Source organism: Lissotriton helveticus, chromosome 2_1 (assembly GCF_964261635.1).
Source record: "Lissotriton helveticus chromosome 2_1, aLisHel1.1, whole genome shotgun sequence".
Classification (NCBI taxonomy): Eukaryota; Metazoa; Chordata; class Amphibia; order Caudata; family Salamandridae; genus Lissotriton; species Lissotriton helveticus.
The window spans coordinates 741537628-741609716 of record NC_136059.1 but is presented as its reverse complement, the minus strand read 5'-3'; positions in this window follow the sequence as shown (position 1 = coordinate 741609716).

Here is a 72089-nt window from a genome sequence, read left to right as displayed (position 1 = left end):
GGGTAAGTTCACGAGCTACGATCCCCCGAGCAGGCAGACAGCACCCCAAACATGCACAACGTGCTCCCGAACAAGAAAAATGCATCGCAAACGGGTCTGACAAGCAACTAAGCACGCTTGCGAAGCTAAGTGAAGCTCGTGTAGTGCGAGAACGTCTTCGCGTAGCTTCGCGTAGCGTGACTACGCGTACTACGCCCAAGGATTAATTTTTTTGTAAAATTGATTGTATAACTGACTGATTAAGTGTATCTTAGTGAATACATGGGTTAGTGAGTAATGTTTAAATATGTAAATATCTGTATCAGTCTCTCACTTTGTGTATAAGTGTATAAGTGGCTGCATGGATTGGTGAGTAGCTACATGAGTATCTATATGGGTTATTAGTTAGTTTTTTGAGTATCAGTATGAGTGTCTGAATTTCTGTATGGTTCGGTGAGGTTATTACTTAATGCATAGATGCATGAATGAGTAACTCACTGTTTGTATGTGTTGAAGACAGCATGTGTGCAGGACTGTATGGGTGGATGAGTGTGTGTATGGGTGTGTTAGTGAGTTAATGACAGTCTCAAAGGTGTCTTTATGATTAACAACATATGTTTTAAACTAATATATGTGTATATTGGTATGTATAAGTGAGTATATGTGAGAGTGAGAGATTGGAAGAGTTCCTGTATAAATAGGTAGGTGTTTCTATAAGTGATTGTTTAAGAGAGTAAGTATGTGTAAGTTTCTGTAGAAGTAAATGCGGTAGTATGTGTATAACTGTATATGCAAGTAAATGGATGTTTGATACTTGTTTGCATGTGTGACTATGTGTGTGAGGAATCTTTAGATGAGTGGCGGTGTGTAACAGGATGTACAGGTGTATGAGTACATATGATGAGTGAGTACATGAATGAGTGACTGTATAGGACTGTTGGTGAATGAGTGGATGTGTGTTTAGATCTTTGAATTACTGAATAGGTGTGTTATAACTGGTATTGATACGTCCATTGTTTTAAAAATGTTAGTTTGTATTTTTGAGTGTGTTTATCAAAGGTTATATTAGGGGCAAAGGAGGTCTGCCACTCTATCACAAGGATGATGTCATCAGTGATGTCATCTGTGATGTCATTTGAGATGTCATCAGTGATGTCACTGACTATGTCATGAGTGATGTAATATGTGACGACATCAGCAGTGCATTGCAGGCGTGTGAGTTATAGTTAGCTGAACTAACTATAACGGGGGAATTTCTCTGGTTTTGTATGAGTGAAATTTCCAACTAACTATAACGCCTCTGAAACTTATGGTTTTTTCAGTGAATTTCTAAGGTTTTTTAAATGCTAATTTCTAAATAACATGACTGAAAACTAAGGTTTTTTCAGTGAATTTCAAAGGTTTTTTAAATGCTAGTTTCTAACTATGCCTAAAGAGGTAGGACATGTGATGAAAGAATAAACAATGCCCAGAAAGAAAAAAAAGAAATGCAGAAAGAAGCAATAGAACTCCACAAAGACGAAGAAAAGTGCAGGAGGAAGAAGAGATGTGCAGAAAGAACCAACAGAGGAGCAGAAAGTCCTCCTATGCCCAAAACATTTTCAGACATGTACTGCTGGTAACTAAATCTTACTAACCAGGCCTAGAGACAGTGCTATGGTAAAAGGCACTTAGAATACAGTGAAAACACCTACAAACACTAGGGAACACTATGTGTTGGGGTACCCCTGTGATTAGCATGACCTCCTCTGTAAGACCCTAGTTTATAATAGGGCAGGGGGATTAAAACTACCTCTTAAAACGTGGCACAGGGCGCGTTTGCACACTGGTGAAGGGGGGGGCCTGAGATGACATGTGTGCAAACACGGCCTTTGGCCATTTTGAGTTGGGGGATAAAGTCCCCTTGAATCCTGAGGGTCCCTTGGGTCCACCTAGCCCACCATGTATCTACAGTAAGCACAACAGAGCTGCATTGCAAAGTGGTGTAAAAAGGGGCACGGCTTGACCACCTCTCTGAAACGCAGCGCAGTGGCACTTACTGGAAGCACCTGATGGGCTAGTTGGCACCCAGGGGCTCTCAGAATTGAAGGGGAATTATTTACCCAACTTAATACGCGCCACAGGGCGTGTTTGCACATGTCACCTCAGGCACCGTCCCCTTCCTTCACCATTGTGCAAAAGCGCCCCCTGGCGAGTTGTAAGTTGGGGAATTCATTCCCCTTCCATAGTGAGGGTCCTTGAGAGCCACATAGTCCTCCAGGTACCACCAGTTTGCCCCAGGGAGCTGCGTTGCAGAGAGGTGTTCAGAGGCCATGCCCTTTTTTATACCTCTCTGCAACGCAGCTCTGTGGCGCTCACTGGAGTTACCCAGTGTGCTAGTTTGGCCCTAGGGACCCTTAGGATTCAAGGGGACTTAATCTCCCAACTTAAAACGGCCACAGGGCATGTTTACACAGTGGTGAAGAGAGGGAAAGGGTCTGAGGGGACGTGTGCAAACACCCTGTGGTGCATTTTAAGTTGGGAAATAATTGCCCTTCATTCCTGGGGCCCCTGGGTTCTAACTAGCGCACCAGGTGCTTCCAGTAAGCGCCACTGCACTGCTTTGCAGAAAGGTGGTCCAGGCCGTGCCCCTTTTCACACCTCTCCGCAATGCAGCTCTGTGGTGCTTACTGGAGGTACCTAGTGGGCTAGTTGGGCCCCAGGGACTCTCAGGATTCAAGGGGAATTAATCTCTCAAATAAAATGGCCACAGAGTGCGTTTACACAGTGGTGAAGGAAGGGGGCCCGGCCTGAGATGATGTTTACAAACACGCCCGGTGGCGCGTTTTAAGTTGGGGAAATATTTCCCCTTCAATCCTGAGGCCCCTGGGGCTAACTAGCCCACCAGGGGCTTCCAGTAATCGCCACTGCGCTGTGTTGCAGAGAGGTGGTCCAGGCGGTGCCCCTTTTTACACCTCTCTGCAACGCAGCTCTGTGGAGCTTACTGGAGGTACCTAGTGGGCTAGTTGGACCCTAGGGACCCTCAGGATTCAAGGGAACTTAATATCACAACTTAAAACAGCCACAGGGCACTTTGCACGGTGGTGAAGGGAGGGGATGGGGCCTGAGGTGAACTGTGCAAACACGCCCTGTGGCGCATTTCAAGTTGGGGAAATAATTCACCTTCAATCCTGAGGACCCTTGGGCGCCAACTAGTCCACCTGGTGCTTCCAATAAGAGCCACTGCGCTGCGTTGCAGAGAGGTGGTCCTCTCTGCAACGCAGCTCTGTGGCGATAACTGGAGAAACCTGGTGGGCTAGTTGTACCCAAGGGAAACTCAGGATTCACGGGAACTTTATCCACCAAATTAAAACGGACAGGGTGTGTTTGCACATGTCAGCTCAGCCCCCCTCCTTTCACCAGTGTGCAAACGCACCATATGGCGCGTTTTAAGAGGTAGTTTTAATCCCACTGCCCTAATATGTACTAGGGTCTTTCAGAGGAGGCCATGGTAATCACAGGGGTACCCCAACGCATAATGTTCCCTTGTGTATGTAGGTGTTTTAACTGTATTCTAAGTGTCTTTTAGCATAGCACTGGCTCTAGGACTGGTTAGTCAGCATCGGTTACCACCAGTACCCATCTGAATTTTTTTTTAAACTGCACCAAAACCCAAACACTTATAAATTCACCTAGATACTCTCCTTGCACTACTCTAATCATTCAGTCAGTACCCAGGTACTCATGCAGTGACCCAGGCCTTAACACATGCACTGCTACAAAACCATCTTCAATACGCATGCAGTCCTCTAACCACCTACACACTTGTCTTTCACACCTTCAATTACTCAGGTAGTACCTATGCACTCCAGGAATCACCATGTCACTCTCCATGCATTCCTTCAATATGCCATCGAGCACCATGTACTAATCCATTCACTGCGTCAAAACCCAAACACTTATAATTTCACCCAGGCACTCTGCTTGCAGTACTCTAATCATTCAGTCACTACACAAGTACTCACACAAGGACCCATGACTTAACACATGCACTGATGCAAACCCCTGTCCACTAATCATGCAGTCCTCAAACCACCTACACTTGTCTTTCACACCTTCAATTACCCAGGTAGTACCTATTCACTCCAGCAATCACCCTGTCCCTCCCCAAGCAGTCCTCCAGTCAGCCATCCAGCAGCATGTACTAATCCAAACACTGAGCCAAAACACAAACACTTATACATTCACCTAGGCACTCTCCTTGCAGTACTCTAATCATTGAGTCAGTACCCAAGTACTCATACAATGACCCAGGTCTTAGCACATAGACTGCTACAAACCCCTATCTACTATGTTTGCAGTACTATAACCACATACATACTTATTATTCATACCTGCAGTTCCCTAGGCAGTATCCATACACTCCGGCAAACACCCTGTCACTCCCCATGCACTCCTCCAGTCAGTCACCCAGCACCATGTACTAATCCAAACACTGTGTCAAGACCAAAACACTTATAAATTCACCCAGGCAATCTCCTTGCATTACTCTAATAATTCTGTCAGAACCGAAGTACTCATGCAGTGACGCAGGCCTTAACACATGCACTGCTACAAACCCCTGTCCAATATATGAGTGCAGTCCTTTAACCACCTACACACCTGTCTTTCACACCTTCAATTCCCCATTCAGTATGCATACACTCCAGCAAACATCATGCCACACCCCTTGCACTCCTCCAGTGACCCATTCAGAACCATGTACTAATCCGTTCACTGCGCCAAAACCCAACCACTCATAAATTCACCCAGGCACTCTCCTTGCAGTACTCTAATCATTCAGTCACTACCCAAGTACTCATGCAATGACCCAGGCCTTAACACATGCACTGCTGCAAACCCCTGTCCACTATGAATGCAGTCCTCTAACCACCTACACACTTGTCTTTCACACCTTAATTTCCCAGGCAGTATCTATACACTCCAGCAAACACCTTGCCCTCCTCTAGTTAGCCATCCAGCACATATACTAATCCAAACTCTTCGCCAAAACCCAAACACTTATAAATTCACCCAGGAACTCTCCATGCAGTACTCAAATGATTCTGTCAGTTCCCAAGTACTCATGCAGTGACCCAGGCCTTAACACATGCACTGCTATAAACCCCTGTCCAAACACTGTGCCAAAACCCAAACACATGTGAATTCACCCAGGCACTCTCTTTGCAGTAATCTACTCATTCTTTCAGTACTCAAGTACTCATGCAGTGACCCGGGCCCTTAGCACATGGACTGCTACAAACCCCTCAGCAATATGCATGCAGTCCTCTAAAAACCTACACACTTGACTTTCACACCTTCAATTACCCAGGCAGTACCTATACCCTCCAGCAATAACCCTGTCACTCCCCTTGCACTCCTCCAGTGACCCATTCAGCACCGAGTACTAGTCCATTCACTGCTACAAAAGCCAACCACTTATAGATTCACCCAGGTACTCTCCTTGCAGTTCTCTACTCATTCAGTTAGTACCCAAGTAGTCATGCAGTGACCCATGCCTTATAATATGCATTGCTACAAACCCTTATCCACTATGCATGCAGAGCTCTAACCACCAACACACTTGTCTTTCACACCTTCAGTTACTCAGGTAGTACCCATATACTCCGGCAAATACCCTGTCACTCCCCATGCACTCATCCAGTCAGCCATTCAGCACCATGTACTAATCCAAACACTGCGTCAAACCCCAAATACTTATAAATTCACCCAGGCAATCTCCTAGCAGTACTCTAATCATTCAGTCAGTACCCAAGTACTCATGCAGTGACCCAGGCCTTAACACATTCACTGCTACAAACCCCTGTCCATTAAGGATACAGTCCTCTAACCATCTACACACTTGTCTTTCACACCATCATTTCCCCAGGCAGTATCCATACACTCCGGCAAACACCCTGCCACTCCCCGTGTACTCCTCCAGTCAGCCATCCAGCACCATGTACAAATCCAACCACTGTGCCAAAACCCAAACACATATGAATTTACCCAGGCACTTTCCCTGCAGTATTCTAATCATTCTTTCAATACTCAAGTACTCAGGCAGTGACCCAGGCCTTACCACATGGACTGCTACAAACCCCTCTGCAATATGCATGCAGTCCTTTAACCACCTAAGCACTTGTCTTTCACACCTTCCATTACCCAGGCAGTACCTATACACTCAAGCAATCACCCAGTCACTCCCCATACATTTCTCTGGTCAGCCGTCCAGCACCATATACTAATCCAAACAGTACTCCAAAACCCAATAACTTATAAATTCACCCATGCACTCTCCTTGCAGTACTCAAATGATTCTGTCAGTTCCCAAGTACTCATGCAGTGACCCAGGCCTTAACACATGCACTGCTATAACCCCCTGTCCAAACACTGTGCCAAAACCCAAACACATGTGAATTCACCCAGGCACTCTCCTTGCAGTAATCTACTCATTCTTTCAGTACTCAAGTACTCATGCAGTGACCCGGGCCCTTAGCACATGGACTGCTACAAACCCCTCAGCAATATGCATGCAGTCCTCTAAAAACCTACACACTTGACTTTCACACCTTCAATTACCCAGGCAGTACCTATACACTCCAGCAATCACCCTGTGACTCCCCTTGCACTCCTCCAGTGACCCATTCAGCACCGAGTACTAGTCCATTCACTGCTACAAAAGCCAACCACTTATAGATTCACCCAGGTACTCTCCTTGCAGTACTCTACTCATTCAGTTAGTACCCAAGTAGTCATGCAGTGACCCATGCCTTAACATATGCACTGCTACAAACCCTTATCCACTATGCATGCAGAGCTCTAACCACCTACACACTTGTCTTTCACACCTTCAGTTACTCAGGTAGTACCCATACACTCCAGCAAATACCCTGTCACTCCCCATGCACTCATCCAGTCAGCCATCCAGCACCATGTACTAATCCAAACACTGCGTCAAACCCCAAATACTTATAAATTCACCCAGGCAATCTCCTAGCAGTACTCTAATCATTCAGTCAGTACCCAAGTACTCATGCAGTGACCCAGGCCTTAACACATTCACTGCTACAAACCCCTGTCCATTAAGGATACAGTCCTCTAACCATCTACACACTTGTCTTTCACACCATCATTTCCCCAGGCAGTATCCATACACTCCGGCAAACACCCTGCCACTCCCCATGTACTCCTCCAGTCAGCCATCCAGCACCATGTACAAATCCAACCACTGTGCCAAAACCCAAACACATATGAATTTACCCAGGCACTTTCCTTGCAGTATTCTAATCATTCTTTCAATACTCAAGTACTCAGGCAGTGACCCAGGCCTTACCACATGGACTGCTACAAACCCCTCTGCAATATGCATGCAGTCCTCTAACCACCTAAGCACTTGTCTTTCACACCTTCAATTACCCAGGCAGTACCTATATACTCAAGCAATCACCCAGTCACTCCCCATACATTTCTCTGGTCAGCCATCCAGCACCATATACTAATCCAAACAGTACTCCAAAACCCAATAACTTATAAATTCACCCATGCACTCTCCTTGCAGTACTCTAATCATTCAGACAGTATCCAAGTACTCATTCAATGACCCAGACCTTAACACATGCACTGCTACAAACCCGAGTCCATTATGCATGCAGTCCTCTAACCATCTACACACTTGTCTTTCACACCTTCAATTACAAAGCAGTACCTATACACTCTAGCAATCACCCTGTCACTCCCCTTGCACTCCTCCAGTGACCCATTCAGCACCATGTTCTAATCCATTCACTGCACCAAAAGCCAACCACTTATACATTCATCCAGGCACTCTCCATGCAGTACTCTAATCATTCAGTCAGTACCCAAGTACTCATGCAATGACCCAGGCCTTAACACATGCACTGCTACAAACCCTTGTCCACTACACATGTAGTCCTCTAACCACCTACATACTTCTCTTTCACACATTGAATTACCCAGGCAGTACCTATACACTCCAGAAATCACCCTGTCACTCCCCTTGCACTCCTCCAGTGACCCTTTCAGCACCATGTACTAATCCATTCACTGCCCCAAAACCCAAACACTTATAAGTTCATCCAGGCACTCTCCATGCAGTACTCTAATCATTCAGTCAGTACCCAAGTACTCATGTAATGACCCAGGCCTTAACACATGCACTGCTACAACCCTTGTCCACTACACATGCAGTCCTCTAACCACCTACATACTTGGCTTTCACACATTGAATTACCCAGGCAATACCTATACACTCCAGCAAACATCCTGTCACTCCCCATGCAATCCTCCAGTCAGCCATCCAGCACCATGTACTAATCCAAATACTGCGCCAAAACGTAAACACTTATAAAATCACGCACATACTCTCCTTGCAGTACTTTAATCATTCAGTCAGTACCCAAGTGCTCATGCAGTGACCCAGGCCTTAACATGTGCACTGCTACAAACCCCTGTCCACTATGCATGCAATCCTCTAACCACCTTCACACTTGTTCTTTCACACATTCAATTACCCAGGCAGTACCTATACACTCTGGCAAACACCCTTTCACTCCCCATGCACTCCTCCAGTCAGCCATCCTGCACAATGTACTAATCCAAACACTACCCCAAAACCCAAACACATATAATGTCACCCAGACAATCTCCTTGCAGTACTCTGATAATTCCTTCAGTTCCCAAGTACTCATGCAGTGACCCAGGCCTTAAAACATGCACTGCTACAAACACCTGTTCACAACACATGCAGTCCTCTAACCGCATACACACTTGTTTTTCAAACCTTCAATTACCCAGGCAGTACCTATACACTCAAACAATCACCCTGTCACTCCCCATGCAATCCTCCAGTTAGCCATCCAGCCCCATATACTAATCCAAAAACTGCCCCAAAACCCAAACACATATAAATGCACCCAAACACTCTCCTTTCAGTACTCAGATCATTCATTCAGTACCCAAGAACTCATGCAGTGACCCAGGCCTTAACACATACACTGCTAAATGTCCACTACACATGCAGTCCTCTATTCACCTACACACTTGTCTTTTACACCTTCAATTACCTATGCAGTACCTATACACTCCAGCAATCACCCTGTCACTCCCCTTGCACTCCTCCAGTGACCCTTTCAGCACCATGTACTAATCCATTCACTGCCCCAAAACCCAAACACTTATAAATTCACACAGGCACTCACCTTGCAGTACTCTAATCATTCCGTCACTACCCAAGTACTCATGCACTGATCCAGGCCTTAACACATACACTGCTACGAACCCCTGTCCAGTATGCATGCAGTCCTCCTACTACTTACACTCTTGTCTTTCACAGCTTCAATTACCCAGGCAGTACCTATACAGTCCAGCAATCACCCTGTCCTTCCATGCACTTCTCCAATCAGCCATCCAGCACCATCTACTAATCCATTCACTGCGTCAAAACCCAAACACTTATAAATTCACCCAGGCACTCTCCTTGCAGTAATCTAATCATTCAGTCAGTACCCAAGTACTCACGCAATGACCCAGGACTTAACACATGCACTGCTACTAACGCTTGTTCACTGCGCATGCAGTCCTCTAACCACCTACACACTTATCTTTCACAACTTCAATTACACAGGCAGTAATTATTCACTTCAGCAATTGCCCTGTCACTCCCATGCACTCCTCCAGTCAGCCATCCAGCAGCATGTACTAATCCACACACTGCGCCAAAACCCAAACACTTATAAATTCACTCATGCACTCTCCTTGCAGTACTCTAATCATTGAGTCAGTACCCAAGTACTCATACAAATTTTCCAGAAAGCTAGATGTTGGTCTAGAAAAGGTGCTTTATGTCATTTGGTAAAATAAATATAGATATCTGGGGATGCGAATCCTTTCACTGGACTCGCAGATCCTACTAAAATTTGATTGGCTGCCAACACTTCAAATAGGAAGTGTTGGCAGCCATCTTAGGGCTCAAGTTGAAGCCTAGTACCAGAAAAAAGTTTGAAATAAAGAAAAGGGGGGACGACAGGAATACCTCGACCCCTCAGATATGTTGTGGGTAAAAGGCATTTTTTTTAGTTTGCTGCAGACTCACGGGTGGATCCATGGTACATTTTTTTTAAAAGCAAGCTTGGGCTCCAGTGCTTGCTTTAGAATAGCCCCCGAGTGGGCCAGGTCCCGGGGGCATGTGATAAATATAGAAGGGGGAACGCACAGGGCCCCCTCTTTGGACCATTCAAATCCCCAAAGACCGCCACGTCTCCGGGGCTAAGTAAAATTATGTTGGGGGCCACCACCTCCCTGGGGCTCCCTGGTATTTTATCTTAGGTAATACAGGGGAGGCGGTAGGGCCTTCCTGCTGACCCGGGACCCGTCACCAGTGACTTTACAGTTAGGAAATGGAATTATAAAAAACTTAGAAATTCACTGGAAAAAAATAAAGGTCATGGAGACATAGTTAGGATCAGGTATCACTCATACAAAACCAGAGAAATTCAGAGGTTATAGTTAGCTGAGCTAACTTTAACTCCCGCCCCTGCAATGCACATCACTGATGACATCATCCACAGAATTTCTGATGCACCTACTCACACCCCTAAAACTTTTCATACACCCACTTCATCTTCCACACTACCATTCTCAAAACCATTAGCACATGCATACCAGTACTTACACACCCACTCACTGATTCATAGGTCTACACATACATTCATTCAGCCACCCATACAGCCATTCATACACAAACTCAGTCACTAATATAGTCACTGGCATATCCACACATACACCCATACAGCCTCTCACACACTGTCAGTCACCCATAGAGCTACTCACTCACCCATAGAGTCCATCACATAGCCACTTACTTGCCTATCCAGTTATGCACACACCCACACTTATTTATATAGATACTAACACATACTTACTGACACAAGCATACACTCACCCATACAGCCACTCTGACATTCACTCACTTACACATACAGTCATTCATATTCCCCAACACTCCCCTATACTGCACTCACTGTCCCAAACATCCACTGACTCACATACTCACTCATTCATGCAGGCAGTCATACACCCCCTAAACCACCCACACAGACACTCATATACCCACACAGGTACTCAGACAACCAATTAATCACCCATGCAGCCACTCACGTATCCACTCATCATCCCATACAGCCACTTAGACACCAACTGATAGACCGATACAGACATTCACACAACCTAGTCACTCACATATACATTCATTGAGACACTTAATCACTTATTTATACAGTCAGTCTTGCACCCACTAAATCATCCATACTAGCACTCATGCATCCCATTGATCCACCAATACACCTTGGAGTCAATGGATGTCATCAGTGATATCATTTGAGATGCCACAAGTTATAGTGAGCTCAGCGAAATATAACTGCTGAATTTCCCTGGTTTTGAAAGAATGACACCTGAGCCTAACTATAACGTCTCTGTAACCTTTTTGTTTTTGTCATTGAATGTATAACATCTTAACGTAAGTTAGTTCCTTCCTCTTCACCACTATCATCTTCACTTGGCATTTCAACATCATCACCCAATGGCTCATCATGTCAGCGTCCTCTGCAATATACTAGATATTCTGTTGCAGGGCTATGTTGTGTAACATGCAGCATGCCATGGTGATTTTGCCCACCTAGTCGGGTGAGTACAGGAGGCTCCACCAGTCTTATGCAGACATCACAATCTGGCTTTTAGGAGCCTAAAAACCTGCTCGACTGGCCGCCCTGTTCTTCCATTGACTTCATTGAAGGAGACTTTACCTGGCATTGTTGGATTGCTCAGGGATTCTAGCAACCATGGTAGGTTAGGATAAGCTGAGTCTCCTATAGGATTGAAAACAAAAATTAACCTTACATTTAAATACTTATTTTGATCATTACATTTGAAATTAACAAAACATATATTGCCAGATTGCACTTAACAACAAGCCAGACCCGCTCAGTTCCAAATTGTGTCATTTGATGGTGTATGGTGCTGTACTGTGGTAGAAAAGGATCATTTATTGATACTGGACTACGCACACACGGGTTCCTGATGTACAAATTTGATAAGCAAACAACTTGCACATTGATTGAATGAAAGTTTTTTTTTGATTGTGGTAGACTTGTTCTTGCTTGTGTTGTTTCAATTCAATTCAAAAAAATCTTTATTTCGGTAGAAATTTTTACCATAAAAGACGTTAAAACATCCATTAAAACTTTGTTTGAAAATAGAAATTTATACAATATGAAGTCAAGCATTGTCGTTTAAAAACAAAGTTCCATGTTACACTGTCAAGTCCTTAGTGCATTAGGGTCAGTTGCCAGCCCTAATGCATTTCCTTCTCAAACACCAGATAGCACCCAGATATTTGGCCACTGCAAACGCAATATGGTCAGACAGATTGGATTTCAGTACTCTATGAGCAACCAAACACTCCACAAATCCCAGATTTCTGCATAGGGGAACTATCCATTTCTTGCGAACCTCTCGGTAAACCGGACAGAAAAAGAGTATGTGAAGTTCAGATTCATCAGACGTTCTACATGCTGGGCAAATACTGGTTCAATGTTCACTCCATTTGCTAGTTAATGATCGAATGGGGAGAGACCCATGTCTCCACTGCAAATATAATTTCCTGAGCAAAGGAGGGTGCAATTTATCTAGAGTTGGTTCGAAGTTGTAAGTGTCCTTAAAGCATACGAACGAATCAGTCAATGAACCAGATTTTTGGTGGTTAAAAAGATCCATTAATTTACTGTCGTGATATGCCTTAGCCAATTCCTTTTTGGGGATAAGTGGACAGGTAGCCAGAGGATCAGACCACATCTTCGAAAGTCCCAGACTCTCCAGTTCGGATTTAACACATTTTATCCACTTAATTTTCCCCGCATTGGGCATGGCGAGCACCTCCTGTAATCCCTGTCTGTAGGTGGCCAATTCTGGGGTTGCCCACAGCCTGTGCCAATAAGCCAGAGGGCGAAAAGCCAGTTCTTCATCTAGCAGTCGTAACCCCAGATCCAGCCTGAGAGGGACAAGGGGCGTACTAGGAGGGAGTCCTACAACCCTTCAGATGAATTTGTTCTCCTCTTTCTGTAGCTCTAGTGTACCTACATGGCCCCAGAGTTCACACCCGTACATGGCAGCCCCCCTTGCCTGTATCTTATAGATCTGTATCGGAGGACCTATGGGCCTGATCGATGTTTTGTTATTCGCCAGAAGATTCATGATGCCCCCCGAATATTGGGTCAATTTAAGGAGAGCTTTCTCCTGATGCGTATTCCAGGACAGTCTGTCATTTAACATGACGCCAAGATACTCAAAAGTTTTCACCCTCTCAAGCCTACTTTGTCCAATTTTGGGGCTGAAGTGGAATTTCGGTGGGGGATTAAAGACCATGAATTTGGTCTTTAAGGTGTTAATTTCTAGACCATGGTCCTCACAAAAGTCCGCAAAACCATCAAGGACCCGTTGTATACCCGTTGCAGACTTTGAGAGCAGCAGGGTGTCATCGGCGAACATAACAGCCGGCACCCTTACACCAGCCAATTTAGGAGCGTCAGAGTTAACAACCCCGTTTAGGTGAGAGATAACCCCGTTGACATAGAGGCAGAACAGGGTCGGTGCGAGCACACAACCCTGTCTTACCCCCCTGCCAACGGGGTACCTACTAGACAGTGCCCCCATCTTGCCACACCTCACCTGTGCAAAATTGGCACTGTGAAGACAAACAATCATCTTCAACAGGCCCTCAGGGACACCCAATTTGGCCAGCACCTCCCAAAGCTTTTTCCGGGATACCAGGTCAAAGGCCACCCTCAGGTCCACGAATACAGTGTAGAGGCTGCCACCCTCCAGCTGCACCGTTTTCCAGACAATGAGGACGAGCCGGAAGACCTGGTCTGTGGTTGAAACCTTCTCCCTAAAGCCAGCTTGGAAAGGGCTCAGGATATTACATTCCCTCGTCCAATCCAGCAGGCGGTTCAGCAACAGCCTGGCAAAAAGTTTTTGTGACACGTCTATCAGGCTTATTGGCCTGTAATTGACTGGGAGCAGAGGTGATCCCTTCTTATAGATTGGGACTATCTCTGCCCCCAGCCAAGTTGGAGGGATTGGCATGCCATTCAAGATTGAGTTAAAGAGCACCCTGAGGTACGGTGCCCAGATTTTTGGTTCTTGTCTGTAAAGGTCTCCAGGCAACCCATCAAGGCCTGGCGCCTTTCCAGCAGCCAGGGACTTGATTGCCGTAGTGACTTCCACTACGGTAAATCCATCCATGGGAGCTACACTTTCGATGGGTTGGTGCATTATGTCTTCTGATGTGTTCACCAGTTGGTCACTGTTATATACTTTGTATAGATCTTTAAAATGTTCCTCCCATACAGAGGGTGCTATATTAGCCTCTACTGCAGCAAGGGGTTCAACTGAACCATGCTTGACAATTTGCCAAAAAGTTCGGGCGTCTCGTGATGCTAGGGCGGCTGACATTTCTGTCCAGTTTCCCTCATCCCATTCCACTTTAGCACTGCGAAGGATTGACTTGTAAGCCAATCGCTTTTCCCTTATCTTACTTGAGGTGTCTCGATTTTTAAGGGATTCTAGTAATGTGGCTTTCGCTCTCCTGCAGGAAGCGTTGAACCATGTAGCTCTTTTCTGCTTAAGCTTCTTCGGCCTGGCCACAGGGTTCAACACTTCTGCCAAGTTGGTACATAGATCAGAGTGGATAGCACCAAGCGTATAAAGCTGTACGGGATTAGGTGACAATGGCATAGGTACCTCGGCCCGTTCCAGAGCGGAAGGGTCCATGTCATTGGCTAGATGGTGCAAGCAAACCTCAACCTTTTCTAGGGCTGGGACGACTAGCGCATATAGCCTTTGGATGTTGGACGGATTTTCCTGCAGTTTTGCCCATTTAATTCTGCGCCTATTACTGGATAGTGCTAGATCTACCTGATTTGCTGAATTTTCTTCTGCCAGGGCCTTGTGTGACCCCTGAATCTCAAATCTAAGTGAGAGCAGATTATGGTCACTGTCTGACCTGGAATTTATTCCAAAGTCCTTCACTTTATCCCAATCCCTTACTGAGACCATGATATAATCAATACGTGACTCATATCCAGGGCTATTAAAGGTGTATTTTGGTGGGATATCCCCTTCAGTTCGCCCATTGCAAGCCCTCAACGAATGACAGAGCGAGAAGGACGTTATTTGGGTGGCAAGTGGTGTCCAAGCCTTTATCGGGGGACCCATCAAAGTGGGGATATTCCAAAGTTCGTCCTCTTCGCTTGTTATACCTGCCAAATGGTCCGGGAGAGGTTCGTACTGGGTATTAAAGTCTCCATCAACAATTACAGGAGAGCAAAGAGTGGTGGAGTCAAGGAACAGTGCTAGATCCTCAATTGTTCCCGAGGTGGCTCCTATCCCAACTGCTCTCGAATAAACATTAATCAGTGTTACTTTTGCACCACACGACCAATCCAGAGATACACACTGGAAATCTGCTGAATTAGTTTCCAGATGTGTAGCCCTGCAACCTAGATGGGAGCCCACCCAGATCAGAAGGCCCCCTGATGGTCGACCCTTTCCACCCCATTTTGCCTGGATCTCAAAGGTAGCATATCCTACGCGAGGGTATTTTTCTCTTGCCCATGTTTCTTGAAAAAGGCATATATCGTGCCCTTCAATGAGTTCCCCCCATTCAGGTGAATCTAATTTATTAGCCAGCCCGGCGACATTCCAGGAGAGTATGAACACTACTCCAGGAGCCTCCGGCGAATCAGTGGTGGCTAATATCAGAGAGCGCTTGCATTGGCCGGATTTGCCTTGCTTAGTAGGGGGGGTATAACTATTGGCACTAACATTGTTTTCGGGCAAACCTCGGAAAAGGGGCTGTCCTTATTACTCAGTTCTGATTTGAACTTAACAAAGTTGTTGGTTGTATCATAGGTAGGCTTGAGTGTTATGGATGCCCTACCCTTGTGCCTGCCTTCCTCAGCAGTTTGATTGTGATACCCCAGCTGACTTTCTGGTGGGGGAAAAACAAATCGACCCGGTTGGGATTTTGGTGTAATAGGAGCTGGTTGGCCCATGGGATGGATAAAGCGATTGGTTAGGTTAGGTACTGGAGGAGTGGTAGTGGATCTGTCTAAAAGTCAGTCCACTTCCTCGAGGCACCCATATCTGTTTAAGGTCGGTACCCCGGTCCACCCACCATGTATATCCGACCAGTGATTAGGTAACCATCCCCGGCCACCTTTTCTCTCCGGGATCCAGCTCCAGTTCCCTCCCGAGTTCGGATATGAATGAGGTGGATAAAAATATGTAAGGGGTCTAGATGCTATGGGTGAATTTGCACTGTTGTAATTCCAGGAGTATATGGCCTGCGCAGTGTTGGGATTCTCAAATGAGACAATTACGCAATCGCCACAAGTGGACTTATGTGAGGTGCCCACCCACGGAACCCTGCGCACCATGAGGATTTTACTCCTCAAATGGTTTGGTATTGGCCTGTTGATATTGAGCCAGTGGGTTACTTTGTTCTTTAATGAACCAAAGTCTTCCCGCTGGTGGTAGGTCAGTTCCGTTACCCCTGTCAGCACAACTACATAGCGTCTTACCTCAGGGGGAAGATCGACATAACCCCTGTGACGGTTAATGTTAGTATTTAATATCTGGGTAGAAGGATAGTTGTTGTTGTTGGCAGTAACACTCGGGATGACAGATTCTGTCGAGGGTAGTACAGGTTGACCAGCCGCGGCTGTCAAAGGTGGTAAATTGGCAACCGCCGGTTGGTTTATGGCCACCGTTGCCCTATTGGCAGAGGTGAGTGCATGTGTAGTAACCTTGTGCCGAGGTTTTGGAATTGGTTTAACCTTCGGGACAGTAGTGGCGGTAGCAGCAACCTGCGTTATAGCAGCAGGTATCGATGTGGTATTGGTACTTCCCGGGTATTTGGCTTTCGTGGCACCCAAGGGGATAGCAGCAACTGGTGTTTCAACATCAAGTGTTGGTGTGATATTGTTGGATTCCTGTGTACAGGTTAGTTGTTTGTCCTGCATGCTAATGGTTGCTAAGTTCAAAACACTTTTTTCCGTCTCCAGGAGCTGGGTTTCAATGCATGATAGTCTCACTTCAAGGGGAGTTAACAGTTTTTTCAGTGTTTCCCACACAATGGTTAAAAAATCCACATCTTTCCCTTTTATAATGCAAAGTGGAGCCCCACTAGTTTCACTTTCCATTACAAAATTGTCATTTTCATGTGTAGCCGCCGGTTGTTCAAGGCTGGGTTCTGATCTTAGTTCAGATTGCTGTGTATTACTCCCTGGTAAGGGATCTGGGGGTGGCAGGAATGGTGCCTTAGTGAGTAGCTGAGCCTTCGCTATCTTGGCTTTTTTTCTTGAGTATGCTGATATGTTATTACGCTTCCTTTTGTTATATGACCCTTTTTGTGGGGTGCTCGAATTCCCCCCGCCCGATTCTATATTTTTTGTGATTTGCGCCGTTTTCAAGGGACCCCCCTCACCCTCCTTCTCCTGCCCAACTGCCCCACCCAGTGAAGATCTTAAGGAATTAGTAGATGCAAGTGGGGACCCCCCCTTAGGTGTAAATGTTGTGAGTACTAGTGGCTGATTGATATCTGCCTGGGTTACGATCAAGGTACGAGCAGGGCCAAATGGGCGATCAGGTGTTTTGGCGAAGGCTATGGACCCTAAGGAGGATTTTTTAGTCGCTGCTAGCTCCTGTGATAGCCTTCTTGCAGCGTCTAGTTCGATGGACACTCTGTGTTGCATTTTGGCAATCTCCGAGTCAATGGCTGTATGGGTCCTGGTGATGAAGTCATCTAGTGTACCGTTTTTCAGTTTGGTCTTGGCAGCCCTGTCTCTATACTCTCGTGTTGACATAGTGCCTGGTCAGTGTGTTCAACTAGCAGTGCGGATATTATAGTGGGATAGGGCCAGGGAGATTGGCCCAGTCCAGTCTCTTACGTCCTCGAACGGCCTCAAACGGCCCGCTCTTTGCCCGGTCTTCGCCCCGCGCGCGTCCCGCGGTGTGCGTAACCAGGGACGCTTATGAATGACAGGGAGGCGTGGCACTGGGAGGGGGCGCGGCTCGGGCGGGAAGAGGAACCAGCTGGTGATGTTAGCAGGTATGCTGGTCCTCGCAGTCCCGCTCGCCGCGCCTCTCACCTCCTCTGCAGCCAGGAACGCTAGTCAATCCGCCCAGGAGTCCAAGAAGAAGCAGGGATCTTTTAAAGCTACTCCAGTAGCGAGGTACATGAAACAAGTGTCAGAGTCTCTCTCGAGCGGCGCCCGCGAAGCGGGGGCCGCGAGAGGTGATAAGCACACAAGCGGGAGGCGTGGCACTGGGAGGGGGCGCGGCTCGGGCGGGAAGAGGAACCAGCTGGTGATGTTAGCAGGTATGCTGGTCCTCGCAGTCCCGTTCGCCGCGCCTCTCACCTCCTCTGCAGCCAGGAACGCTAGTCAATCCGCCCAGGAGTCCAAGAAGAAGCAGGGATCTTTTAAAGCTACTCCAGTAGCGAGGTACAGGAAACAAGTGTCAGAGTCTCTCTCGAGCGGCGCCCGCGAAGCGGGGGCCGCGAGAGGTGATAAGCACACAAGCGGGAGGCGTGGCACTGGGAGGGGGCGCGGCTCGGGCGGGAAGAGGAACCAGCTGGTGTTGTTAGCAGGTATGCTGGTCCTGGCTGTCCCGCTCGCCGCGCCTCTCACCTCCTCTGAAGCCAGAAACGCTAGTCAGTCTGCCCAGGAGTCCAAGAAGAAGCAGGGATCTTTTAAAGCTACTCCAGTAGCGAGGTACAGGAAACAAGTGTCAGAGTCTCTCTCGAGCGGCGCCCGCGAAGCGGGGGCCGTGAGAGGTGATAAGCACACAAGCGGGAGGCGTGGCACTGGGAGGGGGCGCGGCTCGGGCGGGAAGAGGAACCAGCTGGTGATGTTAGCAGGTATGCTGGTCCTCGCAGTCCCGCTCGCCGCGCCTCTCACCTCCTCTGCAGCCAGGAACGCTAGTCAATCCGCCCAGGAGTCCAAGAAGAAGCAGGGATCTTTTAAAGCTACTCCAGTAGCGAGGTACAGGAAACAAGTGTCAGAGTCTCTCTCGAGCGGCGCCCGCGAAGCGGGGGCCGCGAGAGGTGATAAGCACACAAGCGGGAGGCGTGGCACTGGGAGGGGGCGCGGCTCGGGCGGGAAGAGGAACCAGCTGGTGATGTTAGCAGGTATGCTGGTCCTCGCAGTCCCGCTCGCCGCGCCTCTCACCTCCTCTGCAGCCAGGAACGCTAGTCAATCCGCCCAGGAGTCCAAGAAGAAGCAGGGATCTTTTAAAGCTACTCCAGTAGCGAGGTACAGGAAACAAGTGTCAGAGTCTCTCTCGAGCGGCGCCCGCGAAGCGGGGGCCGCGAGAGGTGATAAGCACACAAGCGGGAGGCGTGGCACTGGGAGGGGGCGCGGCTCGGGCGGGAAGAGGAACCAGCTGGTGATGTTAGCAGGTATGCTGGTCCTCGCAGTCCCGCTCGCCGCGCCTCTCACCTCCTCTGCAGCCAGGAACGCTAGTCAATCCGCCCAGGAGTCCAAGAAGAAGCAGGGATCTTTTAAAGCTACTCCAGTAGCGAGGTACAGGAAACAAGTGTCAGAGTCTCTCTCGAGCGGCGCCCGCGAAGCGGGGCCGCGAGAGGTGATAAGCACACAAGCGGGAGGCGTGGCACTGGGAGGGGGCGCGGCTCGGGCGAGAAGAGGAACCAGCTGGTGATGTTAGCAGGTATGCTGGTCCTCGCAGTCCCTCTCGCCGCGCCTCTCACCTCCTCTGCAGCCAGGAACGCTAGTCAATCCGCCCAGGAGTCCAAGAAGAAGCAGGGATCTTTTAAAGCTACTCCAGTAGCGAGGTACAGGAAACAAGTGTCAGAGTCTCTCTCGAGCGGCGCCTCCGGCGCTTCCGACGGTCCACGCACACAGACTGTGTGTAGGACAGGAAGTAGTTGTGTTGTTTCACCAAGGCAATTAGTGTGCCATCAATTGCTCCATGTGGTGGACTTCCTAAAGCATAAAAATCACCTTCACAGTGGCAAAATCCTCATTTCATGGAAACTCTATGAAGTTGTTGTTGTTTCTCACCACTGAAGAAAGAAGGTCTTGTAGCACACCACAGAAAGTTGGTTGTGACTTTCCACCAGACACTGCAACAGTGTATTGGAATGATTCTGTGGCCAAAATATGGAGCACTACCATTAATTTCACCATTGGTGTGATTGCTGTTTGATTCCTATTGTGAGTCAGAAGATCTGGCTCCAGCTGATGACATAATCAAGAATAGTTTGCCTATTCAATCTGTATTTTGTTTTTATAAAATCCCATTTGTCCATGGTGGCAAGGTCTGGAAATGGGCTAAAAACTTGATGCTGTCATCTTCTGACTCTCCCTGGGTTCATATGTCTGCAGTAAAATTAAAAAATAATTGTATTAAAATGTGTCAATTTCTTTTATATATGACACAAATGTCATGCTTTTGTAAAAATATATTTTGTTCCTTAACAAAATGTTACACAACATTTATTAATGTTTTTTTTTTTAAATAAACATTTTTACATGTCTAATTCTTATTTCAGGAAATGTGTAAATAATCAATGGTAAATCTATTATTTACACATAATTATTTTTCAACAACAATTCTGTCAATAGAAGTATAAACAAAACCACACAAACGTTTGCATTTAACCTTAGTAACACACTAAATAATACTTTTTTTTACATGTAAACAAACTAGTTACCATATTGAGTGGTGGTAACACATTTAACATTCACATTCTAAAATAGTGAGTACCTGATCTCACTGTCAGTAAATTTGCAAGTAGATGGCCACCGACAGAAGTTGACCTGGTAGTTGGTGTAAAACTCCAAGCCATTGGCTAACATGCATGAAAGCAACTTACAACATCCAATGGATGTGTCTGTCTCCTTTGATATCATGTAGATGTATGCAGCGTTTTGAAAAAAATCATTTGCCTCCTAACACTGCAGTCAACAACACCTCCTCAACTTTTGCATCTGTTTCTGACCTCTGAGAGCCATAAAGCCAGGAAAGCAGGTGACAAAAAAATCTGCTGTTATAACTTTTAAAAAACTGCTTCTGATTATGTTCTCAAAATTGTGTTCTATTAATGCAATCAAACAAAAAGTCACAAAACATGTTATTTTCATTTTTAATATCCATTCAGGTCAATGCTCATCAAAAGAAGGAGATATGAAAGGCCATCACAAAGAAGGTGCGGATCCTTGGTATCTAAAAGTGGTACGGCATCCACTGGGGAAGGAGTTGGGAGGATCTACAATGCTGGACCAAAAAATCAGCTGAAGTCCAGCTAGGCCTGTTCTCCCAACATGCGAAGCATGTGTGCAGCACCAAGAACTCCCTAATGGCCTGCATATTTGAGTTGGCCGATCCCCAGCTTGATGGGCAGTTGAGAGACCAACATGAGCATCAAGGGAGTAAGTTATATTTTGAGATTTTTCATGTTAAATAACTATTTTTGTGACAACCACAAATTGTAGCATCAACACATGTCCAATGCACGAGAAGAGATCTTGAAGGTGTAAGTTTTACACAAGGTGTATGATGATGTGTTTTTTATATTAATGTGGGAAATGAGAGCGCTATAGTTCTGATCACTACCAAAGAACTGTTTTGAGTTGACGCATGCCTGCCTAAAAACAATTACACATGAGTTTGCTTGAGGAACAGTTGTACTAAATAGGCCACAATTTATAATTGTTTCAGGTGTGATGCTCCGTCACAATTGTGAAGGATGTTATGTTAGCCCTATTACAGGTAACATAGCATGAAATCCACATATTATACAGTGGATGTTCTAAACATCACATTTATGAGTTAGTATTATAAGCAAACAAGAGTGAGATTGTAAGCAAAAATGACTAGACACATAACATTAAATGGCAGCATTTTTGATGAAAACAACTCACAAATATGTTTTTAATCAAACATATCATTTAATATATGTTAAAAATGACAGATTTGTATGAAGTCTTACTCCTTCACAAATATGCATGTAAGCCAGAATTTGATAGGCATATATTTTTGGGAAAAACAGACAAGAATGTGAACACATTGGTAATGGAGTAACACATAGTCAACATGCTTTTTAAGTGTAATTTTCTATGTCCAAATAACAAATCAATGATGAACAAAAAGTAGGATAATTAAAGGGAGTTTTGCAGCTGGAATGGTCCATCAGATATATGTTCCTCATCTGGAAAACTCTTTAGGATACTTTAGAAAATCATCATGGTTTAATGTTTTCATTATTGAGATTATCTTTCTTTTTTTATTACACAAAATATATCTGAATCAGTGTCTTTAAATCATAATGTTATGTTGTACCATTTGTTCCCTAAAATGAAAGCCATCACATTTTTCCCAATGGTAAAACAACCTGAAAAAGAATTAAGAAATGTTTGAGTCTAATGTAAAATTATTTTTGCCTTGTACTAAAGTGGATGAAAGATGTATTAAACCCTATGTATTTAATTATGTTGTAGAAGTTATTTGAAAACACCAGTAAAAAAAATTTTTTATTTCTTCAACATCATAAGTACATACATAGAGTGTTATACATTAATAAGAAACTTTAGTAATTAATCTATATTTTTTTTACATTTGAAATATACTAGTTATTTTAAGTAAGTGTTACCATTGTGAAGTGCCCATTCAAAAGAAATAGGCTTACAGTTTATATAATTATTGGTACAACATCACAGTAAATATTAAAACACATTGATTCATACAATCAGAAGCATTCAGAGATATTAAACAGATCCTGGAGAGAATTGAAAATGGTTAAGAGAAATTGTCAAAAATAAAATAGGAGAAATATTGTGAAAAAAACAAAACTGAGACCCAATGATTTTGGAAAATGTTTTCTACATGCATGTGATAATGATAAAATTAAACCACAGTTTGAAAGTGTTGAAGCAGATGAAATCTAAATATTTGGAAAATGTTTTACGAATAAAGTTCATGATCAGTTCTATTTACACCGATGCAATAAAACTATTGCATATGTTTTTAACCATGTTCAGGAGCATGTGAAGAAGACAATGGCCATGAAGGTGGTCACTGTGTTAAGGATGGTGAGACATTGCGCACCGATGGACACCGTGGCACAGGGGTGAGGGGACTGGAACGCAGCTCACCGACTCATCGTCATCTTTTGATGTCTATACAAGTGACCAATTCCTAGTGGTGGTAGACCCCACAGGTACTGTACATGCTGCATCTTTGTTCACCAACCAGAGACCCTCCCTCTTGCTCCCCACAGTTAGCCAAACTCAGCCCCATAAAAGGGCTGTGGTTCACCCTTGGCGTAGTACTACGCTACTCTCGCAAAGTGTGCGTAGTTTGCGCTACTACGAACTACATGAATTGCACGTAGCGCAGTGCAAAAATGCGTAGCAGCCATTTTTTGCTTGCTCGCAGTCCTCAGCATCAAGTTGGCGACCGTGAGCGAGCAAAATCAACATCCCGGTGGGACTTCTTCCTCGTTCACGATCAGCAACATCAAAATAAACCTCCCGTCGAGATTCCCAACGCGGGGAGGTCAGGTTTCTCATTGCAAGTGGTAGAGTATACTCGCGACCGCTCGCGAAGAGAAACTACCACTCCATGTTGAGAAAGCTGCAGCTCGAGTACAAATCTACTCGAGCTGCTGAAAACGACTGCTTGCAATGTGCAACATGCCGTTTTAAATGATTGCACAGTGCGGACAAGCATCCAGCACTGTGCAATTAGTGGGAACAGCATTTCCCTACCACACTACGAGATTCACGTAGCTACCTGTAGCGTGCGTAGTGCAAAGTGCACTACTACGCAAACTACACCAAGGGTTAGCTGGGGTATCCTTCTCCACAGGCACCTCACCCCCTCTCTCTGTCACCCTGGCTGCACTGAGTGAGGAGGATATTGACCTCTTATGCAGCATCTCTGCAGGCCAATGTGCATTAGGGAATGGCATCCAGGTCCTTAGCTGCTAAAAGAAACAAATGGTTGTATTTCTGGATGGCAGTCACAGTTCAAAGTCTAGCATGCAGAGATTGCTTGCACAAAATAGCCTCCTCACTCGCCTCACCCTCCCAACCAGCCCACCCTTGTTCCCCAACTCAGGCCTCTTTCTCAACCCAAATCTCAAGTTAGATCTCAATTCCAAGCACACTCACGTCTTTGCAGGCACCTACTACCACAGACACAAGCAGCACAATCACACACACATAACACAAAGAAACTCATAAACAACATACACACACTATTAACACTATACCCACAGGCACCACAACCACCACACCCATAACCACCACCACAACCACAAACATACCCACCAACACACCCATGAGCATCAAAACAACCACCGCACCCACATCCACCAGCCCGCCCACGAACTCCTCACTACCACCACACCCACAAGCACCACCACACCCACAGCCACCACCACATCTACAAGCACACCAACGCCTCAACAGAACACTCATCCAAACAAACACCCTCACACAAAAGCACACCTAAACGCAAAACAACAACAACCAAGCCCAAAAGCACACAATCACCCGAACACTAAGCACCTGCCAAAAATGCACATCCATAAATGCACAACAAACACCAGGCCCACATGCACCAGCAAAACATACAGACACACACACCATACCCCCAACAACCACCTCAACAGCAACCCATCCAAACCAACACTCTCACACAAAAGCACACCTACACTCAAAACAGCAACCAAACCTGAACACCAATCCCCTGCCAAAAAATACATATCCAAACATACACAACATACACCAGGCCATATGCAACTGCAAAGGGAAACATCCTTTACAACGCAACTTTTACCACGCAGTGCCTTTACGACGCAACTTTTACAACGCAAACCATTACAACGAATTGCGCTGGGGGGCGCTCTGGGATAGGGAATGTGTTTAATGTACTATCCAACACCTTCCCTACTATCCACGGCTAGTTTCTGGCTACACCGGAGCATTTCGGATTTACCTCCTGGGTCGTCTCAATTCGTTTTAGGGGCCCCCGTCGATAACCGTATGAGTGATTCTCGGCTTGAGATCGTTTGGATACAGTCGTAATATGGCTTAAGGACCGTGCATGAAATTTTAACGGCGGACGCCTTGAGAATTCCTCAATGATTTGAGGGATTGTTAAACTGCAAACGGTCTACTTGTACTCAAAATTGGGCTGCAGTAAATAGCAATTCATCCATATGAGCCCGATAGATATCCAATCTACTCTTTCTGCCATCCATTGATGATTATTGAGCTAATAAATGAATGTGTTTTTGAATAGCACCGGTCTTCGTATTACTTGAAAGAGTATAGTCTGTAACGATCTTCTATCATTGTCACAGACTTTTGAAATTAGTGGTAACGAAAATAACAACGCACACAGATCTTGAGTTTCATTGACATCGATGAGAAGCTCTGAGGAACTTCAGAACTCTATAGGAGGTTGCCCACCCACAACTCATTTGTCCTGAAGAAGACCCGCCTTGTAAGGAACATTTACCTACCTCGATTACGGGTCGAAACGTTGACTGCTCGACTATGACCAATCTCCTACCCCAAGCAGAACTTTAACGGCTGTAACGGAGTTTGGATTTTTGACTTTACAATTTTGTTTGGACTCTTTTTTGAGTTGTTGGAGGTGGCCCTTTGCTCAAAAGGGACCACATACATTTAGTTTCTAAAACTGAGAACAATACCTGTCACTGAATGATTCTGACTACTCCTTGACCCTACCCTATCCCTTACACTACCCTCACTACACCCCTTCCCGTTGTGAATGTGGGCACTTATGTTTATTATCAAGTTGTCATGTATACTATGAAATGAATGATGAACTTAATCCCATGAACAGGGAACGATGCAAATCTGAATAAAACTCTTTTGTATTGACTAGCTTTGCTGCCAGAATTAATTGTGTACTAAGATATCAATTCATAGTACTTTGTCCTTTGTCTTGGACCCCTTTCTTTCATACTGATATTTACCCAGGTCCTATTGACAGTAGTGGGTTTAACCCTGTGTTTCATAATCTACTATCCACGGGGACTGGAGTTGGAATAGTAAATTAAACAATTCACTATCCAGCGCCTAAAAGCACTATGCGTTGTAATGGTATGCGTTGTAAAAACAGCGGTGTAAAAGCATGCGATGTAAAAGCATGCGTTGTAATGTCATACATCCTGCAAACCATAGAGACACACAGACATCACCCACTCCAGCTCCCTCTTCCTCCAAAACCCAATCTATTCCCACCCCTCCTACTCATACTACTCAAGAAGAAATTACATCTTACCTCTTCCGAACACCTATCAATCTCAAACTCAGCCCTCCCAAGAAAGATTCTTGAGGTGCCTGCTCTGTGCCTAATAGATGTGTCTTACTGACGAGATAACCATCTGGCAGTATGTATGGGAGGCATGTTTTGAGCAACACTAAGAGAGCCTGTTGTTTATTTTAAAGGCTTTTCGTTACCCTTTTACATTTGCATTTAATAAAAAATATATATTAGAGAAGTATCTAATTTGTTATTAAAAAATATTTTCTTTGGATTAAGGGGCTGATTACGATGGCAGATGGACTCCAGTCTGTCCGCCATCGTCTCGGGGAGTGGGACGGCAGGGGGTATTAGGAAGCGACCAACACTGGGTGGCCGCACTCACCATACTTTGCATTGTAGTGGGTGCTGATGGCTGAAGCACCGGCAAAAACTGCACTGTTTACATTTTCCTGCACTACCTGGTGCAGGGAAATGTTGGGGGCACCATAGTTGCCACCCCACCCCCAAAATAAGGACCCAGGGTGAAGTGGGACCCGCTATGGGCCCCCATCATCCATCCCGCCAGCCTTTTCATGGCAGGTGAACCACCATGGAAAGGCTAGCGGAAATTGACATCATAATCCGACCGGGCTCTGCGGTTGTACCAACTGACAGTTGAAAAATGACCGCCTGTAATCTGGCGGTTGAAACACCGCAGTACGATGGTGGTGAACCCACCACCGACAGCCTGCCAGTGGCGGGTTCACTGCCATCGTATTCAGCCCCTAAGTTTGGAACAGCTTGCCTTGCTACAGTGAAAATAGCTGGGCCTTTTCATTGTAAGGATATATGCAACATTAAATCTTTCATTTCCTTCTTTTAAATACTATGCATCTTTCCTTATAGGCAATGAGGCCTACTTTGGAGTGACTTTTAAATATTTAAAAAGAAGTATTAGGAAAGGGGTTATTTTATTTTGGCAGGTCCAATTTGCAGTTTAAGACTGCAAATTCAAGCTGTAAATAGTAATGTTTGCAATAGATAATGCAGTCCACTATTGACATTCAACTTACATCAATCAATCAATCAGGGGTTTATGAAGCGTGCCACTCACCCGTGAGGGTCTCAAGGCGCTGGAGGGAGGTGGATCTCTTGATCAGTCGAAGAGCCAGGTCTTGTGGTCCTTCCTGAAAGTGTGCAGGGTAGGGGAGCATTTAATGTTCAAAGGTAGCTTGTTCCAGGTCTTAGCCGCAATGTAGGAGAAGACTCTCCCGCCTGTTCTCTGTCTGCGGATGGGGGAACTTTGCCAGGTAGAGGTCGGCAGAGCGGAGGTTCCTCTTGGGTGCGTGGAAGAATACTCTCTCATTGAGGTATTTGGGTTCGATGTTGTGGAGGGATTTGTAGGCATGGGTGAGGAGTTTGAAGGTGACCCTCCTCTTGACGGGGAGCCAGTGGAGGTCTCGTAGGTGTTGGGTCATGTGTTCGTGGCGCGGATGAGTCTGGCTGCGGCGTTTTGAATGGTTTGGAGTTTGTGTACACTTAGTACCATATACTAAGGACTTAAATAAGTTCACTATGCCAACTATCATTATACCAATTGTAGCTATTGAAAGGAGGAGCACAAGCACTATATATCTGGTTAGCAAAGTGCACAGAGTTCTACAGCCAGCATAAATAGAGCGTCCAGCAAAAGGCATACAGTCTGGGCTGACCACATAGAAAAATAAAATTTGCTATTATATGTTTGATTTTTCTCTTTGGGTTTCTCCTTTAGCAAGGCAACAAAAAATAATGGCAGTTTGAGAGCACAGATTGGTCTCAGAACTGCAAATTAAGCCACTTTGGGGGACAACTTCTCTTTGCGGCATAATGGGGATTAGCTTAATAAGATTTCTGTAAAAATATATTTTTTCAAAGATGATTTGTGATCTGCGCACTGCCATGTTGTACTGATGGCATCCTGATTTTCAGTGCAGATGACAAATTTGTTTAAAGTCTTGGACAAGATGGTCGTATTCTAAGACAACATTTGGAGTTATGGGAAGGATATAAGCGCATATGAAAACCACTGGACAAGGTTTTATACATCGTGAAATAAACAAGAGCAACCACTGGTAGGTTTCAGTGTGTGTTTTGGCAGGAGAAGGTAAGTATTTGAGTCATATAGTTCCCACTAAAAGATTTTTGCCTATGCCAAGCTTGGTGGAGGCTATTACGGAGGCTGAAAAATCTGAGAACAAGGAAGAGCTAAAATCCTTGCTTGGATTATGCGAGGTCTACACCAAATGTGAGTGCAAGATTTTGCTAACAGCATTGTTGTTTTCAGAGACAATATTAATTTGGTCACAGGAGCATCAAAGTAGCTTTGATTGATCTCAAGTGTCATTTTACTCAGGAACCAGCATTGCAAACCTCCAGTGATGACAGGGTATACCATTGGATACAGGTGAGTATGGGTTGGGAAGTGTCTTGGCCCTGATCAATATCAAGTGATAGATTACACTGAGATTTGCATTTCGAATTTCCGGGGAATTAGAGAGGTTGTTCTCCAGTATTCCATAATTGAAAGAGAACTCTTGGCTTGTGTATGGGCTGTAAGAAAATGTCATTCCTTTGGGGAAAGAAGTGGACTCTCCAAATGAACCATCATTATTTTTGTAACATTTTGAATGGGCTAGCTCTGAACATACAGAGAGCTGGGATAGCCAGATAGTCCAAAACATTCTTAAAATTCAGATTTAGAGAAGAGTATGTGCCTGGGGTGAGAAGTATGATGGCATATTTCCTTTCAAGATCCTCTACATTGGTTAAAGAAGTGGAGGAGAAGATTGATTAAGAGGAAGAGTGCTTTGTTGCTGCCTTTGAGTGGGTGAGCAGTTCAGGAATGCCAGGTAGGCTAGAATCTCTGTGCTTCAGCAGAGCCAGGGCAACATTGGCTCTGCTGAAGGAAATTAAGTTTTTCAAAGTGGCTGCCTAGTTTAACTGCAGCTGCTTTTTTGTTGTTGCAAACAGCCGATTCACAGAAATGTGGTCTCAAAACATTAGCATTTTACTGCCTATTTCAAGTAGGGGGAACCCAGTTGCAAACAGGGAGGGGTACCCAGGGAACTTCTTTTTCATTGTGAATGTATGCCAAAATGTTTTTTAAGAGCAGGCATTGGTCCAAAATGAAAAGAAAACTTTTCTTTTTTGTTTTTGAACACATCCTGTTTTCCTTTAAGGAAAATAGGCTGGCTCAAAAAAAAATGTGCTTTATTGGAAAGCAAAGATAGACATGGTGGCCTGCTGGGGGTGGTCTGCTGCCCCAGCAGGCCACCATCCCTGTGTATTTAGCGATTCCCAATGGGTCGCCAATTGCGATCTTCCTCATGAATATTAGGGCCATATGTACTAACATTTCGGTTTGCGATTTCCTAACGGCACACTTTTGCGATTCGCTATTAGGAAATCACAAGCAGCTATATACAACAGTATGTTTTACACTGTTTGCGGTTCCCAATGTGTCACAATTGACCTACCTCATTATTATTCATGAGGTAGGTCGGCAATCTGCGACTCTTGGTAAATGCTAAAAACATATGGATTGTGGCCTGCTGTGGACAGCAGACCACATGTCTGTGTTTGCTTTTAAATAAAGCAACGTTTTGTTTTTGAAATGCAGATCGTTTTCCTTAAAGGAAAATGGGATACGTTTCACAAAAACAAAATATAAAACGTTCTCTTTTCTTTTTTTAAGAGTAAGCAGTTGTCTGTGGGACCTCTGCCTGCTCTCAAAAAGTGTTTTCACATACATTCACTAAGGAACAAGCAACCTTTCCCTGTTTGTGAATGGGTTGCCGACAAATTGAATTTGGTGGTAAAAGGCGAATGTTTTCCTACCGCATTTCAGTCATAAAACATTCATACACACCACTACGAGTCGCTATTAGGAAGGGACACCCTTAGCACGTCCCTTCCTATTACTGAATTGCTAACCTATTTTGCGATTTGGTGAAAGGTTACTGATTCACAGAATAGAGTTTGGTACAGAGAAAAAGGGTTTTTACAGATCACAAATGGCCTGATTGAGTAAAAACTATGTACATGTGGACCTCAATGAGGTAGGGCAATTGCGACCCCATTAGGAATCGGTAAATGCGTCAAGACACATTAGTACAACAGTGTTTGCGATGACCTAATTGCGAATCATAGCAAAATGAAACCCTACGTACAGATGGTCCTTGATTTCCTCTCTAAAATGCAAAGTGTTCTACACCTGCGCAGACAGAGCTAAACTTAAATATTTAGGAGAATTAATAAAAGAGCCCGCAACGCAATTTTGAGCATATATTTGGTGAGCTTAGATTAGTATTGAATGGTTTTAGATCTTCCACAATACGTTTGTAAGCGGCCCAACGCACAGATAGTTATCAAACTCGCAGCAGGGATAGTTTGCTTGATTTTGGAAATGCACATGCAAAATAAACTGTCAGAAGCCCGCCAACATACCTCACTTACAGAACACAATTTACTAACCGAAACAAGGTTCATGATAGGCAATGCATTTTATCACTGCTAATGCATCCCAGTGCAATTAAAAACATGTTCATTAATTGGTAACATTCTTATAGGAAAAATACAAAGAGTAAGTCATCATTATCCATTTAAAATCGAGATGTCACTGTGTGGGAGCTTAATACATCTACCCACACGAAGAGCTTTCACTGAACAGCAACACATATCTAAATCGGTCCTCTTTGCGTTGCCTTATTTGAGAACCATAATTTCCAGATTATTAACCTAATCATTTAAAAAGAACTTTTCACAGCATTAATCCCATTTAAATTTAAGCTGGAAACACTCAAAGGAGGGCATGCTCTATTAGCTGCACAATGTGAGACAAATGGGAACGCGGAATGCAGCTGAGCTTAGCCGAAGAAAGTGGAGCGTTCCGCCGACGTCGGGTTGTCAGTAAGTATCGGGGTGCCGCAAAAGACAGGTTACCGCGTGATGTGCTTAAGATGTACAGCCGGTCTCAGCAGGCAGCAAGATTCAGACCATAAGCTCCCCGCTGGCATGATATAGGATAAAGGGGGGGAAGTAGAAAGAGATACAGCTGCTCTGGTACAAGTGCCTCACTTAAAATGGACTGAATTATTCTTGAAACCATATTCCGTGAACCAATTTCTCAAATCGTCTCTGGTTGGTGATATTACAGTGGCATTTTCTAAAAGTTAAATTCTCCCCTCTGTTCCTCCCCACACGCAAACGTAAATTGCCGAAGTAAATCTTATAGTAAACGATTGGTACGGATGAGATGGTGAAAGGAAGCCGGTCAGCGTGCGGTCACTGTCCTTCTCTCTCTATTGTTATTAGTGAATGAAAACGGCAATATGCCAGAAATGCAGGGGGAAATTACACAACATACTGTTTTTTGTGTCGGTGGTAGTAACATTTGCATAGAGAGTGGATGGTTGGAATTATACGACTCTTGTGGTAGGCATAAGAAGACTGCATGCAGGCAAGGGCTTTGTATATAGCTGTCAATTATACTATACTTCATGTTCTTATGTTATGCAGATTTGTAGGGTGCACTATCACCCAGGAAGGTATCTTGGTGCTGGCCAGCTGTGAGTCTCACCAAACATAGGGCCCAGCAGAACTACATGAAAAGTCAGGGCTTCAGCTTCTTGTGGAATGCAAGAAGTGAGGAGGAGGCTCTTATGGGAAGCGGCATGTGATTTCAAGATTTAGGATCTGGTTTTTGGTATGTGTGGGGTGAGTGCAAGTAGGAGTCATGACGAGCAGAGGTATTTGGAAGGTTTGTGAAAGTAGATGCGATTGTTGAGGTATATTGGGCCAGTGATGTGAAGTGACTTGGAAGTGTAGATGGGGAGTTTGAATTATGCTTATTTATGTATGGGGAGTCAGTTGTACTCCCTCATGTGTGGTGTGATGTGAGTGAAGTGTGGGAGGTTGGCAGTGATTCTGGACGCACAACTGTGAATGGTCTGCAGTCTTCTGGTGGCTTTTCTGATGATCCTGGCAGAAACGGTGTTCCCATAGTCCAACTTGCTTGTGATGAGGGCGTGCATGATGGTTTTTAGGGTGCTGATTGGGTGCCTGTTGAAAATTCTCATCATCTGCAGTGTTTTGAAGCGTGAGTTGGTGATGGCGTTGACTCTGGAGGTCATGTTGAGTTTGCTGTTGATGATCCCCAGGTTCTTGGCGTGGGTGGTGGGGGTTGTTGTTAGTCTTAGCTCTGTTAGCCACCAAGTAGAGTTCCACAATAAAGTGTTCTTCACAAAGTTTACAATCTCAGTCTTGTCGGTGTTCAGTTTGAAACAGTTGATGTTCACCAAGTGGCGATTTCAGTCATACAGGCACTGAATTTAATCTGTGAGAGAAAGAATGAGTTGCATGTCATCAGTGTAGGAAGGGATGTTTATGTCATGAGAGTTGTTGATTCTGGCTAGAGGGATCATGTATCCATTGAGGAGCGTTGGGCTCAGGGAGGATTGTTGCGGAACTCCACAGACAAAGTCATGGGCTTCGTGGTGCACAATGCCAGGCTGACAAACTGGGTCCTTCCAGTCATGAAGAAGCATATCCACCTGAGTGTTTATTTAGATCTTCTTTTGCTGTTTTTGACGAGGGGCTGGGAGTCAGTGCCGGAGGTGATTTAATTGAAATTCCTGATGGCTTTGGGGGGGCTGTTGCTGTGCTTGGGCAGTTATGCTGTTTCAGTTTTGATGGTCTGATCTAATGGTGGTGCATTGCAAAGTGTGTAGTCTATCCAGGAGACTGCTTTGGGCTTGTCAACCCAAATGTTGATTTGCGTGGTGAAAATAGGATCCAGGAGATGTCCAGCAACATGGGTAGAGCCCTTTACTCATTGAGTGAGGCCCAGGATTCCAAGGACATTAATAAGTGCATTTGAGTTGGGGTCGGCATGGTCTTCTAGGTGGAAGTTCAGGTCTCAGAGTAGGATGTCATTGCAAGTGTTGAAGGCGACTGGTGTAACAAAGTCCGTAATGGTGTTGGTGAAGTTGGTGTGAAATCCCGGTGGTAAGGAGATGACAGTGCTACTTAGGATGAAGTTGGCTGTGATATGGAGCTTGAATGGCAGGTGTTTCATACCGGAGGATGACGTCTCTGTTGATGTGGTGCAGCGGATGGTCTTCTTGTGGATGATGCTGATTCTGTCCTGGGCTTGTGAAGTCTATCTTGCCTGGCAATCATGTAACCAGGGAAATGGCCGTGGCAATTTGAGGTGCCAATACAGGGTTCTGCCAGGTTTCCATGAGAAAGTGTAAATCCAGGGAGTGTTCATGCAGCAGATCCCACATCTCTGTGGTGTGTTTGGTGAGTGAGGGGGTTTTGAGGAGCATGCTTGTGAGTGTGGGGTGTTTTGTGGGTGTTTGGAGGACTGTATGAGTGCAAAAGAAGAATGCCCCCTTGGTGTTGTGTGGGCAGACAGAGTTGAGGGCTTGGAGGGCAGCAGTAGGCTAGTGGCAGGATGGGGTAGGACCAGAGTTCCTGGAGCTTGGTGTTGTTCAGGCATCGGCGGGTACAGGTGGGTGCAGATGGGCTTGCCGCATACCTACTGCACGTGTCTGCTCTGCAGTCACAATTAATTATGTCCTGGAAGGGGAGGGGTCACTTTCTTGCAGATCAATCATGGGAAATCAATCGAGGTCACTTCTTGTGCAGATGGATGAGGGGCAATCCAGTGATGTCACTTCTGATGCATATGGATGATGGAAATATAGTCCTCTTGCTTGTCTTCTTCTTTTGTTGGGAAGCCGTCATGTCAATTCCTTTACAGATGGATGATGGGAAATCCACTGATTTCAGTTCCTGTGTAGATGGATGATGGAAAATCCAGTGATGGCACTTCCTGTGCAGTGAGATGATGTCCAGCAGGATCCCCTTTGATTTCCTCACCTGCTCTATACTTCTACGAGTCAAAAAGTCAAGGCTATCATTTTAGTGTCAGGTGCTCATGCTAACTTTATTGTCTTTGAAATAGAACTGAAGCCATTTGTCCCTAACCTGTTCTGATGGTGAAGAAGCACAAGCATGGTGACGAGGTGGATGCACGCCGCTAACAATATTAATGGACATGCAAACAGCACATTCTGAATTGTACACTGTCACTGGTGGATCTCTTTCAGCAAGATGACCAGAATGAGTCCATGCTACTCTCACTGTGCTCCTGGGTAGTGTTGCTCACAGTGAAATGATGGAATTTAGGGCCACATGTATCAATATGTGTAACCTAATTGTGTTTTTCAGCGAATCACAATCAGGTAATCGATATTACAAATGTGTGAAACTCCAAGAGTTTTTATAGCGAATCATAGGGGGTCACAAATCGACCTGCCTCGTTAATATTAATGAGGTAGGTTGCAATTTGCGACCCTTAGGAATTGCTAAAATCACCTCCTTAAAGGAAAATAGGTTGCGTTTAGAATACAAAATTAATAGTTAACTTCATTTTTTAAGAACAGACAGTGGTCCGTGGGACCACTTATTTCTCTTAAAAATGTGTTTGCATACATTCCCAAAGAGTAAGGGGCCTCTTGGGGACCACTTCCCATTTGCGAATGGGTTACCACCAACTTGCAGTTGGTGGTAAATGCATATGTTTTGTGACAGCATTCACAGTCACAATACATTCACACATACTGCAGCGAGTTCAGCATTTGGAAGGGACAGCCTAAACACTCCCCTTCCAAATACCGAATTGCAAACCCATTTTGCGATTCCGTAACAGGTTACTGAATTGCAAAATAGTTTTTGATTCATGAGAAAAGCAGTTTTTGCATTTGCAAAAGACTGAGAACTGGCCCATTTGCAAACGCAAAAAATGCTTGATACTTGTGGCCCTTCGTTCGAAGGCATGAACCAAGATATGCCGATTAGACGTATTTATTGTAGCAAAAGTTACAACACTTGTGTTGATTAAGAACGGTAAACAGACCTGACATACACAAACTTGAGAAACCGGGACAGAAGTAAAACTGGCAGAAAGGAATATAAATTCGAAAGAAAGAATCAGCCCTGAGAAAGTTGCAGGTTTGACTTTCTTTGCGACAAAACACGTGTTGGCCAAAGGCTAAAGATCTAGGAACCAATTAAAGAATACAAGAACGACAAGAAATTTTGTGATAATGTCACTTGTTTATGTTACTTGATTACAACCCTGCATGTTGATATTAGCGTGTGCTGGAAGATTTAAATTCATTAATATTGTTGATCTTGGTCACTTAATTGGGGATTGGGTGATCTCCCTACCTCATAGAGCACCGCAAATTAAAAGGAGTCATAATACAAATGTGTATAGAAGTTTGAGCACTATGGGGCATATTATCAAGGGGGTTTATCTCCGCTTTTTTGGCTTTAAAAGCCAAGAAAGCGGAGATAAAATTATCTCCCTATTACTTAGCTGTCGCTAACACCAGTTAGCGACAGCTAGTAGGAGATATCGACCATCTTGGGCCCCACTTTGCATGTCAGTGATATTTATCACTAATGACATGCAAAGTGGGCGTGCCAAGATGTTAGCTACTGGAAACAGTCGCTAACATCGCTATCTCCTATTACCAACATTTGGAGATATTTGCGCTAAGCGCGAATATCTCCAAAAGCTAACACCTGCCCTGAGCAGTTCTTAGCCATGTTATCCAATGGGAGGTGGATAACATGGCTTAGAGCATTAGCTCGGTAATGCATGAATATCGCTGACTTTTCAGCGATATTCATGCATTGCGGCCGTTTTTTATCGCATTTGCGATAAACCTTGGTAATACCAAGGTTTATCTGCGGTAAAAATCGCCGCAGCTCAGCGGTAAAATTTTGTCTCTAACCAAGCAATAGCGATAATTATCGCTATTGCTTGGTAATATGCCCCTATATCCCTACATGTATTTCACCCATTAGTACTGTACTGCAGTGGTAGGACACACAATTAGTGACTGTCACACTACTGAGTTGTTGTGGGCTGCAGGTTAGGATGCTCGTAGGTGCTCCCTGACCAGATCACCTGGCACCAAATTCAAAGATAAGCATTAATTTCTTGTTACAGAGTCCTGGCGGAGAGCAGGTGTGGAATACTTCATGCTCAATGGTGCTTGCTTTATTATCTTTGAAGACAGATTGGTTTAAAACATGCAAGTATTCCTTGCGGGCTAAATGTAGATTTATTCAACTAATATAATATCCCACTCAGAAATTTTACTAGGCTTCAAAGCAGTGACCTGTATGTTAAACGCAGTGCTGTGAAGTTTTCCTACAAGTTACTTTATAAAGATTCAAATGTGTGGTTAGTAGATTATAGACATATTTCTGCAGTAGGTGCCTCATTTGCATGGGTTGTATTAAAAGTATTATACCCTGAAACGTTCTGAATACACATGGATCTATGCAATAAGTACTTTAAGCGCCAAAAAGCTCTTAAAGTGCAATCTGTGTGTGGCTACAATGTAAGTCAGAATAGAAGTTGTGTTGCACAACTATAGGCCTACAGTACCATTCATAGCAGCACAGTCAGCAAATAACTACAAATATCTGCACCCGAATAAGACACACTTAATGCAATCACTCTAAATCATGAAACCCACGCCAGGCAGTGGTTCTCTGAACACTTGCCAGTAACGCTGCCAGGCTGACATGACCAAGCGGAAAAGGACTTGACCAGTGCTTGAAATGGAAAAATAGAAGTGCCGCTACTCTCAAATTAAAAGTATTACATCGCCCTTGAGAAGTGCTGGTACTCTCCATCTCAAAATAAAAAAGTGCCTGTACTCCGTACCGGACAGTACCGGCCATTTAAAGCACTGGATTTGACAGCCAGTTGTTTTTGTGCAGTGGCAACTCCCCTCCATTTTGGTGGCAGGGTCGACATGGGCTACACACTTGCTGCGCTTAACCTATGCTTGGGGGAGTGCAAAGCAACATGCGCCGTCACACCTGAATCTCCTGCACCTCGCATCAGGTCACATACTTCACTGGGGCAAAGTCCTAGAACGCAAGCAGGCGCTGCTAGACATGTTCTGCTAAAGGTGGGCGTGCCGACAGGTAAGTGATGTGTATGTACATCACACATCACATGGAGGTATGATTAAAGTAGATGTGCGTAACATACATACATATACACAACAGATTACATATTTCTTACCATTTAGCATTGTATAAAATATGGCTGTCCCTTTCTACCATGCTAAATCCTTTTTGTAAATATTTTGAGTATACAACTGTGTGTTTTATATATACTTTAATTAGTTTATATACTTTCATGTATATTATAAATTTGTATAAATAAACAAGCGGAAATGAGGAGGTAATCATGTAAAAGGGTTGCTTTAGTGGCTTAATTGGCCGATAATAATTGGGGTTTGGAGCCCCTTTGAGACAAAGTAATACAAAGCAGTGTCATGCAGCAGCAGTGAGGTACACAATCAGTTCAGTTCGATGGTGCGAGCCTGTGAGTGATGGAAAACAGCCTGTTCCGTGCAAGCACAGGGGATGACATCAGCAGGCCAATCTTACTAGATATGGCCCTGTGCTGTATTTTCTACTTCACACAAAGCAGCAAATTTGGATGTTGCGCTGTATTGCATACAATCTGATTAAAAATCTGGGGCCATGTGTTTTCCATCATTGTGAGCTGGGGCATTATATTCAGAGGTTCAAAAGTTTCAGATGAATACAGTAAAGATGTCCTGGAGTTAAAGTGTAGCAGGCAATGTAAGTAAGGTAGGCAATGGTGGAAGATGAGCGTTTGGTAACAATAGTCAATGATGTTGGTACACAAGGAGGAGCTGAAGGGTCAGGGTGTTATGCAATTTTGAAGTGGGTGTGCTTCGGCAAATAATGAGAGAGCAATGGGGAGGTGCGTGGAGCAGGAGAAAGTTTCCAAGACATTAGTAACTTAAGGAAAGTACTCTTTCAAAGTCAGTAGCAAGAAAAGCATCTGGTGGACTTAAACGGGCTAGGAGAGAATAAACCAAGTTTCAGTCAAGAACTAGATCCTGGTAAAAGATGATGTCATAACTAGGAATGAAGAAGCAACTAAAGATGGCAGAATGGCAGTTGTGTACTTTGATTGATTAAGGAAGTTAAAGGTAAAAAGGAATTAGAAAGATTGATGGGGATGTGGACGTAAGCATTTTTAGTTTAACATGCTGGAGAAGAGCAGAACATAATTGCTTCCTATCAGTTGGGATTTAGAGAATGTGCAAAGGGAAACGTTTCCTAAAACTCTTCGGGCAGATTTAGTAACACTTTGCACTAGTGAGCAGTCACAAAAGTGGTGCAAACTGGTCCTGGGGAAGATTTATTCACTCTTTGCTCTAGTGAGCAGTCACAAAAGTGACGTAAACTGGTGGAAAATGTTGCTAAAGTATTTACTTTCCAGCACAAAACATTTATGTCTTGCATAGTAGCCCTAAAAAGTAACTTAAATATCACTTTGTGCTACTTCGCGTTACTTTGTGTCACAGGAAGCATCCCGTGGGTAGTACGTGGGAGTTCCAACACCACCAATGATGGTTGTTAATGCAAAGTTCTCTCTACTAAAAATTCTAGAAAGGCTTTGTGTCAAAAATAACTTCTCCTCAAGGCAGGGTTTAACAAGCAGAATGTTTTGTTTCACACAATGCATGGATGCTGCACTGTACAGCACACATACAACGTGGGAAACATTATGTGTAAGCATTGTCTTTTGTACTGGAAGTGTACTCTTCCAGAACAAATCCAGCGAGATGCATGTGTGTTACTAATCAGCCTGAAAGAGCGCTAGCACAGGGAAAGAGAGCCGCACCAAAATATCTTTGTAAGTATCATGCTGCCCTTGTCTGTTCTCTCACCACAATACAGCACAGCAACTGTGATTGCTCCACTGCCTTGCATTGCAAATTAGTAAATCTACCCCATGGTCATTTAGGGGCCGATTACGATGGCGGACGGACCTGAGTCCGTCCGCCACCCCAGAGTAGGAGGGACCGTCCGCAGGGGCAGCGGCGGTCCCTCCGTGCAAATTAGGATGTGACTGCCACCCTGGCGGTCACATCCTGTATTTTTAACATTGCGGCGGATGCTGCTTGAAGAAGCACCCGCCGCAATGTTAAAAATGAAAGCTGTGCATTTGCATGCACAAAGCGGCAGGCACCCCGCGGTGCCTGCCGCTTTGTACATGCAAATGCAGGGGGGTTCCATAGGTACCCCCCATGTGCACCTCCCACCCCCCCTTCACGCCTGGGGGCCCACAACAGGCCCCCAAACAAAAATCTGTATGCCTTTCCACGGCAGAAATGCCGCTGTGGAAAGGTATACAACTCCAGACATCCTAATATGCCTGGCGGTGTCTGATAGACATCACCAGACATGTTAGAGCTTTTCCGCCGCGGTCGGAAGGCGACCGCGGCGGAAAAGCTGCGGACGTTCTCCCTGACCCCCCAGCCATCCTAATCTGGCGGTTGGTCTCTGAAGGCTCCGCAGCGGTTTTTCCGCATCCTCCGGGCAGGCGGACACTTCCGCCGACCCGGAGGATGCAGAAAAACCGCAATCATAATCGGCCCCTTAGTTAGGAGAGTGATGGAGGCCTAGAAAGGTTGATCAGGAAAATCACAGTGGAGTTGGGTAGGTAAGTAAAAGGTGAGAGGAGAATGATACAAGTTTATTTTCAGAACCTTTAAGGGCATATTTGAGTAAAGGGCAAAATGGATGATAACTTGGTTTCTAGTTGAAAACATTCTGCACGATAGGAAATGGAGACTGCAGTTTGGTTTCATGTAATAACTATGATAGGGGAGTCTTTTTCAGGATGCACTAACCTTGTACATGGAATCCAACAGGAGCGATACACTTTGTATCTCACAGCCTCCACCAGTGGCCACTTACACATGAAGATATGGGCCAGCGGTAGAAACACAGGGATAAGAGAAAACAGAGACACCAGACTCCACCACTCTGACTTGTTACACCAGTTGATCATGTCTGCAGGATGTAGTGGATACCAATGACACATAGAGAAATCTTAAGTAACTTGAGCATTATGTTCGATGCATAAATTACTATATGAGGTATTTTTTCTCTGCCACTTAAGTGTTTATTAACTATACCACTGTATATCAGTTTACCGATGTAATACTATAATATTCACTGTTGTTTTCACTTCTGCCCTTTTACAGTTCTCCTTTTCAAATATGTACATTTTCAGTTTTTAATGTCTTTCTTTTCCTGGATTTTCGTGTCTCGGTTTCCTATTTTCCCTATCTAATTTTGTTGCTCGCTCACTGTGTCAGCTCTCTTTATCTTAGCTATCTGATTCACTCATCATCATGTTCCCCACTCGTTTTCTATTTTTAGTTTCCTTCTCCATTTCTTACCTCTGCGTTTTTCGTATTCTTTTCTCACCATGTTTATCTGCTGTTGTCACACCCTGTTACTTGACTCGTTCCTTCTTATACAGCTTTCTCACCTTCATGTTGCTTTCCTTTTTCAGTCTTCCCTCCTATCCCCACGATCATGCATCCTGCCATCTCTCCATCACAGTTGGTGTCTTCATTCACTTTTTCTTCATGTAAAATCACCCTACTTTTTTCCCGTTTCTTCTTAAGCCCATGTCCACCCAACAGACAAAGTGACTTTCACAATAGACGCTGACTTTCACAATCCACTTTCACGACTCTTCCTTCGTAGTCGGGATGCCGGGAACCTCAATTTTCCATTGAAATATATTGCAATGTTTTCCTGATTGTCTGCAAGACGTATTTATGTTCTTTAAGTGGTAGCCATCAAGAGATTTATTCTTAAATACATTTTATTGAATAGATAAAAGGAAATCAAAATACAGATTTACAACATCACAATTGAATACATATGAAAAAGCATACAATCTTAGGAAATACATAAGTGAGTAAAAAGAGAGATTTTTTTAAGTGAGAGAGAAAGAGGAGAAAAACGAAAGGAGGAGAGAATAGAAAAAAGTATACAGACTAGGAAGGAGATGAGTGCAATAATAAACCATTTTCTGTCGAGCAAGACCAATAAAAAGGCTAGGCAAAAGGATCACATTTAGCTATTCATTCTGGTGTGATGACAACTCTAAGATAAATAAAATGGGGAAAGTGACATTTGCATATTCTCTATCCCCAAGGCATATGTCACATATTTTATAAGGGTCTGCCTCATAATTACATGCCAGACACCACTGAGACACCAAGGGGAGACCCTGGGGGTACCAAAAAATCAAAATATTGTAGTTTATCACTCTTTAAGTTCCTTACCACTAAAGTCATGTTTGGGCAGAATTTACATTTAAAAGCAGTGCTGCAGCTCAGGGTTACTTTTTAAAATGACCTCAGGCTCTCAGCAGTGCACGCATGCAAGCGCAACAAAGGCTGCTGCCTTCTAAACAGCGAAGTCCTATTCTTTACTAGGGATTTAAAGGTAGTTTTAATCCCCAGGCCATATTATCTACTAGGCACTTGAAGGGTCATCATGCCAATTATATGTGTACCCTACATGGAGTGTACTGTATGAATATGTGTGTTTCACAGTTTTTTTAACATAACACTGGCCTGGTTAGAAAGAGGGCAGGGACAGTTAGAGTCAGTTTCTCCCTCTCCCTCTGCCTCTCCCTCTCCCTTCCCCTCCCCCTCCCCTCCCCCTCTCCCTCCCCCTCCCTCTCGCTCTCCACCTCCCCCTGTCCCTCTCCCTCTCCCTCTCTTCTCTTCTCTTCTCTTCTCTTCTCTTCTCTTCTCTTCTCTTCTCTTCTCTTCTCTTCTCATCCAGGGAGGATGCTCTATTCCTGCTGCTCTGCTTCAGAGTGAGCAATGTGGTTGCCTGAAGAGTGGATGATTTGACTCTGTCAAGGCCTCGATGCCTTATGGATGCCTTCGCTCTATTCCCAACTTCTCTGGAAGGTTCAACATGAGGAGGTCATTACGGTCATTCCATTTTGGCACTGAGGTCGTAGTTTTCTCTGCTGAAGAATTTGGCAATACATCCTCCTCAGATATTGAGAAAGGTGCAGCCTCCTTTGGAGTCTCAAAGGCTTCCTTTTCAGGTGCTGCAAACCCTAGCAGTCTGGAGATTGAGTGGAGTAACATTAGCGAGGCAAGGTTTGCCCTCCCCTGTGGTTGCTGTGGTCCAGGGGACAAGAAAAGTTTCCACTTTACTGTCCCATTATAAGCACTGGGCTGATTTTGACAAGTGGTGTGTTTCTCGAAACATCATCTCTTCTGTCACATGTTCTACTCCAGTATTTCTTGAATTCTTCTTGGATTGTTCTAGGAAGGGGTATTCTCTTTCCATCTTGAAAGGGCAATGGGCTACTTTTTGAGCTTTTAGAGACTATCAGCCTGATTCATGTACGGGCCGTTTTGCGTGTCCCTAATAGCGATTAATAGCGACTCGCTATTGAGGAAACGCAAAACGGCATTCATGTACTTTTCAGGGAAAAAATAGCGAGTCGCACGCGGGCGCTAAAGGCGTTAGCGACCTACAAAAAATGCAGAAAAATCGCTATTTCCGGCTACCTGCGATCGGGATAGCGACTCGCAATCCCGATCGCACGGGATAGCGACTCGCAATCCCGATCGCACGGGATAGCGACTCGCAATCCCGTGCGATCGGGAATGCGAGTCGCAATCTCGCGGGATCTGGAAAACGGGAAGACGCATTTCGAGCACCGTGATGACATCACAACCAGGAAGCAGCCAAATCCCACCCCCAAACAACACAGTGACGCTATCAGTCGAGTGTTCACGACCGAAAGCTGCCGCTAAACCGCCGTTAGCGACTCCCGACCCCGCCGAAATAGCGACCGCCATGTCCGACGAACCCCAGCCAGGCCCCAGCAACAGCGCTGGCCGCAAGCGCAAACTGAAATTCTCCGAACAGGAGCTGGAGAACCTTATAGAAGGGGTGGTGGCCAACCACGACCAGCTGTTTGGTGCCAACTCCCGGAGGGTCCCAGAGCAGGAGAAGAGGAGGATATGGGTGGGGATTGCCTCCAGCGTCAACTCTGTGGGCGTTGCGGACAGGTCTCTGGAGGAGCTCAAAAAGCGGTGGTACGACCTCCGAGGGCGTGCCAAGGAGAGGGTGGCGGAGCGCCTTGGTGAGGCATCAGGCACCGGAGGTGGTGGACCGACTGTCCCACCCAACACCCCCCTGGAGGACCAGGTAGAGGACACCTTGGAGAGGGAGGTGTGTGTTGGCGTGACCCCTCTGGACTCCTCCCGCCCCACCCAAGACACCCAAGGTAAGTGGCATGCGACTGCGACCCTGTCCCCTATGACCGCCCCTGACCAAATAGGCTCACTCATTGGCCCTTAGTCATGCCTATGTTGTGCATCAGGAAATGCCCTGAAGCATTGTGGGAGACGTAGTATGTCCACAATGTAGTAGTACCACAATGCGGCCAGAAAGGTTCCAAAGTGCGCAAATACACAGCCACCCAGGGAATGACACCCAGCATGCATGTTACATCTGCACGTCTGACAGTCACATGCACCTAATGAGTATCCACTTACCCTCACAGGTGCGGGTGATAGCAGTGACAGCGAGAGGCTGCTGATCGATGAGGAGGCCCAGGAGGAGGAATCCCTACCTGATACCCAGCCACCAGCCCCTGCGGCAGCGCCAACACCAGCAGCCAGGCCCCCCACCTTACCTGCTGCAACATCTGCAGGCCCACCGGCTGCCAAGGCCAGGCCCCCCGCCTCTGCTGCTGCAACATCTGCAGGCCCACCGGCTGCCAAGGCCAGGCCCCCCGCCTCTGCTGCTGCAACATCTGCAGGCCCACCGGCTGCCAAGGCCAGGCCCCCCGCCCCTGCTGCTGCAACATCTGCAGGCCCACCGGCTGCCAAGGCCAGGCCCCCCGCCTCTGCTGCTGCAACATCTGCAGGCCCACCGGCTGCCAGAGCCAGGCACCCCACCAATGTGCCTCCAGTGCCTGCCGCACCTGCAACACCAGCTGCTACAACACCTGCAGCACGGCCAACAAGATCTGGGCCAGCCACATCCGCTGCACAGCGGCCCAACAGCAGGCGGGCAATGGGCATCTCCATGCATGCATGAGCGTGGAGCGGCGCATGCTCCGCATACACCAGCGCCAGTCGCAGCAGCAAGGAGCCATCCAGCTCCAGCTGCATAAGATAGGCCGCAATGTGGCGGGAGTTGGCGAGAGGATGGACCGCATGACGGCGGCCATGGACCGCATGACGGCGGCTATGGAGGACAACACTGCAGCGCTGGTGAAGCACCGCAGTGTTGCAAGCAGGCGCCACCACCAGCTGCTGAGCCGGCTGTCCACCTATAGTCGCTCCAATTATGTCTCCGCAAATGCCACCACCCAGCTTGCGCGGCGCTCGTTGACCCAGCAGCACCCACTTATGCAGTGCTGCGAGGACATTACCCGGGTGCTGGAGCACTTGACCACCGCCGTCACCGCACTGCATGCACCTGTGCTACCGGCCATTGTGGGGGGAGATGATGCGAGTGAGGGTGCCTCCAGTGTCAGCAGCCACTCTGCCACGCAGGCCCCCCCACCTAGGCGCAGCACCAGGGCTACGCCTGGTACAGCTGCCCAGGATGAGGAAGAGCCTCACAGGCGCCTGGGAATTGTGCGCCGGAGGCGCCAATGACATTGTGTCAGGGACACAGGCGCAGGCTGAAGTTAAGCCTGCCATGAACCGTCTCATGCAGTATGCATGAATACTGCATTTTGTAAATAGTTGTTACCATGACCCTTTTTTTTTGTGATTCAAACAAATACATTTATTTTGCTGCACACATACGCCTTGTGTAATCATTACAGTTTGCATGCAATTGTGATATGTGGGGTGGGGGAAGGGGGTGGGCTAGAAATTGTTAGCTGTGATGTGGTTGCGACGTCTGTGGCCTTCAGCTGGGTTCTCCCCGCGTGCATGGTGCGCATGTGCTGGTGGCCGGTCGTCCCCCTCAGATTCACTGCCTGAGATGTCAACTGGTATCCGGCGCTTGGTTGCAATGTTATGAAGCATTGCACAGACAGCCACAATGCGGCAGCACGCTGCAGGACTGTAATACATGGCCCCACCTGTCTTGTGCAGTATACGGAACCTGCTCTTGAGCAGGCCAAATGTCCTTTCAATACAGTTCCTTGTCCGGATGTGCGCAACATTGTAGCGGCGTTGCTGAGGTGTGGCAGGGTTGAGGTAAGGGGTCAGGAGGTATTCCCGTAGGGCGTAGCCACTGTCACCTGAATGAGAGGAGCAGATGTTGATTGCCTGTGCAGCGCAGTTACTTCATAGCAATGTGACATTGTCGACAAAGTGTACTTACCAAGTAGGTGTCCTTCCCCAAACTCTCCCCTGATCAGTCGTGTGTGGAGTCCGCTGTGCCTGAAGATAAAGGAGTCATGGGTACTCCCTGGGTACTGGGCCACAATGTCAGTGAGGATGGTCTTGGCATTGCAGACCATCTGTATGTTGAGGGAGTGGTACGACTTCCTGTTGCGGTACATATACTCCGTGCCAGCTGGTGGGCAGATGGCGACGTGGGTACAGTCTATGCAGCCAAGGACATGGGGAAAATGGGCAACATTATAAAATTGTAGTTTTGTGAGGTCCAAATCCTGTTGGCTCGTGGGAAATGTGATGTGCCGGTGGAGCTGGCTGAGCATGGCGTCAACAAAAGTGTGGAGGCAGCGTGACATGGTGGGCTGGGATATCCCCCCAGCAGCGGCTACTATGCCCTGGAAACTGCCGGATGCCAGGAGGTGCAGGCTGCACAATACCTGCACATGTGTGGGCACAGAATTGTTTCGCCTTGTTGGGTGCTGCATGATGGGGTCGAGTTCTTGTATCAGCCAGGTGATCATTTCCCCATTCAGCCTGTATTTAGCATAAATCTGTTCTCTGGTTTGCCCCAGCAAGGTGACCCGCTGCCGGTGAATCCTTGCCTGCCTCATGCGTCTCCTCCGTGCTGCTCGCTGTAGCCTTCGCCGCCTCACCACCATGTACATCCCAAGGCATTGTGGAACGCCTATTGCTGCTGCTGAATGTCCTTATGTGTGATTGGTCAGGCCTGGACCTGTTGGTGATTGGCTAACAGTTTTTCAAATTTTGGTTAATCATGGCTTTTATGGTTACCACCTGCTTTGAGTTGTCCTTAAATTGCGCCGCGCAAATGTGCGATTTAGCGCTTTTTCGCTAATGTATTTCTTTCATGAATGCCGATTGAGACAATATTGCGTTTCGCTATTCAATTCGCAGATTCCGTGGTTGGTCGCTATTTCAGTATCGCTAATGCTCGACTTCCCGGAGTCTGCGACTATTACAGCGTAATCGCTATTCCGCTCGCTATTATTTTTTAGCGATTTCGCTATTTCGTACTTGAATGCCGATTCCGTGTTTTGCACCCGCAATTGCGTTTTCGCAGCCATTGCGGGCGCTATTTCGCTTCATGAATCAGGCTGTATGTCTCTAAACAGCTTTTCTGCTGATGCTGATCTTCTTGTGTCTTGTTTGTTTCAGTCTGTCCTTGTCTACTCCTCCAGCTCCTCCTTCAGTTCTTCCTAGGATCTTCCTTTGGTTCTCAGGTCTCTACAAGCTCCACCTTCTGAGCCGTTAGAGTGTGCTGATTTAAAATGTCTTTCTTTTAATGTATCTTTCTTGGTCGCCATTACCTCATCTAGGCAGTTAGGAGAACTTTCTGCTTTATGCTCCTCTCCTCCCTTTCTGCACTTTCTGGATTATGCTGTGGTATTAATGTTGGACTGCGGTTTCCTTCCTAAGATATGTTCTAAGTTTTATTCCTCTCAGGAACCTACTTACCTTTCTTTCTATCCTTCTCCTTCTTCTGCCAAGAAAGAGTTATTGCATGTGCTTGATGTTAAGCATGCTTTATCTCTTTACATTAACAGTTCTGCTGACTTCAGGACCTCCGATTCATTGTTTTTGACTTTTAGGGTGTCTGGTTGTGAAAGGAAGGCATCTAAAGTTACTTTGAGCAGGTGGATAACAGAGACTATTACGTTGGCCTATAAGTATTCTAATAAACCTGTTCTTGTTGCTGTTCAGGCATGGTCCACAAGGGGCATATCTGCTTGTTGGGCTGGATTTAAAGGCATTTCCTTGGAGGAAATTAGGCAGGTTGGCACACAGGAATCTGAACAAACGCTTTCATTCATCATTACATACTGAATTATACCAAATTGTTTGTAATACTTTGGTTCTGGTGGTTTTACAGGCTGTGGATCCAGTATCATCTGTATCATGATTGCCTACATTTGATCTTTCTGATATGATATTAAATGACTTAGGTGTGCATAACTTGCTATGTCAGTTGTGTGTTTATTTTTCAGATGTGGGTTATGTCAAAGGACGTCCGGAGGTCCCCCTACTCGGAGGGGAACAAACCGATGCACAGCCTTTAGACCGTGGCCTTTATTCACTAGACATTATTGATCAAGAAAGTCTAATTGTGAAATTTCCAAGTGTTTTATTCTTCACATGGTGAATATTCTTTAGTATTTTTGTTCATCAATACATTATACACCAAAAGCATGTTACTGGGTGATCCATAATTCAGTCATTATGATCCATAACACAAATTCCCGATGCATTTCGGGCAGATGCCCTTTCTCAAGGGAAATGCTCTACAAAAAGAAACAAATGTAACCAAAATCAATACTATGAAGGCAATTAAATACTCGACTGAATAACAGCATGTTAAAGCCGGATTTAGGGTGGCTAGACAGCAAGTGACGATAGTTAACAATAAAACGTGATAGAAAAGTACACCAGGGGAATTCCAAGTAACAAGTGAGTAACCAGAAAGGTGCACGCAAGCAGAAACAAAAATAATAGCAGATAATTACACAAGACGACTCAAGTGTGGCTAGACCTTAGAGCGGGTCAGAACAAACATCGACATGCTCGGCAACGCTAAAGCGAAGTTACATGAAGAAGTTAGTGAAGTACCTCACGGCGTAACAGCGGTGTGGTGATACCGATGAAGAAGGTCCCAATGTGTGTATAACTAGTGTACAAGACATAAAAGAAGGACACGAAACAAGGAATTAGTAAACAGAGAAAAAGGACCCCGGAGGAAGGAAATTGGTCGCCATGTTAGAGCGGGTAAAGGAACAGATAATAACAAAGATGAGTGCCATCCAGCATTAAGTACATTCAACAGCAACGTACATAGAGTTCTGATTAAATTATAAATAGCACAAAAATTCAATTCGGTCGTTCAGCCCGTTAGGCACCATCGTGGAAAGAAAACGGATCCAGAAGTTCTCACGTTTGAGTAGAGTGTTCTTATTGTTGTAGGTGACTGGTACTTGTTCCAAGATCAAAAATTTTAATTGGGCAACTGTATGTCTGGATTCTGCGAAGTGGGAAGCAACTGTGGATTTAAGATTGTTGGTACGTATATTGCTTTTGTGTTCTAAAATCCGTGTGCGGATTTTTCGTTCTGTATGACCCACGTAGCATTTTCCGCATGGACACTTCAATAAGTATATGACATTATTCGAGTTGCAGGTGGCGTTTACTTTCAATTTAATAGGGTGCCCTTTCATCGGATGGCAGATAACATTACCAGAAATGCAATTATTGCAATTCGAACAGTTGTAGCAAGGTCTCAGTCCTTTGTAAATCCTGGGTGTGTCATCAAGCTTTGGTTTGGATAGAATTTCCTTCAAGTTTCTGTCTCTTGTGAATGCGAAAATGGGTGGTTGGTTAAACAAACCCCTAAAATCAGGTTCAAGGGTGAGCATGGGCCAATGTTTGCGAATGATGGCTTGGAAACGGTTGGACGTTTTGGAATATTTGGATACAACCACGATGCGTTCTGATTGTTCTTTATGCTTAGGTTGCAACAAGGCGAGCCTACTTTTTTTGTCAGTTCTTGCCATGGCGAGGTCCAATATAGGTGTGGGATATCCTCGTGCTTTGAGTCTATCCAATGTGTGTTTCATCTGTGTTTTGCATTCATTCTCATCAGAGACTATTCGTTTGATCCGTAACAGTTGTGCGTAGGGTAGATTGTTCTTAAGGCCTGAGCGGTGAAAACTGTTGTAGTGGAGGGTTGAGTTCCTATCTGTAGGCTTGCGATATACAGTGGTGGACCAGTTGCCTTGATTCCTGTGAATTTCCACGTCTAGGTAATGTATGAGATTTTCATTGTGTTGCCATGTAAATTGGATTCTTTGATTGAACTGATTCCATGATTCCAAAAAGGCATTCAAAGTATCTGTGTTGCCCTCCCATAGGAGGAAAATGTCATCTATGAAGCGTAGGTAAAGACGTCCATGTTTTTGCCAACTGCTCTGAGTCAAGATGTAGGATTCTTCAAATTGCTTCATATAAATGTTCGCATAGCAGGGAGCTGCCGAATTTCCCATGGCAGTGCCATTGAGTTGGAGCATCCACTTGTCTTTGATAGAGAAGTAACTGTGATACAGCGTAAATATGGTCAGTTGCATTAGGAATAGTTTGAAATCTTCATCGAGATCGGATGAAGATAAGACGTGTTCAATGGCTTCAATACCTCCATCGTGTGGGATGAAGGTATACAGTGAACAGACATCCACCGTGCACATGATGAGTTGAGTATTCTTGTACTTGTTCATAATGGATTCAATCTTGAGCAAGAAGTCGGTTGTGTCTTTGACATGTGATCTAGTGGCTAAGACAAATGGTTGCAAGTATTTATCCAAGAGTTTGCCGATGTTTTCATGCAGGCTCCCTCTTGTCGACACGATGGGCCGAAAGGGGGGATGCGTGGGGTGCTTATGCATCTTAGGCAACATGTAAAGAACCGGAGGTCTGGGGTTGGATGGTGTTAAAAATCTGCGGGTCTTGTCATCAATTGTACCTTGGTCAAATGCAATCTTGATGATGAGAGTGAGTTCTTGTGAGTACTCCCAGGTTGGATCTCCTGGAAGAAAGTCATAGGTGTTTCTGTCATTAATATGTATTTCAACTTGTTGGTCATAAAAGGTGGTGTCCATGACGACTAGGGCACCGCCTTTGTCTGCGTTCTGGCAGGTGATGGACGGGTCATCAGCCAATTTCTGGAGGATGTTTCTTTCCTTCCGGGTTAGGTTCCCACGTTTTTTGTTGGATTGAAAGGGCAAGTTCAAGATCTCCTGCTTGATCAGATTTTCAAAAGCGTCAATAATCTTATGACTCTGTGGTGGCATAAATGTGCTGTGAGGTCTCAGTCCTCTGAGCATGTCTTCTTCCTGTGTAGAAACAGGGTTGATGTTGGTGAAAAAATGTCTCAAACGTATGTTACGGGTCAATTTAAAAGCACTGACTTCCAGTTCCAAAGAGTTGATCGTGGTGGTTGGAACGAAGGATTGACCCTTTTGTAGCGTATTGATTTCTTCTCTGGTAAGTGCGGTGGAAGATATGTTAATGACCAGATTATCTTGAGTATTCACCGTCTGCCCTTGGTTTTCTTCTTGGTTTGTGGAGGTGACTTTCCTGTTTCCTCTGCGGGTTTTCCCCCCCCTGGATCTTTCTGTTGGTCTGGACCCGACTCTAAAAAATGAACCGAGGAGTTTGTGGATGTACTCGGTGTTTGTGACCCAACATCTGGTGTTGTGCGGGTTGGTCTAGAACTGAAGTCGTCATCTGAGGATGAAGTCTCAGTAGCTGAGGCAGGATTGTAAGGTTTGTTAGAGCGTCGGCGGGCATACACCTCTGCCCAGGTGTATACCTCGCCGAGCTTGTAGTCTATAGTATCCCTTTTAAACTTCCGCAGTTTTCTCTCCTGGGTTTCTCGAGTATGTTTTTCAAGTTGAATTTTGATGTCATCCAGCATTTTGTTCAGATCTTCTGCTGATAGGGAATCGGTCAGTTCCTTTTTGATATTGGTGATTTCCGTTGACAGTTCATCCAAAGATTTGGCTAGTTCCTCGACGATCAGCAGGATCAAGTCGAGGGAACATTTGTTTAGTATCGCGTACCAGCGTTCCACGAATTTAACGTTGTTTTTGCATAGAAGGGGCTTCAGTGGGACACGGAGGCCCCGGGGGATCCGTTGTACACGGTGGTACCGTATTAGGGTGCTTGCATGTAATTTCTGGTTTGTTTCCTTTTTTAAAAGGTAGAGCAATTGTTTGAAATTACTTTCTGCACTGCGGGTGTTGCCAGCAGCGGAAATTTCTTCCTGGATTAAATTGTAAATTATGTTCGCATCATCAGTGGTGTAGGCGAAGGTTGACGCTTTTTGGTCAGTCATCCCTGAAACTGTTTCGAAGTTCATTTTCAAAGCGCGTGCTGAGGTCCGTGGACAGAGTAGGTAAAAGATCTAAATTGAGTGGGCACTCGCACAGCGTGGATAAACCCAAATTGATACGAATGTGATGGATTGTAGCGTGCAATCGGATAAACACTGTCTGACCAAACAGTTGGAGCACAGAGGCTAGGAAGTCCGGAGGTCCCCCTACTCGGAGGGGAACAAACCGATGCACAGCCTTTAGACCGTGGCCTTTATTCACTAGACATTATTGATCAAGAAAGTCTAATTGTGAAATTTCCAAGTGTTTTATTCTTCACATGGTGAATATTCTTTAGTATTTTTGTTCATCAATACATTATACACCAAAAGCATGTTACTGGGTGATCCATAATTCAGTCATTATGATCCATAACACAAATTCCCGATGCATTTCGGGCAGATGCCCTTTCTCAAGGGAAATGCTCTACAAAAAGAAACAAATGTAACCAAAATCAATACTATGAGGGCAATTAAATACTCGACCGAATAACAGCATGTTAAAGCCGGATTTAGGGTGGCTAGACAGCAAGTGACGATAGTTAACAATAAAACGTGATAGAAAAGTACACCAGGGGAATTCCAAGTAACAAGTGAGTAACCAGAAAGGTGCACGCAAGCAGAAACAAAAATAATAGCAGATAATTACACAAGACGACTCAAGTGTGGCTAGACCTTAGAGCGGGTCAGAACAAACATCGACATGCTCGGCAACGCTAAAGCGAACTTACATGAAGAAGTTAGTGAAGTGCCTCACGGCGTAACAGCGGTGTGGTGATACCGATGAAGAAGGTCCCAATGTGTGTATAACTAGTGTACAAGACATAAAAGAAGGACACGAAACAAGGAATTAGTAAACAGAGAAAAAGGACCCCGGAGGAAGGAAATTGGTCGCCATGTTAGAGCGGGTAAAGGAACAGATAATAACAAAGATGAGTGCCATCCAGCATTAAGTACATTCAACAGCAACGTACATAGAGTTCTGATTAAATTATAAATAGCACAAAAATTCAATTCGGTCGTTCAGCCCGTTAGGCACCATCGTGGAAAGAAAACGGATCCACAAGTTCTCACGTTTGAGTAGAGTGTTCTTATTGTTGTAGGTGACTGGTACTTGTTCCAAGATCAAAAATTTTAATTGGGCAACTGTATGTCTGGATTCTGCGAAGTGGGAAGCAACTGTGGATTTAAGATTGTTGGTACGTATATTGCTTTTGTGTTCTAAAATCCGTGTGCGGATTTTTCGTTCTGTATGACCCACGTAGCATTTTCCGCATGGACACTTCAATAAGTATATGACATTATTCGAGTTGCAGGTGGCGTTTACTTTCAATTTAATAGGGTGCCCTTTCATCGGATGGCAGATAACATTACCAGAAATGCAATTATTGCAATTCGAACAGTTGTAGCAAGGTCTCAGTCCTTTGTAGATCCTGGGTGTGTCATCAAGCTTTGGTTTGGATAGAATTTCCTTCAAGTTTCTGCCTCTTGTGAATGCGAAAATGGGTGGTTGGTTAAACAAACCCCTAAAATCAGGTTCAAGGGTGAGCATGGGCCAATGTTTGCGAATGATGGCTTGGAAACGGTTGGACGTTTTGGAATATTTGGATACAACCACGATGCGTTCTGATTGTTCTTTATGCTTAGGTTGCAACAAGGCGAGCCTACTTTTTTTGTCAGTTCTTGCCATGGCGAGGTCCAATATAGGTGTGGGATATCCTCGTGCTTTGAGTCTATCCAATGTGTGTTTCATCTGTGTTTTGCATTCATTCTCATCAGAGACTATTCGTTTGATCCGTAACAGTTGTGCGTAGGGTAGATTGTTCTTAAGGCCTGAGCGGTGAAAACTGTTGTAGTGGAGGGTTGAGTTCCTATCTGTAGGCTTGCGATATACAGTGGTGGACCAGTTGCCTTGATTCCTGTGAATTTCCACGTCTAGGTAATGTATGAGATTTTCATTGTGTTGCCATGTAAATTGGATTCTTTGATTGAACTGATTCCATGATTCCAAAAAGGCATTCAAAGTATCTGTGTTGCCCTCCCATAGGAGGAAAATGTCATCTATGAAGCGTAGGTAAAGACGTCCATGTTTTTGCCAACTGCTCTGAGTCAAGATGTAGGATTCTTCAAATTGCTTCATATAAATGTTCGCATAGCAGGGAGCTGCCGAATTTCCCATGGCAGTGCCATTGAGTTGGAGCATCCACTTGTCTTTGATAGAGAAGTAACTGTGATACAGCGTAAATATGGTCAGTTGCATTAGGAATAGTTTGAAATCTTCATCGAGATCGGATGAAGATAAGACGTGTTCAATGGCTTCAATACCTCCATCGTGTGGGATGGAGGTATACAGTGAACAGACATCCACCGTGCACATGATGAGTTGAGTATTCTTGTACTTGTTCATAATGGATTAAATCTTGAGCAAGAAGTCGGTTGTGTCTTTGACATGTGATCTAGTGGCTAAGACAAATGGTTGCAAGTATTTATCCAAGAGTTTGCCGATGTTTTCATGCAGGCTCCCTCTTGTCGACACGATGGGCCGAAAGGGGGGATGCGTGGGGTGCTTATGCATCTTAGGCAACATGTAAAGAACCGGAGGTCTGGGGTTGGATGGTGTTAAAAATCTGCGGGTCTTGTCATCAATTGTACCTTGGTCAAATGCAATCTTGATGATGAGAGTGAGTTCTTGTGAGTACTCCCAGGTTGGATCTCCTGGAAGAAAGTCATAGGTGTTTCTGTCATTAATATGTATTTCAACTTGTTGGTCATAAAAGGTGGTGTCCATGACGACTAGGGCACCGCCTTTGTCTGCGTTCTGGCAGGTGATGGACGGGTCATCAGCCAATTTCTGGAGGATGTTTCTTTCCTTCCGGGTTAGGTTCCCACGTTTTTTGTTGGATTGAAAGGGCAAGTTCAAGATCTCCTGCTTGATCAGATTTTCAAAAGCGTCAATAATCTTATGACTCTGTGGTGGCATAAATGTGCTGTGAGGTCTCAGTCCTCTGAGCATGTCTTCTTCCTGTGTAGAAACAGGGTTGATGTTGGTGAAAAAATGTCTCAAAAATATGTTACGGGTCAATTTAAAAGCACTGACTTCCAGTTCCAAAGAGTTGATCGTGGTGGTTGGAACGAAGGATTGACCCTTTTGTAGCGTATTGATTTCTTCTCTGGTAAGTGCGGTGGAAGATATGTTAATGACCAGATTATCTTGAGTATTCACCGTCTGCCCTTGGTTTTCTTCTGGGTGATCCATAATTCAGTCATTATGATCCATAACACAAATTCCCGATGCATTTCGGGCAGATGCCCTTTCTCAAGGGAAATGCTCTACAAAAAGAAACAAATGTAACCAAAATCAATACTATGAGGGCAATTAAATACTCGACCGAATAACAGCATGTTAAAGCCGGATTTAGGGTGGCTAGACAGCAAGTGACGATAGTTAACAATAAAACGTGATAGAAAAGTACACCAGGGGAATTCCAAGTAACAAGTGAGTAACCAGAAAGGTGCACGCAAGCAGAAACAAAAATAATAGCAGATAATTACACAAGACGACTCAAGTGTGGCTAGACCTTAGAGCGGGTCAGAACAAACATCGACATGCTCGGCAACGCTAAAGCGAACTTACATGAAGAAGTTAGTGAAGTGCCTCACGGCGTAACAGCGGTGTGGTGATACCGATGAAGAAGGTCCCAATGTGTGTATAACTAGTGTACAAGACATAAAAGAAGGACACGAAACAAGGAATTAGTAAACAGAGAAAAAGGACCCCGGAGGAAGGAAATTGGTCGCCATGTTAGAGCGGGTAAAGGAACAGATAATAACAAAGATGAGTGCCATCCAGCATTAAGTACATTCAACAGCAACGTACATAGAGTTCTGATTAAATTATAAATAGCACAAAAATTCAATTCGGTCGTTCAGCCCGTTAGGCACCATCGTGGAGAGAAAACGGATCCAGAAGTTCTCACGTTTGAGTAGAGTGTTCTTATTGTTGTAGGTGACTGGTACTTGTTCCAAGATCAAAAATTTTAATTGGGCAACTGTATGTCTGGATTCTGCGAAGTGGGAAGCAACTGTGGATTTAAGATTGTTGGTACGTATATTGCTTTTGTGTTCTAAAATCCGTGTGCGGATTTTTCGTTCTGTATGACCCACGTAGCATTTTCCGCATGGACACTTCAATAAGTATATGACATTATTCGAGTTGCAGGTGGCGTTTACTTTCAATTTAATAGGGTGCCCTTTCATCGGATGGCAGATAACATTACCAGAAATGCAATTATTGCAATTCGAACAGTTGTAGCAAGGTCTCAGTCCTTTGTAGATCCTGGGTGTGTCATCAAGCTTTGGTTTGGATAGAATTTCCTTCAAGTTTCTGCCTCTTGTGAATGCGAAAATGGGTGGTTGGTTAAACAAACCCCTAAAATCAGGTTCAAGGGTGAGCATGGGCCAATGTTTGCGAATGATGGCTTGGAAACGGTTGGACGTTTTGGAATATTTGGATACAACCACGATGCGTTCTGATTGTTCTTTATGCTTAGGTTGCAACAAGGCGAGCCTACTTTTTTTGTCAGTTCTTGCCATGGCGAGGTCCAATATAGGTGTGGGATATCCTCGTGCTTTGAGTCTATCCAATGTGTGTTTCATCTGTGTTTTGCATTCATTCTCATCAGAGACTATTCGTTTGATCCGTAACAGTTGTGCGTAGGGTAGATTGTTCTTAAGGCCTGAGCGGTGAAAACTGTTGTAGTGGAGGGTTGAGTTCCTATCTGTAGGCTTGCGATATACAGTGGTGGACCAGTTGCCTTGATTCCTGTGAATTTCCACGTCTAGGTAATGTATGAGATTTTCATTGTGTTGCCATGTAAATTGGATTCTTTGATTGAACTGATTCCATGATTCCAAAAAGGCATTCAAAGTATCTGTGTTGCCCTCCCATAGGAGGAAAATGTCATCTATGAAGCGTAGGTAAAGACGTCCATGTTTTTGCCAACTGCTCTGAGTCAAGATGTAGGATTCTTCAAATTGCTTCATATAAATGTTCGCATAGCAGGGAGCTGCCGAATTTCCCATGGCAGTGCCATTGAGTTGGAGCATCCACTTGTCTTTGATAGAGAAGTAACTGTGATACAGCGTAAATATGGTCAGTTGCATTAGGAATAGTTTGAAATCTTCATCGAGATCGGATGAAGATAAGACGTGTTCAATGGCTTCTATGGGAGGGCTACACAGATACTTTGAATGCCTTTTTGGAATCATGGAATCAGTTCAATCAAAGAATCCAATTTACATGGCAACACAATGAAAATCTCATACATTACCTAGACGTGGAAATTCACAGGAATCAAGGCAACTGGTCCACCACTGTATATCGCAAGCCTACAGATAGGAACTCAACCCTCCACTACAACAGTTTTCACCGCTCAGGCCTTAAGAACAATCTACCCTACGCACAACTGTTACGGATCAAACGAATAGTCTCTGATGAGAATGAATGCAAAACACAGATGAAACACACATTGGATAGACTCAAAGCACGAGGATATCCCACACCTATATTGGACCTCGCCATGGCAAGAACTGACAAAAAAAGTAGGCTCGCCTTGTTGCAACCTAAGCATAAAGAACAATCAGAACGCATCGTGGTTGTATCCAAATATTCCAAAACGTCCAACCGTTTCCAAGCCATCATTCGCAAACATTGGCCCATGCTCACCCTTGAACCTGATTTTAGGGGTTTGTTTAACCAACCACCCATTTTCGCATTCACAAGAGGCAGAAACTTGAAGGAAATTCTATCCAAACCAAAGCTTGATGACACACCCAGGATCTACAAAGGACTGAGACCTTGCTACAACTGTTCGAATTGCAATAATTGCATTACTGGTAATGTTATCTGCCATCCGATGAAAGGGCACCCTATTAAATTGAAAGTAAACGCCACCTGCAACTCGAATAATGTCATATACTTATTGAAGTGTCCATGCGGAAAATGCTACGTGGGTCATACAGAACGAAAAATCCGCACACGGATTTTAGAACACAAAAGCAATATACGTACCAACAATCTTAAATCCACAGTTGCTTCCCACTTCGCAGAATCCAGACATACAGTTGCCCAATTAAAATTTTTGATCTTGGCACAAGTACCAGTCACCTACAACAATAAGAACACTCTACTCAAACGTGAGAACTTCTGGATCCGTTTTCTTTCCACGATGGTGCCTAACGGGCTGAACGACCGAATTGAATTTTTGTGCTATTTATAATTTAATCAGAACTCTATGTACGTTGCTGTTGAATGTACTTAATGCTGGATGGCACTCATCTTTGTTATTATCTGTTCCTTTACCCGCTCTAACATGGCGACCAATTTCCTTCCTCCGGGGTCCTTTTTCTCTGTTTACTAATTCCTTGTTTCGTGTCCTTCTTTTATGTCTTGTACACTAGTTATACACACATTGGGACCTTCTTCATCGGTATCACCACACCGCTGTTACGCCGTGAGGCACTTCACTAACTTCTTCATGTAAGTTCGCTTTAGCGTTGCCGAGCATGTCGATGTTTGTTCTGACCCGCTCTAAGGTCTAGCCACACTTGAGTCGTCTTGTGTAATTATCTGCTATTATTTTTGTTTCTGCTTGCGTGCACCTTTCTGGTTACTCACTTGTTACTTGGAATTCCCCTGGTGTACTTTTCTATCACGTTTTATTGTTAACTATCGTCACTTGCTGTCTAGCCACCCTAAATCCGGCTTTAACATGCTGTTATTCGGTCGAGTATTTAATTGCCTTCATAGTATTGATTTTGGTTACATTTGTTTCTTTTTGTAGAGCATTTCCCTTGAGAAAGGGCATCTGCCCGAAATGCATCGGGAATTTGTGTTATGGATCATAATGACTGAATTATGGATCACCCAGTAACATGCTTTTGGTGTATAATGTATTGATGAACAAAAATACTAAAGAATATTCACCATGTGAAGAATAAAACACTTGGAAATTTCACAATTAGACTTTCTTGATCAATAATGTCTAGTGAATAAAGGCCACGGTCTAAAGGCTGTGCATCGGTTTGTTCCCCTCCGAGTAGGGGGACCTCCGGACTTCCTAGCCTCTGTGCTCCAACTGTTTGGTCAGACAGTGTTTATCCGATTGCATGCTACAATCCATCACATTCGTATCAATTTGGGTTTATCCACGCTGTGCGAGTGCCCACTCAATTTAGATCTTTTACCTACTCTGTCCACGGACCTCAGCACGCGCTTTGAAAATGAACTTCGAAACAGTTTCAGGGATGACTGACCAAAAAGCGCCAACCTTCGCCTACACCACTGATGATGCGAACATAATTTACAATTTAATCCAGGAAGAAATTTCCGCTGCTGGCAACACCCGCAGTGCAGAAAGTAATTTCAAACAATTGCTCTACCTTTTAAAAAAGGAAACAAACCAGAAATTACATGCAAGCACCCTAATACGGTACCACCGTGTACAACGGATCCCCCGGGGCCTCCGTGTCCCACTGAAGCCCCTTCTATGCAAAAACAACGTTAAATTCGTGGAACGCTGGTACGCGATACTAAACAAATGTTCCCTCGACTTGATCCTGCTGATCGTCGAGGAACTAGCCAAATCTTTGGATGAACTGTCAACGGAAATCACCAATATCAAAAAGGAACTGACCGATTCCCTATCAGCAGAAGATCTGAACAAAATGCTGGATGACATCAAAATTCAACTTGAAAAACATACTCGAGAAACCCAGGAGAGAAAACTGCGGAAGTTTAAAAGGGATACTATAGACTACAAGCTCGGCGAGGTATACACCTGGGCAGAGGTGTATGCCCGCCGACGCTCTAACAAACCTTACAATCCTGCCTCAGCTACTGAGACTTCATCCTCAGATGACGACTTCAGATCTAGACCAACCCGCACAACACCAGATGTTGGGTCACAAACACCGAGTACATCCACAAACTCCTCGGTTCATTTTTTAGAGTCGGGTCCAGACCAACAGAAAGATCCAGGGGGGGGAAAACCCGCAGAGGAAACAGGAAAGTCACCTCCACAAACCAAGAAGAAAACCAAGGGCAGACGGTGAATACTCAAGATAATCTGGTCATTAACATATCTTCCACCGCACTTACCAGAGAAGAAATCAATACGCTACAAAAGGGTCAATCCTTCGTTCCAACCACCACGATCAACTCTTTGGAACTGGAAGTCAGTGCTTTTAAATTGACCCGTAACATACGTTTGAGACATTTTTTCACCAACATCAACCCTGTTTCTACACAGGAAGAAGACATGCTCAGAGGACTGAGACCTCACAGCACATTTATGCCACCACAGAGTCATAAGATTATTGACGCTTTTGAAAATCTGATCAAGCAGGAGATCTTGAACTTGCCCTTTCAATCCAACAAAAAACGTGGGAACCTAACCCGGAAGGAAAGAAACATCCTCCAGAAATTGGCTGATGACCCGTCCATCACCTGCCAGAACGCAGACAAAGGCGGTGCCCTAGTCGTCATGGACACCACCTTTTATGACCAACAAGTTGAAATACATATTAATGACAGAAACACCTATGACTTTCTTCCAGGAGATCCAACCTGGGAGTACTCACAAGAACTCACTCTCATCATCAAGATTGCATTTGACCAAGGTACAATTGATGACAAGACCCGCAGATTTTTAACACCATCCAACCCCAGACCTCCGGTTCTTTACATGTTGCCTAAGATGCATAAGCACCCCACGCATCCCCCCTTTCGGCCCATCGTGTCGACAAGAGGGAGCCTGCATGAAAACATCGGCAAACTCTTGGATAAATACTTGCAACCATTTGTCTTAGCCACTAGATCACATGTCAAAGACACAACCGACTTCTTGCTCAAGATTTAATCCATTATGAACAAGTACAAGAATACTCAACTCATCATGTGCACGGTGGATGTCTGTTCACTGTATACCTCCATCCCACACGATGGAGGTATTGAAGCCATTGAACACGTCTTATCTTCATCCGATCTCGATGAAGATTTCAAACTATTCCTAATGCAACTGACCATATTTACGCTGTATCACAGTTACTTCTCTATCAAAGACAAGTGGATGCTCCAACTCAATGGCACTGCCATGGGAAATTCGGCAGCTCCCTGCTATGCGAACATTTATATGAAGCAATTTGAAGAATCCTACATCTTGACTCAGAGCAGTTGGCAAAAACATGGACGTCTTTACCTACGCTTCATAGATGACATTTTCCTCCTATGGGAGGGCAACACAGATACTTTGAATGCCTTTTTGGAATCATGGAATCAGTTCAATCAAAGAATCCAATTTACATGGCAACACAATGAAAATCTCATACATTACCTAGACGTGGAAATTCACAGGAATCAAGGCAACTGGTCCACCACTGTATATCGCAAGCCTACAGATAGGAACTCAACCCTCCACTACAACAGTTTTCACCGCTCAGGCCTTAAGAACAATCTACCCTACGCACAACTGTTACGGATCAAACGAATAGTCTCTGATGAGAATGAATGCAAAACACAGATGAAACACACATTGGATAGACTCAAAGCACGAGGATATCCCACACCTATATTGGACCTCGCCATGGCAAGAACTGACAAAAAAAGTAGGCTCGCCTTGTTGCAACCTAAGCATAAAGAACAATCAGAACGCATCGTGGTTGTATCCAAATATTCCAAAACGTCCAACCGTTTCCAAGCCATCATTCGCAAACATTGGCCCATGCTCACCCTTGAACCTGATTTTAGGGGTTTGTTTAACCAACCACCCATTTTCGCATTCACAAGAGGCAGAAACTTGAAGGAAATTCTATCCAAACCAAAGCTTGATGACACACCCAGGATCTACAAAGGACTGAGACCTTGCTACAACTGTTCGAATTGCAATAATTGCATTTCTGGTAATGTTATCTGCCATCCGATGAAAGGGCACCCTATTAAATTGAAAGTAAACGCCACCTGCAACTCGAATAATGTCATATACTTATTGAAGTGTCCATGCGGAAAATGCTACGTGGGTCATACAGAACGAAAAATCCGCACACGGATTTTAGAACACAAAAGCAATATACGTACCAACAATCTTAAATCCACAGTTGCTTCCCACTTCGCAGAATCCAGACATACAGTTGCCCAATTAAAATTTTTTATCTTGGAACAAGTACCAGTCACCTACAACAATAAGAACACTCTACTCAAACGTGAGAACTTCTGGATCCGTTTTCTTTCCACGATGGTGCCTAACGGGCTGAACGACCGAATTGAATTTTTGTGCTATTTATAATTTAATCAGAACTCTATGTACGTTGCTGTTGAATGTACTTAATGCTGGATGGCACTCATCTTTGTTATTATCTGTTCCTTTACCCGCTCTAACATGGCGACCAATTTCCTTCCTCCGGGGTCCTTTTTCTCTGTTTACTAATTCCTTGTTTCGTGTCCTTCTTTTATGTCTTGTACACTAGTTATACACACATTGGGACCTTCTTCATCGGTATCACCACACCGCTGTTACGCCGTGAGGCACTTCACTAACTTCTTCATGTAAGTTCGCTTTAGCGTTGCCGAGCATGTCGATGTTTGTTCTGACCCGCTCTAAGGTCTAGCCACACTTGAGTCGTCTTGTGTAATTATCTGCTATTATTTTTGTTTCTGCTTGCGTGCACCTTTCTGGTTACTCACTTGTTACTTGGAATTCCCCTGGTGTACTTTTCTATCACGTTTTATTGTTAACTATCGTCACTTGCTGTCTAGCCACCCTAAATCCGGCTTTAACATGCTGTTATTCGGTCGAGTATTTAATTGCCTTCATAGTATTGATTTTGGTTACATTTGTTTCTTTTTGTAGAGCATTTCCCTTGAGAAAGGGCATCTGCCCGAAATGCATCGGGAATTTGTGTTATGGATCATAATGACTGAATTATGGATCACCCAGTAACATGCTTTTGGTGTATAATGTATTGATGAACAAAAATACTAAAGAATATTCACCATGTGAAGAATAAAACACTTGGAAATTTCACAATTAGACTTTCTTGATCAATAATGTCTAGTGAATAAAGGCCACGGTCTAAAGGCTGTGCATCGGTTTGTTCCCCTCCGAGTAGGGGGACCTCCGGACTTCCTAGCCTCTGTGCTCCAACTGTTTGGTCAGACAGTGTTTATCCGATTGCACGCTACAATCCATCACATTCGTATCAATTTGGGTTTATCCACGCTGTGCGAGTGCCCACTCAATTTAGATCTTATGTCAAAGGACTTCATCAGATGTATGTCTCCTTTGGTATAGCTCATGAGTGATGACTGCATCGTCTAAAAGGGTTGTTGAGGTAATACCCTGATTACTTTAGGTAATCTTTGTTACTGCTAGTCCTAAACCTAGACATTCTTCCCACCCTCTATACCAGGATCAGACCTTTGTGGGGCTTGGTATTTCAAGGAGTGCTAAGGTAAACAGTATCCCTGATTACAATGTCAGACGAAACCGTCCGACCTTAGGTCGGCGTTTCCGACCTGTGTATTACGATTCAACCGCCTCTAGTGCAGTTGCAATCATGCATTCTACAAAAGAAGATTGTGCAGCGGGCGGAAAATGCTTGTAGCACAAGCTTCCATTGCAAAATGCATGTTTGAAAACATCCCTGCAATGTGTGACTGGCACCTCATGGATTCATGCCTAACGTTGCAGGGATGTTTGGGGGGGGGCACAATAGGTGCCCACCAGCTCCCATTTCGTAGGGCCAGGGTGGAAGGGGGCCCTGCTAGAGCCACCCAAAAACACTTTTCAACAGCCTTTCCATGTCGGAAAGGCAGACAAGAAAGGGCTGTTATAAACTGTCATCATAATCCTGATGGTGGAGCCTCGCCTCGCTCCATCATCATTAGGGGATTGTCATGTGTTCTGACGCACCGACGGGCTCCTTGAGCCTGTCTAAAGCACCGCAAATGACCCCTCAATCTGCCACATCATAATACAGCGGTCGAATCATATTGTCAGAAGTTGGGTGCACTGCAACCGATGGTCCGTTGGTTGCGATCTGCCCAACATCGCAATCGGGTCCTATAGGTTTATAGTCCAGTCAAAGGGTGGATGGGTGTAAAGAAGTCCAAAGGTATATTGTAGTAGAATTAAGTATTTATTATAGTAAGGATCCCATCCATAGGATAAGCAGTCACCAGCAGTACAGTCCAAGATCAACTGTCTAGATACTCCAAACATAACAAACACAGAACCTGTTCAGAACATTCCTTTGCATGTGCCTACCTAGCAACAGGCTGCATAGCCAGGATGTCACACATCTCCTTCCTTATAACAAATAAGATTAAACAGAAAATATTATTTTACAAAGTCATTAAAACGAGTTGGTGTACGTGTGATTCTTGAAGATTTCCTCGCGATGACAGGACCAACCACAGCTCGATGAGAAGAAGTAGTTGTTGAAGATTTCTTTGAGATGACAGGACTTCTCACGGGGTGATGAGATGATGTACCTGTAGGTGAAGAACTTGACACTGGAGATTTGGAATTGTCAACAAAGTCTTTTCTGATCACTACAACCCTGTTCAAGTTCCAAATGCGATGATCAGATGTTTTGACAGCATTGCCTAAAACTTTGATGACCTGAATAGGTTTCAAAAATGAAGCAGATAACATCTTGTTCTTTTTACACGGATTTTTTATAAGGACCCAATCACCCACATGTACCACCGTGTTTTTCACAGAATTTCTTAAATCATGAATCCTTTTCCTATCTTGTAGTTTTCTCTCCTGAGCTGCTTTCCACTCCTCAGTATCAATTGAACCTTTCAGATGTAAATCATTAACCCAGGGTGGGGTAACCAAAGAGTTGGGACGCCTACATCTGAAAAGCTCAAAGGGTGTTTTTCCTGTAGTGGCATGTGGTGATAACCTGTAAAGCTTAACCTTTTCAAAAATATCTGATTTCCAATCTGAACCTGCAGATTTAGACATCCTAATTGTCTCCTTGAGCACGCGGTTAAATCTCTCCACGGTGCCATTCGTCTCTGGGTGGTACAGAGAAGATTTTTTATGTTTAACACCATGTTTAGACAAGAATAACTCCATCTCCTTAGAGACAAGTTGAGTTCCATTGTCTGTCAAAATGATGTTGGGAATACCTTCCCTAGCAAAAAGTTTCTCCAAAAATAGTATCACATGCTTGGATTCTATGCCACGAGTGATGGCAACTTCAGGCCACCTAGAAAAGAAATCTACTAAAACTAGAACATACCATTCAGATCCTGCAGAGTATATAGGCCCAAGGATGTCCAGACCAACTTCTTCCCACGGATTGTTTGGAAGTGTTCTAATAACCATGGGCTGAATTCTGGGTTTTGCTACCTTCTCACTCAAAGCACACTCCATGCAATCTCTAACTTTCCTTTCGATTTCTAAATCCATGCTGGGCCACCAGTATGACATCCTCAGATTCTCTTTTGTCTTTGAAATGCCCATATGTCCACAATGAGCTAACGAAATGAGCTCACCTCTAATAGAAGTCGGAGGAACCAACCTAGTACCTCTAACCAGTAACCCATCATACTCAGATAATTGATCTTTAACATGCCAAAACTTTTCTAATACGTCACCACCTTTTGGCTTATCCTTCCATCCAATCTTGATCAATCTCAAAATTTCCATTAGGGCCAAATCTTCTCGTGAAGCCTCTAACCATTTACACTTATCAATGACACCTTCACTAACTGAACAAACCATTTCATCTTCACCTTCTAAATCATCTTCTAGATCTAAATCTTCTTGAGAGACAAGACGAGATAAAGCATCAGCTACCTTATTTTCGACACCTGGTAAATATCTAACTTCAAAGTTGTAATCTTGTAAACCTACCACCCATCTTGTGATTCTACTGGAAACAGCATCTATTCCTTTGGTTTTTAAGATTTCGCATAATGGTTTGTGGTCAGTTCTCACTTCAAAATTACTTCCCCACAAAAAATTCTTTAATTTCTTTACTGCCCAAAAAACTGCTAGTGCTTCACGCTCTACTACAGAATATCTTAGCTCTGGACCTCTCAAACTCCTTGACAAAAACAAAATGACTACTTCATTCCCTTCAATCTTCTGCGTTAAGACCGCCCCTAATCCTTTTAAACTTGCATCTGTTATTAGAACCGATTTCCTTTCAGGATCAAAACTATTTAATTTGGGAGCATTGTTCAACTTTTCTTTAAGCGCAATGAATTCTTTTTCACAATCATCACTCCATACAAAGTCAGATCCCTTTTTTAATAACGATCTCATGCTAGCACAGAGTGAGGCAAAACCACATATAAATTTGTTATAGTACTCAGCCATACCTAAAAAACTAATCAATTCCTCCTTGTTTTTAGGGGAAGACATCTTCATCATAGTGTTAATTAGACCAGCTTTTGGTGAAATGCCACCTTCTGAGATTGTGTGTCCTAAATAATCTATGGAGTCCTTCCTGAATTTACACTTTTCTAATTTCACTGTTAGACCGGCTTCACACAAACGTTGTAAAACTCCAATCAGTCTCAGATCGTGCTCTTTATCACAACTTCCAAAGATCAGGATGTCATCTTGATACACCCTCACACCTTCCAAACCTTTCAAGACACCCTCCAAAGCTCTTTGAAAAACTGAGGCAGCTGATACTAGCCCAAAAGGAAGCCTCACAAAGCGAAAAGTGCCAAATGGTGTTACAAATGCAGTCAAATCTTTTGAGTCTTCATCAAGCTTTATCTGGTGATAGGCGGATCTTAAATCCACTGTACTAAAGACCTTTGCACCTTTTAATAACATTAACATATCTGCAATTTTGGGCAAAGGGTAGTGATCTACTACCACATTTTTGTTTAACTCTCTAAGGTCTATGCACAAACGAAGAGAGCCATCCGATTTCTTGGCGGCCACAATTGGAGCGACCCATTGGGTTGCTTCAACTTCTTCTATGATGCCCTCCTTAACTAATTTCTCTAATTCCATTTTAACTTGATCCCTAACAGTAACGGGAATAGTACGTACTTTACTACAAACAGGTATGGTGTCCTTCTTCAACTTAATGTGATGATCATAGTTTTTCAAACAACCCAACTTTTCAGTAAAGACAGTAGGAAAATCTTTTCTTAATTTATCTGAAAAGGACTCATCACAATTTTGGTTTATGTTGATTGAATCAGTGTTAACAAAGGGAAACTCTTTTAAGATGATGGGGGGAGAGGAATTGGGATCTAGTATTACTCCTAAATCCTTTTGAACAAACCAACTCAAGATATTGTCTCCTTTTTGTGAAATATAAATTTTTGAGTTGGCAAGTCTCCCTTTATAATTAATGTTTCCTAAGAAGTATCCTAAAATCTCTATGGGCTTCCTACCATATGCAAGTGGTTTTATATCTGGACGAAACATTTTTATTTTACCTTGTAAATACCTGAGATAAAATTCTTTTGCTACAATGGTGATCTTGGCACCTGAATCAAATAATACTTTTACCGGATGACCATTGACCAAAACTTCATCAATAGGACAATTCTTTGGTTGTGGACCAAAAACTACTTGAACCAAAACTTGACCACAATCAACATTCTCATCATTTTCATAATAATCATTTGTGTCATTAAAGTCATAATAAATTTCATTAACTTTGCCTTTGTAATCCCTTCCCTTGCAAACAATAGTAAAATGTCCCTTTCTTTTGCACTTGCTACAGGTAGCTTTCCATCCAGGGCATTGTCTATCGTTTGCAAAATGACCCATTTTGCCACATCTATAACATTTCACTTGTGTAAAATCAAACTTTTTATCTGGTCTAGTATTGAGGGTTTTGTTGGTAGTTACATCCCTCGTATTACCTTTCTGCCCAGCATTATCCCTAGTTGTATTCGGAGTCTTGACAATATTAACAGTGCTACTGTTCTTACTTTCCCCATTCTTTTTTATGACTTCTACACATTTAATAGAATGTTCAATCCTTTTGGCTATGGTGATCACATCATCTAAATCAGGTTCATCTTTTTGCCATAGTTCTTCTCTAACACGTTCAATGCTACAACCTAGCATGAACTGATCCCTTATTCTTTCGTCAGTAGAGGCAGCAAACTTGCAAGACGAAGCTAATTTTCTTAGCGTAGTTATGTAATTCTCTATGCTTTCCTCCTCAAGTTGCAATCTGCGACCAAAATGATACCTCTCTAATATAGTAGACACCTTCGGAAGGTAATGTTTATCTAACATAGCTATGCAAATTTCATATTCGTTAAGATTCCTATCTTGTATCTCTGGGAGATGATCGAATACTTCCTGGCCCTCTGTGCCTAAACAGTGTAATAATAAAGCTGTTTTCCTTTCTGCGCTTAAGTTAGCCCCACAGACTTTTGCATATCTTTCAAACACTTTGCACCACTTTTTCCACCTAATCGGAGGATCTCCTGGATTTTGTAAAAAGAAGGGTGGAGCAGTGACATTCTGCATTATGTGTACACTAATATAGAGGCTTTATGAGAAAAGATAAAATGCAGGATTATGCAAACATTCTGGAAAAAATGCAGGATTATGCAAACATTCTGGAAGAAGGTTACCACATTCAAAGAATAATTTCTTTCCTTCTTCTTTCTTTTTTTTTTTATAACAGTCTCAGTGTCATTATCCTGCAGAAACCATAGTTAGAACGCTTTAAGAGGTCAAAAACGAGTTAAATGAAAAGTTTGGTGAATCTGCAATTCTCCCTTTTTTTTTTGAGTAAAAATCGTCTATGACGAATCTGTATATTAGAAGACGAAGTTGCCGTGTCACTGTGGAAGCCGCGTCATGACGCTCCTTGTCAGTGAGCGCGCAATGGTGCCCTTTGTTGCTAGAGTGCTGCTGCAGTGAGCGAACGCCGCGCTCGAGAAGAAAAATGCGGTGAGTCTTTTTTTAAAAGATGCAGTAGCGGCTGCTGGTGTTAGGCTGGGGACGCTGGGAGACTTGAGTGTGTCTCAGAGACGTGTCGCAGTGGCAGCTTGAAGAGCGCTGAGTAAACGCGCCGTGCTGGGATGAGCCGGCAGACGAACGTGTGCTGTGAAAACGCGCTGCATCCCAATGCGTGCTGGCAGATCAAAACGCTGGCAGGTTGAAGTGCCTACGCTGCGTACAGTGCAGCACAGTGTGTCAGCCGAAGTTAGAGAAAAAAAAATTTGTCCAAAGAGACACACTGATGAAACACACGATGCGTCAGATCCAGTCAACACAAACCAGGGGAAATAGCGCTTCTCTTTCAAAAAAAAATTCTAAACAGCGCTGTGTAGACCGCCAAACATGCCACAAAGCAAAATTGTCCCTAAAAATACCCAGCAGCCCTGAGCAGCTTCAAGTTTTGCAGTGAAATGGAACAAAGAAGCACTGTACCTTTTTTTTTTTAAAGTTTCAAAATGTTGTCCTTGTGTCCTTGTTGGGATCCTTTCCTCAATTCTTCATAAATCCCATCCTGTCGCCAAATGTAAAGAAGTCCAAAGGTATATTGTAGTAGAATTAAGTATTTATTATAGTAAGGATCCCATCCATAGGATAAGCAGTCACCAGCAGTACAGTCCAAGATCAACTGTCTAGATACTCCAAACATAACAAACACAGAACCTGTTCAGAACATTCCTTTGCATGTGCCTACCTAGCAACAGGCTGCATAGCCAGGATGTCACAATGGGGTTAGTTAGCATTTCCTGTTTTCATTTCCTATGATTGGTTAGATTCCATATGCCTGATGACTGGGTCGAGAACGAGTAGGACTAGCAGTAATAAAGATTACCTACAGTAATACGGCCAATAATCCTCGCCTTTTTTATACTAAACCCTGCTGGTGTTTTGAGTATTATTTCATTATAGGAAGAGTTTGCAGAAAGAAATACAGATAGGAAAGTATGCAATATAAATGAGGCCATATTATTAAGTACAGATCAGTTATCTTAAAATCATGCAAAGTGACTGTTGCTTGTACATTTTCCACAGTAAAGTTAGTACCAGGGCTTCATAAAAGAGCATTCTTGAATCAATTCATTTATGCCTCAGTGGGCAAGTTCAAAGCTCCTGGGACAGCTCAGGCTCTCCGCCCTTGTTTTTGCTCCCAGCAACACAGCAGCAGTGCTTTAAATGAAAATACATGGCTGACCCTAACCAGTCCGCCATGTCATGGCGGCCCATTTGGCATTTTTTTTTTAAATAAAAACAAACTCCAAAGCGAGGGTAGAGTTTCTGAACATAGAGCAAACTGGCACTATGCTGGTTAAAATGAAGCACTTGCGTTGCCTGCAAATAAGGGGCCTCATTTATGAGGCCGTGCGTCACTTTTACTCCGCCGGTGCGTCACTTTTTGTGACGCACCAGTGGCGTAAAAAATCCGCCTTGTTGCTCCTTATTTACAAAGTGACCCATCTAGGTAGATGCATCACTTTGTAAACCCCTGCGCCACATTATACCTGCGCCAGGTATAATGTATGCAAGGGGGGCGTTTTGATGCAAGGAAGGGTCATGGAAGTGACGTAGTGAAATCTATAAGATTTCACTGCACCATTTCTTGGCCACTAATGTGTCAAAATCTTACGCCTGCTTCATGGCAGGCGTAAGACTGACGCAGGCACTAACAACATGGGACTTGCCCATGTGAAAGTACACATTGCTGGAGTTGCGTCCCTTTTGTGACACACTCCAGCAATGCGTCACTTTTGCGCCTACAGATACGTCAGAAATACTGACGTATCTGTAACTCCTTGCGACATGATGCGTCATATTGTAAATATGACGCATCAATCATGATGCAAGGAGTGCGCAGTGAGAAGTGACGCATCGCTGCTTTCATGCAGCGATGGGTCATTTCTCATAAATGAGGCCCAAGATGCGGTATCTAAGAGAAGTGTTCTCTTTTGCCCAACTCCAAGTAAGTCGTTAACACTTGGTTACACAAAAATATCAGAAAGAAACATTTGCAAAAATATCAGTAAAACGCAGCGATGTTACACTCACAGATGAGAATGTAAAGACAATCATAATGATTATGTAACAATTTTCAATTGGAAACGTTTTTTTTTCAACAGTTGCTCTATGTTAGAACCTGAGATGCCAGGTCACCTAGGGTAGCCTGGCCTAGGGGTAAGACATGCAATTCTAGAGGCACAGTGTGAAGGTTGCAGACCACCCAGCAGTAAATCCACGCAATAGCACTTAAAAAGGACACTACACCAACTTGTTAGGAAAATATGAGCTGTTTTATAAAAATAAGATTCTCTTTGGTTTAGCTCTCAGTATTCACACAGGAAAATTTACACTTAGTTCAGGAGAAATTATAACACTTGTTGGTCTGTGGAAAGAGAATTACAACTCAATACGTTCAATTTGTAAATATTCTTAGTCTTTCACAGTTACTAAATTGACATCTTATGCAGATTTCCTTTTGGAGATGAAAGCACAATTCTTATTAATCAGGAAATTAATACAGTCTCTGCCAAGGTGCTAGCTTAAATCCTCAACTTTACAATACTAGAGTTTCTAGCATTTAATTAGGCATAGTTTCTAAATAGTGCCCAAAACTTCCCAACTTCCACACTTGGTTTCCTCAACTACTCCCCACTTTGCGCTACACAGCTGTGGAAAGAAAATGACTGGTGTCTGTGTAGTTCTGTTGTAGGCTCTAGCGCCACTTTCCCCCTTTTAGGACACCTCCTTACTTGTAGGAGAACTGGCGGTTGAAGTCTGGCTACACAGAAGGGCGGTTGAAAATCACTCGGCTGGTCACAAGAGCCAAGCGCTGGCAAAATTAATCAGCCCTTGGGGCCCCTCAGCGCTCCTTCCCCGCTTGAGCCTACCCCTCTGCGTTGCGTCGAATGGGAGAAAGCAGTCCCCCGGATTTCCTAAGGCGCTCTTGGGCTTCACAGTCCTCCTCTCCCGCTCGCGCCAGCCACACCGAGCGGCGCTCGAGCAGGGGAGAGAAGTCGCCACTCGCCTCAGCCGCCCTGGGTCTCCCGGCGTTACTTTCCAACTCTCCCTCGCATCGGTCGAGAGGGAACACTGCTCCTCACAGTTGGCTCCGCCTCAGAGAGCTGAGCGCACAACCGGGCATGCGCGAAGGGAAAAGCGTCTCTCCGCTAAAGCCTGCGCTCGCCTACCGGAGCTCTCTTCAATACTCCGCCCACTCCAGGAAGTCCGTAGGGATTCCTCTAGGTCCGCTCCTCACCTCGAACTCGCTTCCTCAGCTACAACTCGGCGCCGATCCCCACGCTGGATCAGGGGGCGGAACAGCCCGTTTTCTCCTGGCCTCTGCTCCTTCAGCGCCCGCTGCTCTCCTCAGTGGCGCTCCACCACAGCAGGTGAGAGATGACGCTCTGTAGGATTATGAACTAGGGGACAGTCTGGAGCAGGTAC